General features: G+C 55.6%; 2 protein-coding genes across 7 annotated transcripts in view; both read left to right on the plus strand.

Moving 5' to 3' along the window:
- Window positions 1-932: 932 nt before the first annotated feature.
- Window positions 933-38000, plus strand: USP36 (ubiquitin specific peptidase 36). Of its 6 annotated transcripts, none has more exons than XM_047756719.1 (22): window positions 933-1029; window positions 1695-1733; window positions 3632-3793; window positions 5840-6119; window positions 6486-6707; window positions 12304-12414; window positions 13116-13218; window positions 16440-16507; window positions 16813-16883; window positions 17450-17532; window positions 18814-18925; window positions 22973-23113; window positions 23945-24045; window positions 25588-25726; window positions 28478-29140; window positions 29678-29808; window positions 31534-32133; window positions 32486-32685; window positions 35482-35583; window positions 36268-36383; window positions 36727-36878; window positions 37277-38000. In XM_047756719.1, exons 4-21 carry the CDS (start codon window positions 5849-5851, stop codon window positions 36856-36858), a joined length of 3366 nt encoding a protein of 1121 aa, XP_047612675.1. In that variant the 5' UTR covers window positions 933-1029; window positions 1695-1733; window positions 3632-3793; window positions 5840-5848; the 3' UTR covers window positions 36859-36878; window positions 37277-38000. The 6 variants fall into 6 exon arrangements, with proteins under 6 accessions (XP_047612675.1, XP_047612673.1, XP_047612672.1 ...); XM_047756717.1 differs by lacking the exon at window positions 1695-1733 and adding an exon at window positions 4536-4590; XM_047756716.1 differs by lacking the exon at window positions 1695-1733 and having other exon boundaries at window positions 37255-38000.
- A 9412-nt stretch (window positions 38001-47412) lies between these two features.
- CYTH1 (cytohesin 1) overlaps window positions 47413-68799 on the plus strand; it is a 76121-nt gene continuing 54734 nt past the window's right edge. The window contains exon 1 of the mRNA XM_047756725.1: window positions 47413-47522. Within this exon, the coding sequence (XP_047612681.1) occupies window positions 47501-47522 (22 nt within the window). The 5' untranslated portion in view covers window positions 47413-47500. The remainder of the gene's footprint in view (window positions 47523-68799) is intronic.

The following is a 68799-nucleotide window of genomic DNA, read 5'->3' on the forward strand; positions in this document are numbered from 1 at the left end:
AATAACTACCGGTGGATTTTGTTTCAATTATACCCATCCTCTCCCACCATCCCTGCTTGAAGGACTGTGCGGAGAGGGGGCATGACAACTAGGTCTGGGTTTCTAGTCGGTTCACCCAGGAACCCGCCCAGCCCACCCTTCACACTTGTCAGCAGTTGGGTCGTGTACTCCTTCTGGGAGACGTCGTTTACTGTGAAATAACAATCATCTTTTGCTTCTATGAGAGTATCTGGAGGTCAGGCCACGAGCAGCACTCTCTTCACGTGCTCTGGGGAACCCGACGGAAGGCAATCCGGCGGACTCAGGTGAAAGAGATTTTTAAAAATACTGTAAAAGCAAAACGTGTTTGCAAACATTCAACCAATTCAAACCTTAACTGTAGTCGTCAGGATGACTCTTTTGGAGGAAGGGGGTGGAGTCTGGGAACTGCGCGAGGCCCCGGACTCTGTAAAGGTCATTCGCCCTCACTCCCGACCCCTTCATCCCAAGAGCTCTTTGCTCCGCCACACCAGGCCCAGTAAAGGGCCTGTAGCCCTCTTCTCGCCCGGCAAGTGTCTTGGTTATTAAAGGCCTCAGAGGGTGCGAGCCAGGGCCACGCGCGCCCGTCCGGACAGTGCGCAAGAAGGAAGGTCGGACGCCGCCACAGGTGCGCCCAGCGCGCAAGACCCGGAAGCAGGCGCCTCACGTGCTTTTCGGGAACTCGCCCGGCGAGGGCCTAGAGGGCGGGACGACTCCCGCTCTACGTGCTTGCGTCATCGCGTAGGCTGGCGGAGCGCGGATGGGGGAGATGACGTAAGGGTGCGTATAGCGGCTGTGGGCGGGCCCAGGGAATGGGGTCCAAGCTAGCCCCGCCTCTTAAAGCTGTAGAGGGCTTTAGGTGTTGCGCCGCCCGGGCTGCGAGTCGCTGGCGCCTTTAAGCGTCATCGTGACACGTGTGTGAGGCGCCGGAGGCCCGGATGGTGCGTGTGCGGGGCCGTGCAGAGTAGACGCCAGCGCCGCGGGCCTGCTTCCCGGCCTGCCGAGGGCCAGGTAGGTTGGGGCTGGGTCGGGGCAGCGCGCAGACCGGGTGGAGGGCTTCAGGCAGGCGGGGCGTGCGAAGGTGCAGTCCGATGCGGCGTGCGCTGGGAGGGCTCTGGGGACACTTGAGTGCTCGTCTGCGAGGGACTGTGGGTTCCACGGGGAGGTCGTGAAGCTGCGCAGTCCCCACGGGCTGCGCGTCCACGAGCGATTCCGGAGCCCACGGATGAGGCCCCAGGGTTGCGCGTCCGCGAGGGGCTCCGGGGTCTAGAGGAAGGCCTCGGGCTACGCGGTCCGCGAGGAGCTCCAGGGCCCATGGGGAGACTTGTCCAGGACTGCTCTCTGCTCCTCTCCGCACACCTGGGCCGACCCTTGGTGGAAGGGAGAGCAGCCCTGGCCAGGAGCCCACGCTGCTGTCTATGTTGGGCTCAGTCGTTACATACAGAAGCGTCTTTTATGCAGGATTCAGACTTCCAATGGAGTGACCTAAGTCAGAATCATGGGAAGGGCGTTCATTTGGTAGTTGAGCTGAGTTCCTGTCTGTTTCCTTTTAGTAACAGATGTGGAGAAAGTAACTTTCCTCACGGTCGTGGTCGTGGTGGACGTGAGGACGCGGGTACAAGATGTGTTTCTTAAATACTCATTTCTTTGGTCACGTAGCATTGGGTCTCCCCTAGGGTTCCAGGAGCGAGACCAGCATCCTCAAACCAAGACAGGTGAGAGAGGAAAGCATCGTGGTCCTGACACAGTCGACTGTCTCTAAGGGATGCAGACAATCAGGCCTCCGAGGAGAGGGGAGCTCAGCTTGCTCCCTCCTGGCTGCGGCCTGCTGTTTGCTCTGCAGAAGAGCCCTCCGAAAGAGCCCCAGGGAGGCCCCAGCCCCCTGGTCCGGAGCTCCTCCCTGCCAGCACGTGGTTGACGCTGCCAGTCTTGGGTGCAGTTTATACTGGAAAAGTGCATTTAAAGGGAGGGAAGAGAAAATGTGCTTGAATGGTGACTGTTTTGAGGAAGCTTTTGAGTCGAGGTAGAAACAAGCAGGGGTTAAGTGTGAGATGTTTATGGACCACAGGAAACGGACAGGAGAGGGTATCCTTTCTGAATTTTGAAGAGCCTCTTATCCAGTGTGTGCATCAGAGGCTTTGCCGATGGCGTTCCCATTGTGGTTCATTGGGTTACAAACCCAGCTAGTATCCATGAGGACGTGGGTTCGATCCCTGGCCTTGCTCGGTGGGTTGAGGATGTGGGATTGCCGTGAGCTGTGGTGTAGGTCCCAGATGCACCTCCGATCCCGCGTGCCTGTGGCCGTGGTGTAGGCCGGCAGCTGCAGCTCTTATTCAGCTCCCAGCCTGGGAACCTCCACATGCCTTGGGTGTGGCTCTGAAAATGGGGGGAAGAAAAAGACCTTGCTGATGATGACAAGGAGCTTTTTCTCTCGGGTGCTGCACCTCGGAGAGAGGTCCCATTCGGGTTGTCGCTTAATGTTTCCAGTGGAACTGGTGATGTAGAGGTTTGATCTCAGTGTCAAAACTTGGAAAATTGTGTTGCCTCAAAATCTCTGAGTCCACACTGAGGAGGGGACTGTGTGGAACGGGTGTTCTTTAAGGTATTTATCTCAAACTGGGTTAAATCTCCCAAGTGCTGTTTAATCCTCTGCCTTCGAGGTTCCCAAACCCGCCTCCGCCCACGACGGAGTCCTCCTCGCCTGTCCTCCGCAGTGTGCGATCTTGCCGAGGAGAGTGGCCTTGTAGCGGGTTTTCCTAAGACCGAAATCCTTACCGGTTGTCTGCACTCTGAGATCGTGTCAGTTACGCCCTTTTGGGGGCGGGAGGGGCCCTGCCCTTGGTATGCAGAAAGTTCCTGGGCCAGGGATCAAACTCCAGCCACAGATTGAAATCCTTAATTTGCTGAGCCACCAGGGAGCTCCACTGTGTCTTTTTTGTTTGTCTGTGCTAATGTGCCTTGAAGTAGGGACCTCAGATGTGATGTGTCCGAAACTGGTGGCAGAGTGATGTGGGGCAGGAAAGGGGTCAGGGCTGGCCCTGGTGGTCAGTCCTGAGGCTGAAGGAGGGAGGGAAGCTCGGCTCTTCCCTGCACTGTTCTGGTTACATTGTGTCTGGATGTTTTCACAGTGAAGAGTTTGAAGTACTTTCATTTTCTGGAATCCCCTTAGTGGTTGTGGATGGTAACTAAAGAAGAACAAAACCCCGGATTTAGCAGAGTGAAGATTTGCCTGCTCTCGTTGTGCCTTTGGTTGTTTGGGGCGGGGGGAATCTTACTGGCTCGTGACACCTGAAGGTTGGAGAGGATCTGTTATCTCTGGCTCTCTGCGAATGTGAGAAAGACTGGCGTTGACTGGCGAGTGTCGGGGTCCACTGGCCTTGTCGCTGGCGGGTGGTTAAGATGGAGAGAGAAGAGCAATGTTCTCGTGTCCTGTCCGTGGAAATCCTCGGTAGCTGGTCAGCAGCTCACCTCTCTGCTCTTCCCGAATCCCGCGCTGTCCATCCTGTTCCCGGTAGGGTAGGTGCTGGGCCGTCGTGCTCTGTGGCCAGGCAGTGGGGCTGATGAGACCGTGGGAAGAGAGCCGGCCTCGTGTGATGCTCTGTTCATCCCACAGATTCTGCTACTCATTCTGGACCACATGCTTGTGGCTCTGGTGATTTAACGAGCCAAAGCCGGGGAGGACGTGGGCCTGAGGGCCCAGCACCGCACCTGCCCGTCTGGCCGAGCACCTGACCCTGTGCTGCAAGAACAGTGCACCCACATCCCGACACCCCAGGTAAGGCCGCTTGGGCTTCTGCCTGTGGTCACCGCCCCCAGGGGACTCACGTGTGGCCCAGCAGTCATGGTTCCATTGGTGAGAACGCTCAGAAAATTCCCCGTAGCACCGGGAACTGTGTCCAGTCACTTACGACGAGGCATGATAACGTGCGAAAATAGAATGTGTACACGCCACCGGTTCCCGTGCTGTGCAGTAGGAAAAAAACGAATTGGGGAAATAACTATTAAAAAAAAGAAAAGAAAATCCCCCATAGGAAACTTCTTTCGTTTATTTCATGTCAAAGAACCTGTGCTTGCTTTCAAAAAAATTAATTTCTTACATTTCTGTTTTTTACAGAAGGTTTTAACAGGAAAATAAATTTCATCCACACACAAGATTAGATGCCCTGTGACCTTACGTTTGGATGGTTTATTACTAAGAGGCACTGGAGGCGGTGCTTTCACTCGAGCAGAGTCCCAGCTACACCTGCCCAGTCAGGTGTCCTGGGTCAGGCCAGAGACCTCGTACCAGAGGCAGCCATCGTCCCAGTGGCAGTGAGCGGTGCGAGGGACCTGGTTTTTCTAAGCGTGACTCAGATAGTCCTTGAGCTTTGGCCCCGATGGTTGAGGGTGGTGGGAGGGAAGACAGGCGGGAGGTGCAGTGTAGCGGGCAGAGGTGACAAGGTTCTGGTTTGTCTCAGTTGCTACACGGAGGCTTGGGGAGCTCTCACCCAGGGCCTGTCTCCCCTTTAACCTCACAGGCCCTCTGAGGCTATCCTGTTCCTGTTTTACGAAGCATCATCTCCAGCAGTCACCGTGAGTGTCCCTGGAGTTTATAGCTAATCGGTGACAGAATAACCTGGGCCTGTCAGGTTCCAGAGCCCGGATCTGCTGCCACACCCCCGCGTGCTCCGCCTCCCCAAGTTCAGGTGTCTGGTGTGTGCCGTGCTGGTCCCGGTACTGTCTTGTCTCCTCCCTCACTTTCCAAAAGATAGGCTGTGATGCAAGGCTTAAGAGTCTGACTGCAGCGGCTCGCGTCGCTGGGAGAGTGTGGGTTCATCCTGTGCAAGCAGCGTCCAATGACGCAAGCCACCGGGCTAACTGAGTTTTGTGGTAGCCACGTTAAAACGTAAAAAGAAGCGGGTGAAAATAATTTTTGCAGAATAGTTTATGTAACCCAATAAATGTAAAATATCATCATTATGGCATATGAACAATCTTAAAAGGACACTTTTTTTTTTTTTTTAATCTTTTTAGGGCTGCACCCGCAGCATATGGAGGTTCCCAGGCTAGGGGTCAAATTGGAGCTGTAGCCACAGCCACAGCCACGCAGGATCCGAGCCACATCTGCGACCTACCCCACAGCTCATGGCAACACCAGATCCTCAACCCATTGAACGAGACCAGGGATCGAACCTGCGTCCTCATGGATGCCAGTCAGATTCGTTTCCGCTGCGCCACGACGGGAAGTCCAGACCGTGATATTTGCATTCTCAAACGGAGTCTTTGAAATCCATGGTGTACTTTGCACTGAGCTCTTCCCGGTGGGACCAGCCTCATCTCTCCTGTTTGTTGGCCCATGAGGCTTGGGACCTGGGTTCGGGGAGGACAGGTCTGGAGAGAGAAGTGTGCTTAGGAGTCTCCGGGCAGGTTCCTTTGTTACTTGGATGCACGTGTGGGACCGGTGTGTCTTGCTAGAACCGGTGTGTCCCTGCTTTTGAGGTCACCTTTTGAGGGAACCTGCCCTAAGCATGACACCCAGAGTAACCTGATGGGGCTCGTTGAAGAACCGAGGCCACCAAGGTAGTGTGGCCTCGGTGGGGCTTGTCCATTTAGTGCTGTTTGCAGAGGCGCTTTGTCTTTTTGAGGGAGGGGCGTGGGCACCGCTGTGTCCGAGTGGTCAGCTCCGTCTCATGTCGGATGCATCTTCTGTGGGGTGGGCAGCTGATCCAGAGCCGCCTTTCTGGTGAGTGGCATCCGGTGACCCGGAGGGAGCAGCCAGAGGAGGAACACCTGTTCCCGGGACCTGCTCACTGTCGCTCTGTGTCCCCTCTTGCCCCTGCAGTGATGCGCCATGCCCATAGTGGACAAGCTGAAGGAAGCCCTCAAGCCAGGCCGCAGGGACTCGGCTGACGATGGGGAGCTGGGGAGGCTTCTGGCCTCCTCCGCCAAGAAGGTCCTTCTGCAGAAGCTGGAGTTCGAGCCGGCCAGCAAGAGTTTCTCCTACCAGCTGGAGTCGCTGAAAAGCAAATATGTGCTGCTGAACCCCCGGCCGGAGGGAGCCGGCTGCCCCAAGAGTGGGGGTGAGCCCCCCGGTGCGGGCACTGGGTGCCACAGGAGTGGGGGTGAGCCACCGGCCATCAGGCAGGGTTGGGGTGCAGGGCATGCTGGCAGAGGCCTGCTGTGGGCCGACCCCAGGAGCGGAAGAGTGTGGGCGGCGGTGAATGCTGCGTGTGGGGTCGGGAGGTCGTAGGGTCAGCCGTAGGGAGACGGGGCTGGTCCAGAAAGAGATCCGTGTCCCTAGAGCTTCAGAGCAGGGCTTGGAAACCGGGAGAAGCGGGGTGGCTCCAGGTCCCCGCTGGCTTTCTCCAGCTGCTCCTTCTCGGAACCTCGTCCCGTCCCCCGAGGGGCCCTGGGCTTCAGCAGCGGGAACCCAGCACTTTGCGGGCTCGACTGTAAGGTGGCCTCCTCTCCCCCATCCCTCCCCGCAGGTGGCGAGCTCGCGTCCGACGGGGACGGGGACGGGGTCCCCGCGCCCCAGAAGGTGCTCTTCCCCGGAGAGCGGCTGTCCCTGCGCTGGGGACGCGTCTACCGCGTGGGCGCCGGGCTGCACAACCTCGGCAACACCTGCTTCCTCAACTCCACCGTGCAGTGCTTGACCTACACGCCGCCCCTGGCCAACTACCTGCTCTCCAGGGAGCACACGCGGGGCTGTGAGTGAGCGCGCGGCTGGGCGGGCCGGGCTGGGCCGGGGGGCTGTGTCCTCGGGGCCGGGGGTCTCCTAACGGGACAGCCTGAGTGCTCGTGGCGCCGCCGTTTTCAGCCTGGGTGGAACTCGGAGGGGAAGTTCACGGTTCGTAGTTGCTGATGAATCCTACATTTTCGAATGGTGCCCGCTGCAGGATGGGCCTTGCCAGAGAACCAGGGCAGAGTAATGGTCTCTAAACTTGTCTGAACAAAATTACCTGAACAGAAAAAGGGGTTTTATCTGAATCATAAAACATCCCAAGTAGAACTGGGGTACTGGTGAGACGAGGAAAACGTGACTCTCAGCAAAAGCGAAGCAAAAGCAGCAAGGCTGACCAGCCCCTCAGCTATCACAGGACGAAATCAGGGGCCAGCATTTTCCCCACGACGGAAACGCCAGGTGGAGACGGTGTGTGCGCGCCTCTCCTGCAACTTGCAAGAAACGGATCATTTCAGCGCCTCACCGGCGCTTCTCGAGAGAAGAGGGTGACGGACTGCTCCCGAGCTCAGGCAGTGAGGGTCCCTTAACTTGGGCAAAGCAAAATCACACAGCATGATATGAGAAAGAAGTATTACAGCCGCGGCTCGTTCACGAATGTACATGTAAAAATTCTGTGAGTTCCCATCATGGCGCAGTGGTTAACGCATCCGACTAGGCACCATGAGGTGGTGGGTTTGATCCCTGGCCTTGCTCAGTGGGTTAATGATCTGGTGTTGCCGTGAGCTGGGGTATAGGCCAGCAGCTACAGCTCCGATTAGACCCCTAGCCTGGGAACCTTCATATGCTGTGGGAGTGGCCCTAGAAAAAGCAAAAAGAAGGGAAAAAAAAATTCTAGATAAAATACTAGCAAATTCAATAGTCTTTTTTTTTTTTTGGAAGTTCCTGGGGCCAAGGATTGAACCTGCACCACAGCAGTGACAACGCAATGCTGTATTCTTAACCCACTGAGCCATCAGGGAACTCTAGGAGCACACCTTTTTGTTTGTTTTTTTTAGAGCCGCACATGCGGCACATGGAAGTTCCCAGTCTCTCTCTCCAGTTGGAGCTACAGCAGCTGGCCTACACCACAGCCACAGCAACGCCAAATCATAGCTGTGTCCGCAGCCTACACCACAGCTCACGGCAATGCCGGATCCTTCAGCCATTGAGCGAGGCCAGGGATTGAACCCGCAACCCCGTGGTTCCTAGTCGGATTCGTTTCCGCTGCACCACGATAGGAACTCCTAGAGGCACACCTTTTAAAATGAGGGAAGCCAGGGTGGCCACTGATGTGCTGCCAAAGCAAAGGTGTCAGAAGAGGAGGAATAATGCTTAGTTGAAAATGATATTCCTGTGTAGAAAAGCAAAAGAACCCAGAGCTGAGCTAGAAATTTGGCAATATGACTAGATAATAGCATCTGCACACAAAACATTGGTTGAATTTCTCTCCACCAGACAAGGAATTATTTTAAAAAATATTTGCTCTTATAGGAGTTCCCATCATGGCTCAGTGGAAACAAATCCGACTTGGAACCATGAGGTTGTGGGTTTGATCCCTGGCTTTGCTCAGTGGGTTAAGGATCCAGTGTTGCCCTGAGCTGTGGTGTAGGTCACAGATGAGGTTCAGATCCTGCATTGCTGTGGCTCTGGCGTAGGCCGGCAGCTACAGCTCCGATTGGACCCCTAGCCTGGGAACCTCCATATGCCGCGGGAGCGGCCCAAGAAATGGCAAAAAAAGACAAAAAAATTTAAAAAAATTAAAAAGCCCAAACAACCTAGGCTTTAGGGAGTTCTTTTGTGGCACAGCAGTTTAAGCATCCTGTGTTGTCACTGCAGTGGCTTGGGTCTCTGCTGTGCCGTGGGTTTGATCCGTGGCCCGGGAACTTCAAAAAACTAGGGTTTACATGTGGGTAAAAAGAGACAGAATCCTCACTTCACAACACACACCAACAAATCGATTTAGCAAAAGTCAAAACAATGCTTTTGGAGTTCCCGTTGTGGTGCAGTGGTTAACAAATCCGACTAGGAACCATGAGGTTGCGGGTTCGGTCCCTGCCCTTGCTCAGTGGGTTAACGATCCGGCGTTGCCGTGAGCGGTGGTGTAGGTCGCAGACGCGGCTCGGATCCTGCGTTGCTGTGGCTCTGGCATGGGGGGTGGCTACAGCTCCGATTCGACCCCTAGCCTGGGAACCTCCATATGCCGCGAGAGCGGCCCAAGAAATGGCAAAAAGACAAAAAAAAAACAAAAAAACAAAAAAAATGCTTTCGTAACAGATGCGAGCAAATGACTTTCTGACCTCGGGTTGGGCGATTTCCTTAGACAAGACGCAAAAAGCACTAACTATTAAAGAAAAAAAATGGATAAATTCATTTTGGGAGGGAGGGTTAATGTAGGTAGGAGTGGGTAACAGCTATCCTTGTGACCCGGCCCAGCTGAACTGTGGTGTTTGGTGGCCAGGGCATGAGTTGCAGCAGCTCCCCCCCACCCGCCCGGGTGGGGGCCGTGCCAGTGTCTCCCTGTGCAATGTCAGCCTTAATTTCCTAGCATCTTTAGAGTAAGGCATATTAGGAGAAGTTTTGGAGTTTTTCACTCCCCAGCACCTGACCAGATCCCCAAGTGACCCCTCCATGTGCTGGGCCGGCCTCTCTTCCACCTTGAATTCGCTGTTTGAAGGTTCTCAAGGATCCGGAAAAGTATGGTGCAACTGGGGGGTGTCACAGAGCCCAGTCCTGCCGCATGCCTGGACCGCTTCTGCACCAGATCTGTCCAGAAAACATCCAAGAGGATTAAATCCCATCTCTGCGTGCAGTGCTCCCGTGTTCAAGTAGCAGTGTCCCAAAAGTCGTCGATACGACCCTTGTGCTACATTTATCTAATTACCTGAAGAAAGTGTCCTTGTGCTACTTAAACTAATCCTGTGTGTTGCCAGGGATTTGGGGAATCCTGTTTCAGGTATTTCTGGCTTAAGCTGTTACTTGCCCTATTTACGAGTCATGATTTCTCAGGCTAACAGTCTCAGCATTTTACGTAATAATTAGAGGCTTAATTTCCACACAACTTTCATAGTGACATCTTAATATGAGTTAGATTTTCTTTTTTTCTTTTTTTTCTTCTTTTTTTTTTAGGGCCACACCCGCGGCATATTAAAGTTCCCAGGCTAGGGGTTGAATTGGAGCTGCACCTGCTGGCCTACACCACAGCCACCACAACGTGGGATCCCAGCTGAGTCTGCGACCTACACCCCCGCTCACAGCAACGCCGGATCCTTAACCTCAGCGAGGCCAGGCACCGAACCCAAGTCCTCATGGATCCTGGTCAGGTTCGTTAACCGTTGAGCCACGATGGGACCTCCGAATGAGATGTTCTAAGTGGGAGTTTCTGGAGTTCCTGATGTGGCTCAGCAGTAACGAACTCAACTAATATCCCTGAGGTCTGGGGTTCAGTCCCTGGCCTCGCTCAGTGGGTAAAGGGTCCGGCGGCGCCATGAGCTATGGTGTAGGTCGCAGACTTGGCGCAAATCTGCTGTTGCTGTGGCTGTGCTGTAGGCTGGCCGCTGCAGCTCCACGTCAACCCCTAGCCTGGGAACCTCCATATGCTGCGGGTGTGGCCCTAAAGGCAAAAAAAAGGGAGTTTTTTTGTTTGACATTTGTTTTTTTGTTTTTTTTTTGTTTTTGGTCTGTCTTTTTTTGCTACTTCTTTGGGCCGCTCCCGCGGCATATGGAGGTTCCCAGGCTAGGGGTCGAATCGGAGCTGTCACCACCGGCCTACACCAGAGCCACAGCAACGCGGGATCCGAGCCGCGTCTGCAACCTACACCACAGCTCACGGCAACGCCAGATCCTTAACCCACTGAGCAAGGGCAGGGACTGAACCCGCAACCTCATGGTTCCTACTCGGATTCGTTAACCACTGCGCCACGACGGGAACTCCTGTTTGACATTTGTTAAGGGTTATGTTTGTTATCTCAAATAAATAGCATTAGTTTTTTGCTTAAGTTCGGCCCCCTCCACAGTTATTGTCATTTAAAAACCAACAGTAATGACTGGATATGGGACGAGTTGAGAAACCTCTGCTCACCTGAAAATTGAAAGCCTCCCCTTTATGTAAGGGTGATAATCACGTGATTGATTTTTGGCTCTCCCCCCGCCCCCCGAAGAAGGGCTAGCATTGTTTTAAAATAAAACTTTTTTGGATGACGGTAAGTTCCCGTCGCGTAAAGCTCACCGTTTCTAAGGGACAGTTGAGCAGCACGTTCCCGTGTCATGCAGCCGTCACTGCCATCATCTCTGGAGCTTTGTCAAGCTGAAGCCCTGTCTCCATTCACAGCTGACTCCTAGAGTTCTTTTTTTTTTTTGCCTTTTGTCTTTTTAGGGCCGCACCCGAGGCATATGGAGGGTCCCAGGCTAGGGTTCGAATCGGAGCTGTACCTGCCAACCTCCACCACAGCCACAGCCATACCAGATCCTTAACCCACAGAGCAAGACCAGGGATCAAACCCACATCCTCGTGCATACTAGTCGGGCTCATTTCCAGTGAGCCACAATGGGAACTCCTCATTTTTTATTCTGAGATAGGTCTAAGTTCCTGGGTGATGGCAGGTGTCCAGGGGAGGCTGATGGGGTGGTGCTGAATTTGGGGCTGTGAGCTGGGTCTCTTTGGGAAGGCAGTGCTGCTGTGTATGAGCCCACAGCATCTTGCATCGCTAGATGCACTTGCCCTTGGACCTGGACGTGTCCCTTGCAGCTGTGGGCCATAGAGAAACTCCCACACAGGGAGGCGGTAGCTGGCCGTCTGCCGGGGCATTGGCAGCAGCAGGGAAAGGCACGTGTGAGCAGGGAGCCGTGTGCATGGACTGTGACCCGGAGCACAGATTAAAGAGCAGGAAGTGAGCTTAAACGAACGGCTGCGGCATCCTCGTGCCTGCCACGTGTGTGATACAGTCAGTACGGGAGTGGAACAGCAGCCACCCAGTCGGGGAGCGTGGTTACTGCTGCCAGAGGGTGCGGGGTGCGGAGGAGGGGGTTGTGAGAGGTTGGGGGGAGTTCAGCTGTCACGCGGTACTTAAAGATCGCCTAATGTGGGGTGTAGTCGTTGCTCTCCTCTGTGTGTGTGAGGCGGTTCATGACAGTAGGTAAAGGTAGAAATTGGCGCTGTCGCCCTAATGCCTGGGGAGACAGTTTACCTGGGGCGCGGGGTGGGGCGAGGTGGCCTCTGGTCTGTGTGGATGGTCCTGGTGTCTTGGGGTGGCCAAGCTGCAGAGGTGGGGGTGGCTCCCCAGAGCTGGCCGAGCCTGGTGTCTCCTGGGAGCAGCAGGGCAGAGGTTCCCCCCGCCGGAGACAGACAAAGGAGGTGTCGGAAAGCCTGAGTACTCCAGGCTGTTGACCAGGAGCTGCAGTTTGGCGGCCCGAGGAAGCGTTGTTCTCGCCTGCATTTGGGAACAGACTTCTTGGGCTTCGTGGCGGCCGCGCGCCCTCCCTGGGGCTGCAGGCTCAGGGGTAGGCCCGGGCTGCACAGCCCTCTCTGTAGGGTGGGGGCGTGTTGTCTGCATGTCCCCACCACGACCCCGTGTCGCTGCCCGCAGGTCACCAGGGCAGCTTCTGCATGCTGTGCGTGATGCAGAACCACATCGTCCAGGCCTTCGCCAACAGTGGCAACGCCATCAAGCCCGTGTCCTTCATCCGGGACCTGAGGAGTAAGAGCGGCCGCCTGCCCCGGGGGCCGGGGAGGGGGCACCGAGAGGCGGGTGCTCAGAGCCCCAGCTCCGTGTCCCAGCATCTCGGTGCACAGGCCACAGCAGACCAGAGCCCGTCCTGGGGCCGGACGTGGGGCGGCCCACGCAGGGTGGTGGGGACCCCCTCTGGCAGGTGCCGCTGGGCGGAGGCCGTGTGTTTTGGGCAGGCGGTGGAGCAGGAACGAGGGCAGGAGGTGGGAAGTGGGTAAGGGTGGGCGGCCAGGCCTTTTCTCAAAGCCAGAGGACCCCGTGTCCATGGGCCGCGAAGGTCAGATTTCCTTTGCTCTGGCCGAAAAGCTGGGCCCGTTGGGTTTTGAAGTCTGTAGCTTGCCTTGTGATGCGATGGTGATGCCCCACCGTGGTCCGTGGTGGCTCCTGGGAAAGCAGCTGCGTCACCAGTGGGGGGCACATCCTCGGCGCTCGGAGTGGGAGGCGTCCGTGCTTCCTGTTAAGCGCAAGGGCTTCCAGGCCCGGGTATCACTGAGGTCACTGCTGTGAGGCCTGGCGGGACCGCGGGGCGTCAGGCGGGGCTCCTTTTGCTTCACTCGCCCTCTAGTCCTGGGCCCACTCGCCCTTGGCGGGGAGACCGACGGCAGTGGGACGTGGAGGCAAAGGCGAGAGCCCTTCCCTGCCGGCCTGATGCTTCTTCCTTCCCTCCTTAGAGATCGCCCGGCATTTCCGCTTTGGGAACCAGGAGGATGCGCACGAGTTTCTGCGCTACACCATCGATGCCATGCAGAAGGCCTGCCTGAGCGGTTGTGCCAAGTACGTGCCCACCCTCCCCCCACCCGCGCTTGGCTGCCCTCAGGCGGGCACGTGGCCCCATCGTCACTGGCTCAGCCGCTCACGGAGGGAAGTGCTTTGCTCGATCTCTTCGAGAGCCTTCTGCTGCCAGCAGGGACTTTTCCTGTCTCTTACAAAGCGCATCGTTATCTTGGTGCCAAGGGCGGGGTGATAGCAATTCCGTCTTTCTGGAGGAACCTGAAAGCCCGCGGGAAAGCTGGGGGGCAGAAGAGGGCGGGTTTCAGCCGCCTCCCCGGCCCCTCTCATGGCCTCTCTTTGCAGAGGCGGCCGTGGCGGGATGTGCACGACATTCTGCGGTCCTTGAGAGCTCTAGGCTTTAGCGTCAGGGTGTCCTTCTTTGTCACCTCTGATGCCCTTTGGTTTGAATGCTGCTGTGCCCGTGGAGCACGAAGCTTCCCGTCAGCCCCTTCCTCCTGTGTCTCTCACGCCCGGTCCCTTCGAGGCGGCTGCCTGTGGTCCAGCCTTGCTTTGCGAGACTGTTAAAACTGCTTCTTTTACCCGCAAGTCCAGCTCCTTCATCTTTCATTGTTAGGACTGAAGTGTGGTCGGTCAGATTTTATTGTTATCATTACTATTTTTTAATGGCCACGCCCATGGCATTTGGAAGTTCCTGGGCCAGGGATTGAATCTGAGCCCTAGCCGTGGCCTACACCACAGCTGCAGCCACACCAGATCCTTAACCCACTGTGCCAGGCCAGGGATCAAACCTACATTGCCACAGAGACACCACCGGATCCTTAACCCATTGCGTGGCGGGAACGCCCAGGTTGTATCGTTATTAGCTGGGCCATCTTCACTGTGCCTGTCTCTCTGTCTGGTGTCTTTCTGCTTGTTCATCTTTAAACTTTCTTTTGGAACTCAGGAAGACCTGTGTCTTTGTTCCAGTGACAGCTCGGCCCTGTCCCCTGGTGCCCTGCTCCTCTTTTGGGGACTTTGGTTGCCGGCTGTTAATGTGTCCTCCACCGCCCTCTCCTCCCTCCTGCCCAAGTCCTAGTGCGTGAGGAGCACATCAGACTTGATATCCTCCTCCCACATTCGTCCCCACCTTTGCCGCTTCAGTCTCAACTCCCAGTTAAGGAGTTCCCTGGTCGCCTAGGGGTTAGGGGTTTGGCATTGTCACTGCTGTGGCCCTGTTGGATGCCTGGCCCAGGAACCTCTATATACCACGGGTGCAGCCCCAAATAAAAATAAATAAACAGGGAATTCCTGTTGTGGCTCAGTGAAAAGGAACCCGACTCATATCCATGAGGACATGGGTTCGATCCCTGGCCTCACTCAGTGGGGTTAAGGATCTGGCGTTGCTGTGAGCCGTGGTGTAGGTCTCAGACGGGGCTCAGATTTGGTGTGGCAGCGACCGGTGGCCACAGCTCTGATTTCAACCCCTGTCCTGGGAACTTCCATATGCCATGGGCATAGCCCCCAAAAGACAAAAATAAATAAATGTGAATACGTGCATATGCGGGGACCCCAGGCAACCCGGGCTGAGATGCAGGGTCTGGAAGCCTAAGGCTGGTCCCACTCTCCAAGTCGTTTGGTCTTTATTTTCTTTGGAGTCTGGCAGTTTCACAGCCATGTTCTGGAGCTGAGCGTCATGGCCAGTTTTCCCAGATAGCAGGGACTGGACCAGTGGGAGCTGGAGGCTGACGGACCCTGGACGCGTGGACAGGAAAAGGTCCCTACGTGTCTGCCTTCAGCACCATCGCTTCTGGATCAGCCCTGTTCTAGGTGTTGCGGTGTAAAGACCTGTCTGTGGAGTAACCTAGACCTGGTGAATCGGGGCGCCACCCCCCAGGTGGGCTGTCTCCTTTGTGGCTGTGCAGGGGCACCACCACCGCCTGGGAAAGCGGTCCGCCTTTGCGCTGCTGGGAAGGGCCTCTGCCCCAGGGAGCGCGCTGGCGTTGCTTTGTCTTAATGCCTGGGAATGTTTTTTGGTTCCTGGTTTGCGCGTTTGATGGTTTCTGTTTACAGGGGCCTGGTGTGGGGGTCTGGGGTCCCAGCCGACCCCTCCCCGCAGTCCCCATGCTCTCCCCGCTTCCCGAGCCCCTCCCGTGGGCACCTCCAAGTTCAGTTCTGAGTTCAGGGACTTTTCTCTCCTGTTGGTCACTTTCTCTTGGGTTTAAGGCCTCCTGTTCCCAGTGGGCGTCGACCTCTCTGACCGATTTTTTTGGGTCTCTGTTCAGCCTCTCTGGCTTCCTGCTGCTCCCAGGGGCTGCCCCTCACCGGTTTTTACTGGCAGCGCCTGGCTTTCCTTTACCCGGGGATCTGGAGGTCAGCTCGCTCTTGCCTCGGGCGCCCCCTTCAGGCCGCACAGTGGAGCACAGGCTGATGCGGCGGCTTTTCCTGCAGGGGCACGAGGGGTTCCTGGCCTCGCTGTTTTTACATTTCTTGTTCAGGACCCTCGTTTTCCCCTTTGGTCTCCTGCCCTGCACCCCTGGTGACTGAGGAGGCGGGTGGGGCTCAGGGGCAGGAGACAGAGAGCGGACGGGCGGGTGGAGGAGGTGCTCGTCGGGCGAGTGTGCAGTGGTGTGCCAGCTGAGAGACCAGGCGGTCAGCTGCCTTTGTGTCCCGAGGCTTTGGACAGTCTCAGAGGAGTGGGTCTGAGCCAGGTTCAGTGCATTGCAAACGAAACCAGGAGCAGAGGCTAGATGTAGAGCGTTGTTTCCAGAATCTTCCTCGCATGAGTAGCCGCAGCTGCAGGCGCAGTAGGACTCTTTAGTGGCTCTGGGGCTGGGGGATTGAATCCAGGTCTGCCTGACCCCAGGCTGTCTTGCTGAGAGAGTTCAAGGGTGGGGCTGTTCCTGCTCGCCCTCCGCACCCTCGCCCCAGACGGACAGCGTGTACGTGCACCCTCCGGAAGGAGCGGGGTGCTGGCAGGACGAGGGGCTTGTCGGGGGGCATCTGTTCGTTGAGACGAGGTGACACACAGGTCCTTTCTGTGCTGTCAGAGGTGAGGCTGTCTCCCGCGGGGGCAGGAGGGTGTCAAAGGCCCAAGGCGGCCTCTGGGGAGCGGGCCACGTGGGTGAGAGCACCACGGGAGACCTGTGGCTGGAGCTGCCGCTGAGCGGGTGGGACTCGGTGGTGTGGCCGCCTTGCCCAGCCTCACACTGAGCAGGTGACAAGATGGGGGCTGGCAGGGTGCTGGCGGCCTGCCCTCCTCCTGACGGGTTGCGGGCTTTCTCCAGGTTGGATCGTCAGACGCAGGCCACAACTTTGGTCCATCAGATCTTTGGAGGCTATCTCAGATCGCGGGGTAAGTGGGGGACCTTCTCTGCCCCTTCTGGCCGGGGACTCGAGTATTAACCGGAAATGCCCAGCCCGACCCGCCGGGCCCCGGAGGCCTGCAGCCTGGTCTGCGTGCTGCAGCCCTTCCCGCTGCTTTGCTGGGGGTCTCGTTCCCGGGAGGGGTTCCCCGAGCAAAGCTGCTGGCCAGGCCGGGAAGGTCCCCGTCCAGGCAGTGAGGGGTCTTCCCTCCTCCCTTCTTGAGCTCTCTCCATCCCCGGGGTAGGGCTGGAGGGCCCCTCTGCACCCGCCCACCGCCGCCTTGTTCCCCCGCAGTGAAGTGCTCCGTGTGCAAGAGCGTCTCGGACACCTACGACCCCTACTTGGACGTGGCCCTGGAGATCCGGGTACAGACCCCGCCCTGCTCTTCCCATTGCACTGGGACAGGGAGGGAGAGGGCAGGACCCGATAAAGCGTGTTATCCAGAAGGTCAGGAAGGAGCCTCAGAGTCCTGCTGCCTCAACGTAGCCGTCATGTTGCATATTTCCTTCCAGCCTCTTCCCTCTGCGTGTTCCTTTTTTTAAAAGAGGGAAAAGCGCAGCTTTGTGCTCTGAGGTGTGACCAGGAACAGCTCTGAGTGCAGGGTTTGAGAAGGAGCCTGAGCGAGCTAGGGCAGCTCTCCGGTGATGCCGCGTGTCCGGGCCCGGCGCTCCCGTCTCAGCGCGCTCTGAGCCGGACGCTTAGCTGGGACCTGACCTGCTGTGGCCTTGAGACCCCGCCGGGCTCAGCCTCATCCGCAGAGCAGGGTGACGGCCCAGCTCCCATCCCCCTGCGATGTTCTGACTCCCGGAAGGTGGCGGCCAGCAGTGCTGGGATTTGCTGCCTCAGCCTGAAAAAGGCCTTCCATGTGGCATTTCTGGAGTCAGCCCTTTTCTTCTGCTGTGTATTCCCTGTTTCTGTCCTTCTGTCGCAGCAAGCTGCGAACATCGTGCGTGCTCTGGAGCTGTTCGTGAAACCAGATGTCCTGAGTGGCGAGAACGCCTACATGTGCGCAAAGTAAGTTTCATCTTGCTCGTGGCAAGAAGATTGAGCCGTCCCGAACGATAGAATATGTCACCTAACCTGGCGTCCCCTCCCTCCCTCTGGCCCTTGGGGGTGACCACTGTCCCCCTTCTTAAAGGGCGTCAATGTGGCTTAAAACTAGAGCCCTCAACACAACAATGAAGGGCTCTAGCCGCGGCTGTCCTGGCAGATGCCGCACGGCGCTTGCTCCGCGCTGGTCCCCGTGTTCTGTGCCTCTCGTGCCCTCGCGTGTGAAGCAGGGACTGTGTTCACCCCGTTGCACGGGAGGAGGAAACCGAGGCGCGCCAGGGGCCGCCTGGGTGTGGCGTCCGCTCCTGCGTGAGCGCACTCCACGGCATCTCTGTTCGCCTGGGGCTGTCATCGGGAGTTTTTCCGTCTCAGCGGACGTGACCCTGACCTGCCTTTGAGGGCTGCGCGGTCTCAGTGTGTGGGCGTTTCACTTTATATCCGTGGCGCTGAAAAGCGGCGCGGGCTAGAGACGGTTTCCTCCACTGTGCTCTTCAGGTTTAGGATGCTGTGCGTAAAGCTTGCTTTTTATGCCCTCAGCTCGCCTCCCGTCGCTCTAGAAGCTTTTCACCTTTGCCTGGATCGTCTCCCCTTTCATTTCCTTGTCTCCTGGCTCTGCTTTCAGTGATTTCCTGCCGGCCTGTTTATCGCTCAGTCCCATCTGCCTGAATTTGCTTTTCCTGCTTTAGCCCAAAGTTCCTCATCTGCTCATCTCCTTCTGCCCCCCGGGGGGAAAGCGCTTCATTTTTGCTTTCGAATCTCCACCTTTCTCTAGTGCTTGTTGCCCTGGCACAGCCTTCCTTCCCCGAGGTGGTGTCAATTGCCTTGTTACGGCTGCAAAGGGTGCACAGTTCATTTGAGAAGACCCCTGGAGTCCCCGTTGTGGCACAGCGGAGGCAAATCTGACTAGGAACCATGAGGTTGCGGGTTCAGTCCCTGGCCTCGCTCAGTGGGTTAAGGATCTGGCGTTGCCATGAGTTGGGGTGTAGGTCGCAGACGTAGCTCAGATCTGGCATGGCTGTGGCTCTGGCGTAGGCCGGTAGCTACAGCTCTGATTGGACCCCTAGCCTGAGAACCTCCATATGCTGCAGGTGCGGCCCTAAAATAAGACCAAAAAAGAAAGGGGGAAAAAAAAAAAGGATCCCTTATTAAAGAGCGGTTGTTCCTGATGTTGTGACGTTAACCCAGCATGGGGACAACACACGTGAGAGCCTCAGCTGACAGCTGCCCTGTTCCCCTTCCTCGCAGGTGCAAGAAGAAGGTTCCAGCCAGCAAGCGCTTCACCATCCACAGGACCTCCAACGTCCTGACGCTCTCGCTCAAGCGCTTTGCCAACTTCAGCGGGGGCAAGATCACCAAGGTGAGCGCTGGCAGCCGCGTGTGCGCCAGGCTGCCTGGGAGCCGCTTGGTTAAGATAGAGGCCAGTGGCGTGGTGCGGCTACGATGGAGAGCAGAAGGGAGGGTCCTGGAAAACCTGAAACAGAGCTGCTGTGCGATCCAGCAGCCCTACTCCTGGGCATGTGTCTGGAGAAAACTCGTTAAAAGCAGATCCATGCACCCCAGTGTTCACAGCAGCACTGTTTACAGAAGTCAGGACGCGGGAGCCACCTGAATGCCCATGACAGAGGAACGGAGAAGGCGGACGCGGTGTGTGTCCACCCACAGTGGGCTGCTGCTTAGCTCTGCGAGGGAATGAATTAACGCCATTTGTAGCAACTCGGATAGACCTAGAGACGGTCATTCTGAGTAAGTCAGACAAAGGCAGGTGTCAAGATGGCACTTATTTGTGGACTCTAAATAGTTACAGATGAACTTAGTTATCTTTTTTTTTTTTTGTCTTTTCTGGGCGGCACCTGCGCCATATGGAGATTTCCAGGCCAGGCGTCCAATCGGAGCTGTAGCTGCCGGCCTACCCCACAGCCACAGCAACACCAGATCCGAGCCGTGTCTGCGACCCACACCACAGCTCACGGCAACGCCGGATCCTTAACCACTGAGCAAGGCCAGGGATTGAACTTGTTCGTTACCACTGAGCCATGAGAGGAACTCCCAAATGAACTTATTTAAAGAACAGAGTAGACTCACAGACATAGAGAACGAATGTATGATTACCAAAGGGGAGCAGAGAGAGAAGTTCGAGACTTGGGGTTAGCAAACTACTGTATGTAGATGAGGAGCAAGGAGCTGCTATACAGCACAGGGAACCATGCTCAGTATCCCATAGTAACCTATAATGGAAAAGAATCTGAAAACAAATATATATGTAACTTAATCACTTTGCTGTACGCTCGAAACTAGCACAACATTGAAAATCAACTATAGGAGTTCCCGTCGTGGCTCAGTGGTTAACGAATCCGACCAGGAACCATGAGGTTCCAGGTTCAATCCCTGGCCTTGCTCATTGGGTTAAGGATCCGGCGTTGCCGTAAGCTGTGGTGTAGGTCAAAGATGCGGCTCCATATGCTGTGGGAGCAGCCCTAGAAAGGCCAAAAAAAAAAAATCAACTGTAGTTTAATTTATTTGGCTGCACCTGTGACATGCAGAAATTCCTGGGCCAGGGATTGAACCTGAGCCACAGCAGTAACAATGCTGGATCCTCAACCCACTAGCTGCCAGGGAACTCCCTATAATTCAATTAAAAAAATTTTTTTTAATTATTTTTTGGTCATACTTGTGCCCTGTGGAAGTTCCTGGGCCAGGTATCAAACGCACAATGTAGTTGTGGCAGTGCCACAACCGTGGCAACACCAAATCCTTAACCTGCTGCCCTATGAGAGAACTTCCTGCAGCCCAAGTTGTTTTTCTTTTTTTTTGGCCACTCCACAGCATGTGGAAGTTCCTGGCCAGGGATCAGATCAGAGGCACAGCTGCAGCTTAGACTGCATCTGCCACAGCGCCGCATCCTTTAACCCACTGTGCTGGGTTGGGGATCAGACTTGCGTCCTGGCGCTGCAGAGATGTTGCCGATCCCATTGTGCCACAATAAGAACTGGCCGTTTTTTATTTTTTATGTTTTTTTGTCTTTTTGCCTTTTCTTGAGCTGCTCCTGTGGCATATGGAGGTTCCCAGGCTAGGGGTCGAATCAGAGCTCTAGCCGCCGGCCTCCACTAGAGCCACAGCCACGCGAGATCTGAGCCGCATCTGTGACCTACACTACAGCTCACGGCAACGCCAGATCCTTAACCCACTGAGCAAGGCCAGGGATCGAACCCGCAACCTCATGGTTCCTAGTCGGATTTGTTAACCACTGAGCCACAACAGGAACTCCCCACATGGCAATTTAATAGAAGATGCTTTGCTTCCTAAGAGCCTGTTAATCTCTCAGTTGTCAGTGGCAGGGACCTTGCTTGGGTTGGCACTTCCCAAACTGGTGTCTGCAGACTGCAGTGTGGTACTTGGAAAGAAGGTGTGCTGTATCGCACTGAGCTGGGAAACACCAAGCTGAAGTTACATAGCTTTGTTTTGGTTTTTGGAGCATGGGAAAGTTCTGGGATCAAGCATGTGCCACAGCAGTGACAATGCTGGATCCTTAACCACTAAGCCATTAGGGAGCTCCTAAATAGTTCTCTTTTTTTTTTTTTGTTTCATTTTAAGGCCTCACCTGAGACATGTGGATGTTCCCAGGCCAGGGGTCAGATTGGAGCTACAGTTGCAGGCCTACACCGCAATGCTGGATTCAAGCTGAATCTGAGACCTATGCCACAGCTTGTGGCAACGCCAGATCCTTTTCCACTGAGTGAGGCCGGGGATCAAATCTTCATCCTCATGGAGACTGTGTCAGGTTCTTAACCTGCTGAGCCACAACAGGAACTCCCAGTAATTCTTTTTACTTGCGGACCTTCTCAGAGCCTTTATTAAGCTGCCTTGCATTTTGAATCTCAAAGGGGAATTTGTGTGAAGAATTTTCTCAACTTAGGTGTTGTGGGAATCATTCATTCCTCACATTGCACCATACCGTGTGAGGTGCTGGGACACCAGTGGGAGTTCATCACTGGTGACAGGTCACCATGCTGCTGCCCTGAGAAGCTCGCGTTTCACCGTGACGTCTCCTGGAGCCAGCCTTCCATTAGAACGCAGTTTGAGAGACACCGGTCTGTTTGGTTTCAGCCCCGTGTCTCACAGGATGAGACGGGGGCTCCTGAGCCTGTTGAGCACAGTGGCTCTTGAGACCGAGATTGCCAATAGAAGACAAAAAAATTTGCAGGCGAATATCATGACACTCTGTTGATCAAAAGAAGATAAGTACCACACGACAGGAAGCCCAGGAACAGGCGAAAGTGACCGCTGGCCAGGGGACTTGACGGTGGTGCTTACGCGGAGGGGAGGGCCTCTCAGGGTCAGCATCTGTCCCTTGATCGGAGGGCGGGTTACTGCCAGCAGCCACTGGTCAGCACTCCCTCACCTGTGCTCAGAGCTGTGCTTTGCACTCTGTGTGAATTACGCTTTGGTTTTTAGAAGTCGGTGTGTGGACAGGCAGAAGTGCGCGTGTGTTATATCCCTGTGGTTAAAAGAGCACGCTCGATAATATTTTCTTTTGCAAGATGGTTGATTTCTGAAATTAACTTTGGCATGGCCTTTGTCCCGATCCACCAGGTTAAAATTTTAACCTACGGTTTCACTGTGTGGAGTCAGCACCTTTTTTCCTGACCAGCCCAATCCCAGCCCTGTCCCCTGTCCTCCTCCTCCACTGTTACCCGCCTGGTGGCAGGGGAGAGACTGGACAAGCCTCATTTCACACATGGGACCCAGGTGGTGAGAGAGCTAGTAGCTTGAATGCACAGCAGAGACGGGAGTGCACCAAGTCCCCCGACAGGGCAGTGAAAAGACAAACACCTCTCCGCTGCCTTTTCTTTTCTTTTCTTTTTTTAAGCTGCGCCATCGTGGCCTGCGGAAGTTCCTGGGCCAGGGATTGAACCCTGCTGCAGCTGTAACCAGAGCCACAGCAGTGACAACGCCGGGTCCTTAACTCACTACGTTGTGAGGGATCCCTTCGCTGCTTCTTTTTCTTGTCTCTTTTTTGGGGCCACCCCCGTGGCATGTGGAAATTCCCAGGCTAGGGGTCGAATCAGAGCTGCAGCTGCCACCCTAAGCCACAGCCACAGCACCGAGGGATCCGAGCTGAGTTTGCGACGTGCACCACAGCTCACGGCCACGCTGGATTCTTAACCCACTGAGTGAGGCCAGGGATTGAACCCACATCCTCATAGGTACTAGTCGGGGTGGGTTGCCACTGAGTCACAGCGGGAACGCCTCTGCTTCTTTTTCACTCATTGACTAGAAGGCTCCCAGCCTCAGCTTTGCCCTGGGCCCCTTGCCCGTGCTGGTGAAGACCGGCTGACCGTGCCTTTGGCGTGGCCCTCGGGCTCAGTGATGGATCGTAATCGCCTGTTCCCTGGTTTTCACACAGGAGGTCGGCTATCCGGAGTTCCTGAACATCCGTCCCTACATGTCCCAGAGTAACGGCGAGCCCGTCCTGTACGGGCTCTACGCCGTCCTGGTCCACTCGGGCTACAGCTGCCACGCCGGCCACTATTACTGCTACGTGAAGGTCCGTGGCTCCTGCATCCGTGTCCGGCCCCTTAGCTGGCCGAATGCCTGCTGCCTCTGGGGGACGGGTCCAGCGCCCACGTGCGCACGTGCGGCTGTGGCCTCTGCGGAACGTTTGTTCCCTGGAAAGCGGCCATGTTCTGCGGTTGTGCTGCTTCGTGGGGCGCAGGCATGTCTTTGGAACTGTTCCCCTCCTGCTCCTGCGATGAGACCCTGGAGGGGGCTGCTCCCAGGGCCCCGTCCTTAGATCCCTGGAGAGGTCTCAGGAAGGCCAGGAATTGGGGTGGGGGGGTGCTGTGCCCACCAGACCTCCTGCCCAGATAGCCTTCCAGAGGGAAAGCGTGCATCTTTTGGGGTGCCAGGGAAGAGGGGGGACTCCAGGACACTTGGGGGCACGTTCAGAGTTGGACACATATGTGACGTTTTAGCATGCAATCATTGCTGGCTAGTCAGCACTTGGGTATATGTGGCAACTGAGAGATTTCTTTCTTCTCTCTCTTTTTTTTGTCTTTTTGCCTTTTCTAGGGCCGTTCCCGTGGCTTATGGAGGTTCCCAGGCTAGGGGTCCAGTTGGAGCTGTAGCTGCAGGCCTACGCCAGAGCCACAGCAACGCAGGATCCGAGCCGCGTCTGCGACTTATACCACAGCTCATGGCAACACCGGATCCTTAACCCCTGAGCGAGGCCAGGGATCGAACCCGCAACCTCATGGTTCCCAGTGGGCTTCGTTAACCACTGCGCCACGGCGGGAACTCCTCTTTCTTCTCTTTTTAAAAGGAAGGCTCGTGAGCGTTGATTGTTTTGTTTTGTTTTCGTCTACACCCTGTGCTTCAGGCCAGCAGCGGACAGTGGTACCAGATGAACGACTCCTTGGTCCACGCCAGCAACATCAAGGTGGTTCTGAACCAGCAGGCCTACGTGCTCTTCTACCTGCGGTAACAGGCTCGCCCCCAGCTCGCGCCTCTGGGCCCTTCCCACGCGGCAGTGATAGGGAGCCCCCGGGAGCGGGCTCTTGAGCAGCCTGCCAGCCCCGTGTCCCCAGCCCTGTGTCGTGGAGCGTGGCCGTGGGGAAGGGCGTTTTCAACCATGTCTGCCTGGCCGCCGAGGCCAAGTCAGGGCCTCTGGGAAGGTCAGAGCAGGAGTCCATCCGTGGGCCCCGTTGAGACGGCTCGGAACGCAGATGGCAAGCTGGCCTGGTATTCTGTTGTTGCCCCAAGTGAGACGAGACCGTCTGGCTCTTGGCTTGCCTGCGTGCCTTCCTCGGTGGGGGGAGCGGTCATGTGGGCAGCGAAGTGGCCTGTCGGAAGGCAGAGGCTGTGTAGCCAGAGGGTGGAGGCCTCCAGAAGGTGCCTTTTCTGTTCTTTTTGTTTTTTTAAATGGCTGCACCGACGGCATATGGAAGTTCCTAGGCCCCAAGGATTGAATCCCAGCCACAGCTGCAACTTGCACCACAGCTTTAATCCACTGCGTTGGGCCAGGGCTCAAACCCACACCTCTGTAGTGACCCAAGCTGCTGCAGTTGGACTCTTAACACAGTGGGAACTCCCAGAAGATACCTTTTTTTTTTTTTTTTTAGGGTCACACCCACGGCATATGGAGGTTCCCAGGCTAGGGGTCAAATTGGAGCTGCAGCTGCCAGCCTACACCACAGCCACAGCAGTGCGGGATCTGTGACCTATACTACAGCTCACAGTGAGGCCAGGGATCGAACCCGCAACCTCATGGTTCCCGGTCGGATTCGTTTCCACTGCGCCACGACGGGAGCTCCTGAGGTGCCTTTTCTTATCACTGACCTGGAGGATGAGGACATGCGAACTAGAGCAATTTTTTTTTTGTCTTTTTGCTATTTCTTGGGTCTCTCCCGCGGCATATGGAGGTTCCCAGGCTAGAGGTCCAATCGGAGCCGTAGCCACCAGCCTACGCCAGAGCCACAGCAACAGGGGATCCGAGCCGTGTCTGCAACCTACACCACAGCTCACGGCAATGCCAGATCCTTAACCCACTGAGCAAGGGCAGGGACTGAACCCGCAACCTCATGGTTCCTAGTCGGATTCGTTAACCACTGCGCCACGACAGGAACTCCCGAACTAGAGCAGTTTTGCTGCTTCATCGACGTTCGGCTGAATTCAGATGACTCGTTCAAGGGGTCTCTTTGGCTTTCTGATAAACCGAGATTCTCATCTCGGAAGAACTCTGACTGTAATTTGCTCTCTGCTGTTTTGAGCAGAATCCAGGGCTGTGTGGGACATTTCCACGGTGTAAGGGCAAGACGTGGCTTCGGAGGAGCCCGAGGGGACAGTCACAGTTCCTTTTGGCTTTTAGTTCTTTTGCCTTTGCCAGGCCTTTTTTTTTTTTTTTTTTTTTTAATGGGCTTGTAAGCTTGACTTCGGAATTCCGGCTCCTTCTCCCACTCAGTTTTGGAAATGCCCCTGCAGCTTTAGCAAGACAGCCCCTGACGTGTTCTGTTTCTTCCACAGAATTCCAGGCTCTAAGAAGAGTCCGCAGGGCTCCATCTCCAGGACGGCCTCGTCCCTTCCTGGCTGCCCTGGGGCGGCTCTGGACCACGTCAAAAAGAGTGTCAGCAACGGGCCCACATCCTCCCCACCAGCTGGAAAGGTACGTGTCTGGGAGCATCCCGTAGACATTGCGGATCCTCCTGCCCAAGCCTCTCGGGGGATCGAGGCGCCCCCCGCCCTCTTCACGCTGGGGCGAGCGGCCCAGGGGCAGAGGCGTGCAGACCGCCGTCCTGGTCTGTGCTGCCTTCTCCCTGAAGGGGTCGCCAGCCTCCACGGATGAGGAGCAGGAGGGGTCAGGGGTGAGAAAGCCCGCCTCGGCACATCTGGACCGTAGCTCCCGGTGTGTTGCCATCTGAGACCAGCTGCCACGCAGAAGCAGGGACAGGTGCCCCCGGCCAGGCTTTGACCACAAGCATCCCGAGGGGGAGAGAGTGTGTGTATTTTTTAGCCGCCGTGTGCTCCTCCTTGGTGTGTGAGTTCAGCTCCCAGAGTGGGCACTGAAGGCTGGCCACAGCAGCGAAAGCACCAAGTGCTAACCGCCAGGCCACCAGGGCACTCCTAGCATCTAGGAAAAAGTATTTTTATCTTCACATTTTAGTAGTTTGTACTGACGTTAATTTCTAGATTTTGGTCATCATGCCGTGGTTACGTTAAGAGAACATCCCTTGTTTTGGGGGATACACGTGGGCGTATATAGAGGTGGAAGGCTGTCCTGTCTAGAGTTTACTCAGACTGTGAGGAAAGATACACGGACGCGGGCGTCATACGTACGTGTGCGGAGGGAGAGGCGAGAACGCGGTAAGACGCGCTAAAGCGTTCGCAGTCAGGAAGTACCCTGGGAGTTATTTTTGTGTGCATTTGAAATTTTGAAAAAAAGTTAACGAAGTTTTAGTAACAGTGTCATCGCGGTTTCCTTATTGCAGAATAATTCATGATTCACAAATAGATCGGCCCCTCCCTCTCCCGCCTCCGTGGTCCTTTTCCTCAAAGAGCAAGTCCACACGTGGGCTGCCGGGCCCTTCACCCTCCGCAGGGGTTTTAGTCCCTTAGGGAAGTCTGTTTTCTTCCACCGTTCAAGAAAATAGAAGCCAGAGAAGCGTTGGAGCTGGCTCGCAGCAACAAGCCATGACCCAGTTGCCCAGGTGATCGTGCCTGTGGCCACACCGGGGAGGCCTGAGCCGCGGGGCAGCTCAGAGCAACAGCGGGGACGTGGGGGTGCCTGAGGGCGAGCGAGGCCAGGGACGCCCCCGGGTCAGACCACCCGCAAGGCCGCCGCACTGACCCTGGGTGTGGTTGTTAGGAAAGTAACATTCCGAATACGCCGCGGTTGCACAAAAGTCATTTTACGTTTTGTTTTGTTTTGTTTTTTTGTCTTTTGCTTTTCAGGGCCACACCCGAGGCATATGGAGGTTCCCAGATTAGGGGTCAGATCGGAGTTACAGCTGCCGGCCTACCCCACAGCCACAGCAGTGCGGGATCCGAGCCGCGTCTGCGACCTACACCACAGCTCAGGGCAACGCTGGATCCTTAACCCACTGAATGAGGCCAGGCATCGAACCCGTGTCCTCATGGATGCGTGTCGGGTTTGTTAACCACTGAGCCACAACGGGATCGCCTCACTTTACTTTAAATAACGTTGCATCAGTTCCCTGTACTTAAATGCTCAACAAGTGAACAGGTTTTGTGATGGAATAGAAAGATGTGTCCCTTAGTAGGAATGTTAATGAGGAAAGACTTAAATGGGAGTTCCCGTCGTGGCTCAGCCGTAAAGAACTCAACTAGTACCCACGAGGACGCATGTTCGATCCCTGGCCTCGCTCAGTGGGTGAAGGATGCAGCATTGCCTTGAGCTGTGGTGTAGGTTGCAGACACAGCTCGGATCCCAGCGTTGCTGTGGCTGTGGTGTCGGCTGGCAGCTACAGCTCTGATTCGACCCCTAGCCTGGGAACTTCCGTGGGTGTGGCCCTAAAAAGACAAAAAATAAAATTGAAAAATAAAAAGAAATGCTTTTATGACGTCGAGTCACTGTTTTTTGTGTGCAAAGGATGTGGCCATTTACATGATTCCGAACGGCATCAAATCAGCAAATGTTTTGGAAGAAACCTCCTGCTGGAAGAGGCCAGTAAATGGACTTTGGCAACATGCCTCCTAATTTATGAAAGTCTTAACAGCTTTGTTTCATTTCTAAAAAATTAGCGTGGAATTCTAAGTATGGAAGAAAGTTCAGGCTTCTGTTTGTTCGCTCGGCAGTTCCGGGGCTCAGGACCTGGGCCTGCGTGGGGGCGCGGTCCTGGCGACCGGCACCGCCGCAGGCCTCGGGGAGCATTTGAGTGAGTGGCTTAGACGCGGCTGTGGTGAGAGAAGGAGGGCCCCCTGGCATCGCGTCGCTAATCTCAAGGGTGCCTGGAGCCCGTCTGGCTGATGAACTGCACACAGTGAGGTGGCTGCTGTTCAGACATCAGGGACTTCGGTGGAGGGGGTGGCACGGGATGCTGGCAGCCTGTGCTGGGCCTGGGGGCCCCAGGCACCCGTGTCCGAAGCAAAGACCAAAAGGAGAAAACACCAGCACCCTAACCCGTGGCCGTGTTTAGGTCGCGGAACTTGACCCGTTTTCCTTTCGCTTTTATACTTCTTTCTGTTTCTCAAATCCTGATGGGAACGACCTGCTTTCGTAGTAAAGGTGATTGTAAAGATACACACCCGTATGTCCCCAACTCGAGACTTGCCGAAAAGAAGTGACGGTGTCTGTGCGGTGTGTCGTGTAAGTGATTGGTCTGGACCTGTCCCCCGGCGCCCTGCCGGCCAGGCTCCCTCCGGTTCTGAATGCGTCCTCTGCTTTGCTTCTCTTCAGAGACCAGACCCTTCGATGATGAAGAAGCCACAGACCCCCGAAGAGCTTGGGGTGCCCATTGCCAGGAATGGTTCCGTGTCGGGCCTGAAGCCTCAGAATGGATACGTGTCCCCAAAGCCACCTGTGGGGTCCCCCTCCCCCAAACTCTCCAAAACGCCCACCCACGCGCCCACCCTTCTGGAGGAGCCTGGAAAGAAAGTCAAGAAACCAGCCCCCCCACTGCCCCTCTCCCCGCCACCCAGACCCTCTCAGGGGCCCCGAGGGGCTGGCGAGCCTGGAGGCAGCAGGGGTGAGGGCCGAGGGCCGGGCCCCTGGGGCGGCAAGGCCAGCCTCTCCCCCTCGCCCCGGCCCCTGGCCCCCGGGGCCGCCAACGGGCTTGGGCCCCAGGCGGGCGACGGGGGCTCTGCTGCTGAGAGGAGGGGATCCGGCGGCTCCAGCCCTGAGCGCTCAGCTGGCAGTGGCCCTGCCAGGAACCCCCAGGCCCCCCAGGGCGGAAGCACCCACCTCTGCGAGTCTCAGGGAACTCCCTCCAGGGGGCTGCCAGCCCAAGAGGATGCCAGGCTGGCCAAGGCCAAGTGCCCCATCCTGAGCGGCGCTGCGCCCGAGCCCGCCAACACCATGTCTCCTCCACCGGCCAAAAAGCTGGCCCTTTCCGCCAAGAAGGTGGGTATGGGGAGGCCGGGCCTGCACGTGTGTCACCGGGGGTGCGGGAGGGGGGTTGACGTTAGTTTGGGGGTGCGACAGTGGCGTGGAGGCGTCTGGCCACCCGAGGGGCCGAGCTGCAGGGGCTGCCCGGCGAGGGCGGGATGCGGAGGCTCGTCCTCTGATGGGGCCGGGGCCGCACAGGTCCGCCGTCGGTGGGTGGGTGTCCTAAGGCGGCAGGGACGGGCGCCTGGCAGGGACGCACGGGGTCCGGGCTGGCTGCACCTCTGTGCACAGCTCGAGCTCTGGGTGGAATCGCGGTGCTGAGGTTTTTGTTCAAACTTCCTTCTTTTTCTCCTTTTTGTTTCTAACCAAAACCACTTCTGATTCTTCTCCCGCCGTTCTCCCGCCCTCACTCCCCTGTCTGTTCTCCTTCTGTCCTCATCCTTTCTGGGCTCTTTTGTTTTTTATGTTACGTTATGTTATTTTCGTTTTCCCTCTTCTCTCACGGCAACCTTTTTTAGACCACCAAGCTTTTATTTATGTCAATAACTGCAGGCCAGCACCCTGCGGAGGGCAGCCGGCAGTGACCTCCGTCCACCTCCCCTCTCTCCGTCCTCCGACCTCACCCACCCCCGGAAACCCGCTCACCCCGCGGCCGCCTCCACCTGGCCTCGCAGCACAATCAGGTGAGCGGGCGGCTGGACCGCGCGCAGCTCTGCCTGCCCCTCCTCTGTCCTGCTCCAGGGGCTTCGGCGGGTCAGAGGCAGCTCGGCCTCGGCAGTCCTGGCTTTGTTCGTTTGTCTTCATCTTCCGTTCATCTGCCACGTGCCTGTGGTGACAGGTGGGCTGTGATCTGGTCTGCCGGTGTCCCCCTGGCCCCATGACAGGGAGAGAAGGAGGGGGTCCGCCCCGTCTGGGTCGGGTGGGGTCTATCTCCCTGGCCCTCAGAGCACCCCCGGCTGGTTCCGTGGGGGTTTCTCCCGCTTCTGGGTAGACACCCCTCCGGAGGTTTGGGCTGTCGCCGCCTGGCCTGCAGGGTGCCGTGTCCCTCGGTGTGCCCAGGCAGAAAGCCCAGAACCACCAAGAGGCGAGGGCTGGGGGCTGAGGCTGGCAAGGCCTGTGGCAGCTAGGGACGGGGAAGAAAGAGGAGAGGGTTTTTTGGCTGTCATTTCTTTGACACAGAGTCTCTATCTCTAGTGGGTTGTTTTTTTTGTGTGTGTGTACCTTTTTGTCTTTTTAGAGCCGCACTCGCGGCATATGGAGGTTCCCAGGCTAGGGGTTGAATCGGAGCTGTAGCCGCCGGCCTCCACCACAGCCACAGCAGTGCCAGATCCTTAACCCACTGAGCGAGGCCAGGGATTGAACCAGAGACCTCATGGTTCCCAGTCGGATTCGTTAACCACTGAGCCACAACGGGAACTCCTCTAGTGTTTTATTGATTCTAGAAAATGCAGGGTAATGTGACGTAGTGGCGCGGTTGGGATGTGCCGTCAGAGTCTGTCCCGGTTTCGATGCGGCTGCAGCAGTCCTGTCCAGTTCCGCAGCCCTTGGACATGGGCGTTGTGGTCACTCCTTGGCAGATGAGAAAGTCACGGCTCTGAGTGGAAAGTTGGCCTTTCCACGGTCACAGGGCGGCCAGGAGCGAGCGCTGGGCCTCTGGCCTGGCTCCTCACTCCTCGCGCTGTGTAACCTGGGAGGGAAGTCTACCTTCCCGATTTTCCTGAACCCCATTTCGGGAGAAGGTCCTAGGAGAGTCCTAGCAGAGGGTGTGTGGGCTTGGCCGTCCTGGCCAGGCTCACTGCCTGGGCTCCATCCCCTGGAGACTTGTGGAGGCTGCACCGTCAGGGCCCAGCAGAACTTGCCTCTCTCAATGCGTTTTTATTGCCAGCTGTCAGTGCTGGGCTTTGCAGAGGTGCTCGGAGCTGCCTGAGGACAAGGGACTGAGAGATATGTGGCAGTTCTTGTTAACTTTGATCTTAACATTTGAATTTCGTCATTGGCTTGTTTTCTTTTTTTTTTCTTTCTTTTTTTTTTTTTTTTTTTTGCTTTTCAGGGCTGCACCCCTGGCATATGGAGGTTCCCAGGCTAGGGGTCTAATCGGAGCTGTAGCCACCGGCCTACACCACAGCCCCAGCAACGCAGGATCGGAGCTGCATCTGCGACCTACACCACAGCTCATGGCAATGCCGATCCTTAACCCAATGAGCGAGGCCAGGGATCAAACCCGCCACCTCATGGTTCCTAGTTGTATTCATTAACCCCGGAGCCACGGCAGGAACGCCTTGTTTTCTGACTTGGACGCAGTAATGGGTCTCTCAGGTTCACGGGGAGGACCATTTAAAGTCCTCACCTGAAATGGAAGGGGCTGCGGGAGGGCCCAGCCTGTCCTCACTGCCTGACTGTCCCCACAGGGCCGTTTCACCTGCTCCCAGACCATCCAGCCATCTGAAGCCCCCCCTCGGCCCCCGGCCCCCGTCACTGCCCAGCAGCCCCCAGCCTCTCAGGACATCAGACCCACAGAACTGCTTGTCCGCCTCTGCGCCCCTGCCTCAGGTCAATGGGGGCTTCCAGGCCCCTCCCCACCAGCCGCCAGAGGCCAGCGAGCCCCCCCAGAGCCCCTGTAAGAAGAAGCGGAAGCCCTGCATGGCCGAGACCGGGGACCAGGGCTGCGAGGCCTGCACGGCCGCGGCGGCCCCACCCGGGAAGCGGCGAAGGAGGAAGAGGAAGCACACGGGGGACGTGGCCGCCTCCTCCCCGGCCCTGCAGGAGGGGCTGCTGCAGGGACAGCCGTGGAGTCCCAAGCGCAGGAAGGAGGGCCGGCCGGAGCCGCCAGCGGACCCATCGGAGGAAGAGGGCGGACAGCAGCAAGGAAAGCGCTGGCGCCTGGGGAGCAGCGGTTGGCCCGGGGGATGTGTGAGCGACAGCCACCAAGTGAATAGCAGGAAGAGGAGGCGGAAGGGAGCCGAGGGCCTTGGCAGAGAAGCCTTGGCCAGGGACCCGCCTCGGCACGGGTAAGCGCGAGGAGGCCTGCCCCTCCACTGGCCACTCTCTGTCCCTGCCCACTGGGCGCTGCTCGGACCTCTGGGACGTGACCATGTCATCAGGTGTCCCAGGGGGATGGGGACGGGTCCAGACCCGCCAGCCCTGGCCGTGCCGAGAGGTCACGTGGGACAGGCCAGGCTCAGGGTTGAGAACACACGAGCACCTCTCTGGACAGTGGCCTGGCACGGCTCACCCACTCGGTCCTGGTCCTGTTTGGGTGTGTCCCTCGGGCTCTTCTGCAGCGCCGGGGCACACGCCGTCCAGGTTTTCAGGGTGCGGGTCTCGGTGTGCTCGGAGCTGACGGTTGGCCCTGACCTCTAGGAACTGCTCTCTCTTGGACGCGGTCCCGCCAGCGACCATGGCGGCATCACCCAGGAAAAAGAAGAAGAAAAAAAGGAAGGAGGAGTCCCAGCAGCACACAGACGAGAACCAGTCCACGGGCCAGAGGGGCAGGGGCACTGCCGTCCCTGGGAGCCTGCTCCTGCCGGCTATGAACGGCCAGGGCCCCGGGGAGCCCACAGGTGTGCACTGGGTGGAAGCGGGGGGTCGGGGAGCAGGGCTGGGGCCTGCCGGGTGCCTAGAGGCAGGTGCAGTGCAGTGGGAGGGCCTGCAGGGGAGCGCCTACCTCTGCCCACGTGCAGCTGTCTGCCCAGTTGGGCCACAGTCTCCTCCCCTGGCAGGTTGTTCAGCTGAAAGTGCCCAGCGGACCGGGGGTGTGCCCGGCAGCTCTACAGGTCCTGACGCAGGGCTGTTCCACCTAAACCTTGCCACTTAAATGACTCTTGGGCCACACAGCCTGGAGTTTTTCTGTGCCACGTGGACTCGGAGCATTGGGTTCGGAAGCCAGCCTCCCTCTGCCTCTCCTTGCACTGGGCTTTTCTGAGGCTCATTGGCCTCCTGCTGCTGGGCTCCGTGTGCTGTGGCCCTGCCCAGGCCGAGCCCCCCCAGGCGACTTGTTCATGTTCTGTCATCTCTCCTGCCTTCCTGGCTGCCTGGGCTGACCAGGTGCCCCGACGGGCCATGTCTGTTGGACCCAGGTAGGGAGGTCAGCTCCTCAGGAAGGGCCCCCAGGTCCTGGGTGGCTCTGCCGTGTGGGGATCCAGCTGTCTTAGTGCTTCCAGGGTATGGAAATTCCCAGGCCCAGGATTGAATCCAAGCCACAGCTGTAGCAATGCCACATCCTTTAACCCACTGTGCTGGGATTGGCTTATGTTTTATTAAACTCTTGAGAAACAAATTCGTGAACTAACGTAGGACTTTATTACTTATGTTGCAAAGCCCTGGGTGCTGGACACTGAGGAATAACCATGTCAGGCGGCCAGGGTGTCACTGGACAAAAGGTCAGACGGAGTGGTCATCAGACCAGGGGGTCGCTTTGTGAGCATGTTGGCCAAGCGGGAGATGCTGCGGGGCCGCGGGGCTGAGGCCACCCCCCTCCCCCAGTGCAAAGCCACAGGTGCCGGTGGACAGGTGCTGGGGCTGCAGGGACACCCAACAGTCTGCTCACAGTCCCCAAATGGGGGTGGGCATTCATGGCCAAGAGGGTTGCAGGTGGCTTTGGGTGACCACCAGGCCTGAGCCGAGCTAAGGAGCAGCTGGAGAAGGCAGCGGGGGCAGGCTGCGGGCGGGCGAGCACTGTCCTGCTCAGGGCCCTGAACCCGAGGGGCGGGCACCAGGTCATTGCCAGATTGGCCACTGGGAGAGGGGCAGGCAGTGCTGTCTGCAGGTGTCCTGAGTGGCCAGGCTCTCCCGGGATGGACCTGGGAGTCGGGCTGCCCTGAAGCTGCAGTGGGCGGGGTTGGGGGCCTTGCTGCCCTGGCCATTCCGAGTCCATGCCCTGCTGGTAAGGGGCCGCCGTGTGGGGCTCCTTCTCTCCCTTCCTCCGTCAGAGCCAGGGCTCCCTGCTGCCTGTAGCTTTTCTGTTTGGGTTTGGGTTTTCTTTTTTTTCTTATTTCACGGCCATACCTGTAGGGTATGGAAATTCCCAGGCCCAGCATTGAATCCAAGCCACAGCTGTAGCAATGCCGCATCCTTTAACCCACTGTGCTGGGCCGGGTATCGAACCCACACCTCCGGAGCCACTGCAGTCGGATTATCTTTTTTTTTTTTTTTTCTTCCTCTAACAACCACACCTGTGGCATGTGGAAGTTCTGGGCAAGGGGTCTAAATGGAGCTGTGGCCGCCAGCCTACACCACAGCCACAGCAAAGCCAGATCTGAACTGCGTCTGTGACCTTCACCATAGCTCCTGGCAACACTGGATCCTTAACCTACTGAGCAATGCCAGGGATCGAACCCACATCCTTCTGGATGCTAGTCAGGTTCTTAACGCCTGAGCCTCAATGGGAACTCCCTGCAGTCGGATTCTTAACCACTGGAGGGAATTCCATCATCTTTCTCAGAGTTGATTTGGACTAATAGCCTATTTTCTTGATAAAGAATAGTCATTAGCTTCCTTGCCACAGGCAGAAGAGCTTGCTTTTCACATCCCTTAAAGAATTTATCATTAGCGAGATTTGTGCTTCTGTTGTAAACATAAGGCGTGTGACTGCTTCCTTGGTGGTTTCTTTACTTGTCTATTTATTTATTTTTGTCTTTTTTTTCTAGGGCCGCACCTGTGGCATTTGAAGGTTCCCAGGTTAGGGGTCAAATCGGAGTTACAGCTGCCGGCCTACACCGCAGCCACAGCAATGCAGGATCTGAGGCGTGTCTGAAACCTACACCACAGCTCACGGCAACACTGGATCCTTAACCCACTGAGTGAGGCCAGGGATTGAACCTGCAACCTCATGGTTCCTAGTTGGATTCGTTAACCACTGAGCCATGACAAGAACTCCTATTTTATTTATTTTTTATGGTTATCTCATTTTTTATTTTTTACTTATTTTTTATTTTTTGTCTCTTTGCCTTTTTTTGAGCCGCTCCCACGGCGTATGGAGGTTCCCAGGCTAGGGGTCTAATTGGAGCTGTAGCCACCAGCCTATGCCAGAGCCACAGCAACTCGGGATCCGAGCCGCGTCTGCAACCCACACCACAGCTCACGGCAACGCCGGATCCTTAACCCACTGAGCAAGGGCAGGGACCGAACCCGCAACCTCATGGTTCCTAGTCGGATTCGTTAACCACTGCGCCACGACGGGAACTCCTGGTTATTTCATTGTTTAAACTGAAGTATAGTCAATTTACAGTGTTGTGTTCATTTCTGCTGTACAGCAAAGGGACTCAGTTGTATATACCTGTGCGTTCGTTTTTTTTTATGTATTCTTTTCTGTTATGGTGATTTATTTTAGGCTTATATAAATGTTCCTCTGATTACAGGGCTGGGACAGACTCCTCTTGTATCTTGGGACGGAGAGAGGGAATCTGATGTGGTCCAGGAATTGCTGAAATACTCATCAGATAAAGCTTACGGGAGGAGAGGTACTGGTTTTAGGCCCGGACTTCTGGCTTATTTAGGAGGTGGAGACGCTGGGAATGGACCTGCGGCTTCAGGCTTGTGCTCAGGGGTCTCTCGGCTCTAAAGATGGGGAGAGGAGTGCGAGGGCCCCTCGTACCCTCCGACCCCCACAGCCACTACACAAAGGTCAGGACCCCGAAGGCGGGTTTTGTCCAGGGAGGGGTCCAGAAAAGCTTGTCCTGGGGGCCAGAGCAGAGGAGAGAGGGGGGGTGCGGGTGGGTGGGCCTCAGAGGCCCTGAGTCGGGGTGGGAGGGGGGGACGTAGATGGAACAGCTCGTCCAGCGCTCGTGCTCTGAGTTCCTATTCAGACGTATTTCTTCTCTAATTCAGACTCGGAGGGAAAGCACGAGAGCTTTGTTTCTCAGTGAGGGCGTGGCTTTAAAAAGAGCTCCACGTTGTAGGTAGGTGGTTCGGAGAGTTAGCGGTGTCTGCGTTTAAGTGACGGGATCCGGACGGTCGCCCACCGGAGACCGCGCTGACCCTCCCCCGGGCCTTCTCTACGGGTCCGTTTCGCCAAGAGGAGGCCGTCAACACACGTGGAATGGTCAGAATAGAGCAGCCTAGTTTGTGCAGCTTGGTTCTGGAAGGGCAGCCGCGGGGCCGCGGGGACCCACCCGGGTCCCGACGTGGCCGTGTCTGGTTTGCAGTTTTGACGTGGGACGGCGAGGTGTCCGCTGTCAGTCGGGACGCCGTTCGGGACAGCAGGCTGGCCCGCGCGGCCACGGTCGTCGATGACTGGGATGAAGCGTTCGACCGGGGCAAGGTGACATGTGGCGGCGCCTGGCGGGGGCAGGGTCGGGGGAGCGCTCTGCTCCGGAGGCGCCAGGAGGATGGGAATTTGGGGGCCATTTGAAGTGGCAGCAGTTTTGCAAAGCGGCCAAGGGGGCGGCTGGAGGCAGGCGGCCGGGCTCGGGTGCCGTGGGCCACAGGCAGGACATCTGTCCTCCTGTCACCCTTGCTCCTCCGTCAGTGAAATGGGGCCGTGGGAGGGTGAGCCTGCAGGTGTAGGTTGCACATGGCTGGCACATAGCAGACACCTGGAAAAGAGCAGCCCACGTTGGGGGAGCGCTTTCAGGGAGTTATGACACCTGCGATTCTTGACGTAGGAAAAGAAAGTGAAAAAATTCAAGAGAGAAAAGAAAAGAAACTTCAACGCCTTCCAGAAACTTCAGAGTAGACGGAACTTTTGGTCCGTGACTCACCCAGCCAAGGCTGCCAGCCTCAGCCATCGCCGCTGAATTCGCTGCTGTCGAGATAGGTGAGTTTGGGGCATGCGCTGTGGGCTCGGGTGGTGTGTGAGTGTGGAAGGGGTGTGGGCTGTGTGTGTGCATGTGTGTGTTACGGGGGGCATGTGTGGCCTGGGCTGTGTGTGGCATGGCGTGGGAGGGTGCCTGTGTCTCGTGGGGTGGTATGTGGAAGGGACATGGGCTGTGGGGGGGGTGCATGTGTCACGGGGGAGGTGCGGCATGGCATGGGAGGGTGTCTGGGGCGTGTGTGGTGTGGCATGCACACACGGGTCCCTGGCAGAGGCGGACCAGGCCATGTTTCCAGGCTCCACCTGGCGTCCCCTGTCGTCGCCCGTGTTGGACGTGCACTTGGGCAGCGGGATCCCAGGGTCTCGTTTGTCTCATCAGGAACCACGCTCTCTGCCCACAGCCTGCAGGGACGCAGCGTCCCTTCCTGGGACCGTCCGTCTGGACTGCAGAGCTGCTGGCTATGGACTCCGGCCCGGCCGGCTCCAGCCCTGCACCAGGGCCTGCTGTGGGGGCGGCCTGCAGAGGCCCGGACTGCTGTGGATCAGGACCTCTGGTGACACGACACGCACTGTGACAAAACCGCACGATGACAGGGGGAGCAGGGGCCGCGTGGTGACGGGGAGCCCGGGATGGGCTGCTGGCCAGCGGCGTCTGGTCAGGGGCGTGGGGGGTGGGAAGGCAGTGGCCCCGCCTGCCCGGTGTGTCCTGAGCACCGGAGGTGACAGCGTGCCGTCATTTGCTCTTCTTGGTGGCCACCCATCCCCTACTCCTGGCGGCAGCTGCTGCCGTCTGTCCTGCGCCTCCTGCTTCCTCAGGCGGGGGCTCCATATGCCTTACCTGTCCCCCCCGGGCCCCACCCAGCTGCCTCTCCCTGTGTGGAGTCGGGGCACCCCCCCCCCCCATTAAGTAACCCTGGACTGTGTGCCAGGCAGGTGGCTGTGGCGGGGCGGGGGCTGAAGTGACACGGGCCCCGCCGCTTTCCAGGCCGCTCGTCAGTCCGCGCCGGCTCTGCTGGGCCCCCCTTGCAGCTGCAGGGGCCCGTGGGTCCGTATTGAGGCGGTGGCCTTGGGGTAGACGCCTCCTTTTATTTTACTACCTGATATAAAACATCTATTTTGACCAGGCCTGTGGCTTCCGTTGGCAATGTGTTTCCTTCCTCTAATGTGCACGTACTGGCTCCGTTGGCTCCGTTTCGTGAGTGCTTTGAATTGAGAGGATTGTAAAACTCAGCAAGATCCCGGTCACTTTCTTCTTGCCCAGGCTGCGCCTGCGAACTTGTCCTTCGACAGAGAGAGGGGAGTCCTCAGTGAGGGCGATACTGTCCAGAAGGAGGCCGGGCGTCCCAGTGGTGGGGGTACAGAGGCGGTCTGCAGACCACCCTTGGCACAGCCCGCGCTTCCTGTCCTCTGGGGACCGGCAGGCGGGGAGATCGCCCTGGGTCTGACCGGCTCCTGTCCTTCCAGTGGCGTCCCCGGCCTGAGGCCCGATGCCCTGTCTGCCCCCGCTTTCTTCCTCACGGAGCTTTGCCCTTTGCTCTGCAGCTCGTCCTGCGCCTGGAGGGATCCTAGTGGTATCGAAAAAGGGTCACACACTTTTTGTTCTTTGTTTGTTTAGTTAGGCACATGGAGGTTCCCAGGCTAGGGGTCGAATCAGAGGTGCAGCCACCAGCCTACCCCACAGCCACAGCAACTCAGGATCCGAGCCTTGTCCGTGACCTGCGCCACAGCTCTCGGCGATGCCGGATCCCCAACCCACTGAGCTAGGCCAGGGATCGAACCCGCATCCTCGTAGATACGAGTCAGATTCGCTTCCACGGAGCCACGACGGGAACTCCGAAGGCTGCTTTTCGTTACATGCTTTTTGTGCGAGGAGATACGTTAATTTTTTCATGTGGGTCATTTTTGGTTTTTCTTCCTGTTTTTGTATTTCCCTTTAAAAAGCTGTAGAGAATAATTCCAGCGCCCTGAGCTGAGGCTGTTCTGGTCCCTGTGGAGGGAAACTGAGCCCTGCCTGGGCTGGTCCAGGAGCCTTTTCCCAGAGGACTGATTCCTGCGTGTCAGCCACACCTTGTTCATAGATGAGGGGCCCACCCCACTGCTCAGTGGCTTTGTCACTTGTCTTGAGAGGGAAGGCAGGTGCCTCTGCGGGCGAGGTTTTTTTCCCTCCTGAGATGTTGGCATTCATTCCAGTAGACACCATTTCCCCGGCCGTGTTTTTGTCACATTTCTCTAGTTGAAAAAAGGAAACTTCAGGTGTTTGCTGCCACCGAATTTCCCCTCTCTTCCTTTCCCCACCGCGTGATCACGAGACCGTCTCGGAGGACCGCATACCTGTAGTCTCCTGGGCAGTGACGTGTGCCAGCCCGCGTCTGTGCCCTTCGTCACTGGTAGGAAGAGGCCAGGCCTCCCCTCCCACCAGGACTCCTTGGCCAAACTGGGAGGGAAAGGACAGGCCCAGAAAACCAGCCCCCACATCCTAGGTGTCCCTATAGACGTCATCAGAGCCTCTATAACAGCACCACGTGGCTGACCTAGAATACGGGTTTAATTTAACTTTGTGTTTGGGGGCACCTCCCGGGGGTCCCCAGCCCTCTCACTCCCTGCCTCGCAGCCGGGGTCCCGGTCGCGTGCGTAGAGCCTGTGTCCTGGCACCTGCTGCCCTGCTCCAGGGACCGAGGGGCCCCCGTCGCCAAGATCTCTCGGTGCAATAAAATAACGAGTTTTTGTGAGTCCTGCCTGTCTTTGTTTTTTCCCTTTGACTTTGAAAGGGTCACCCCAAGCTGCTGCCTCGGTTCCATCTGCGAACTCAGCCTTGGTCACCTTCTGGTCACCCGTCCACGAAGGGGTGTCGGGCGCTTTCAGCTGCCTGTGCGGAAAGCCGGGAGCAGATCTTCGTTACAGATAAAGGGGAGTCAGGAGGTTTGTTTGAATGTTTAGATGCATACATTTATTTGAATTTTAAGAGGACAGAATCCTTAGAAGTGGCTCCCTGAGCTTCGTCGCTGATTTTCCACGAGCACTAAATCGAAACCTGGAAACTACATCATTCCACTGGGGTTTGTCGTTTGACAGTTTTTTGAACTGAGTGATGTGTGGATTTCTGCAGGGAAAGATGAGGGAGAAATCAGAGGTGTTACTAAAGTGACTTTTCCTCACGGCCGGCAGGGGCGACCCGGGCCTCGGTTTGGGTCCGGGAGGCCGTGGTGCGGAAGCCTCGCCTCCCGTGTGGGCTGCACCAGTGTCGGTGCAGGAGCGCAATCTGGGCTCACGCGGACAGTGCCGGTCCCGTCAGGTGGGCCGTCTGTGCTCAGCAGGAGGGTCAGGGTCTGGCTGATAACGTGTCCCGCACGTCAGGGTGACGCCAGGAGGGGTGCTGATCCCTGCCGACTCCCGTGACGGGGTGACGTATGGCAGAAGCAGCACCTATGAGCAGGTGACAGGAACTAGCATGGTCCTGGGCAGATGCAGGCTTCTGGTGAGTGGGTTCTGGTGCCAAGCCCCCCCCCCCTTCCCTCCAGTGATGCCCCAGAACTCCCGCCCACATGTGCTCCTCACACGTGGGGACCCTCTGCCCCGTCGCCATAGGGCTTTGGCCAGACTGCTCAGAGTGAGGACAGCAAGGTGTGAACAGGGGCCGAGACATGACCTGGACCCCAGCCAGAGCGGCTGCCCTGCAGCTGGGAGAGCTTGGGAGACGGATGCAGCTCGCAGGCCTCTCTGCCCAGCCCACCTTGTGTCCAGAGGCTCGCGTCACAGGCTGGGCAGTGGCTGGAGTGGTCCCAAGGTGCTGCAGACCTGGGCACAAGGCTCATACAGGCAAGCCCCTAGCTCTTCCACGTTGCACTTTCCCAGCTGGTGGTTCTGGGTGCCAAGGCCACATTTCCTCCAGGCAGCCTGTGGTCTCCAGCGCAGAGCTGGTGGCCCCAGTGGCACCAGGAGGATGGCGTGCCCGCTCCGCCTGATGCAGCCTCGGGGACGAAGGGAGGCTCGGAACAGAGTGTGGCCAGGTGGGTGGGCTGCGGCCTGCAGGGCCAAAGCCCAGCGTACAACCTGGTTGACACACGTGCGCGTGAACGTCGCCACGCCGGCCTCTGTGTGTCTTTCGGGTGAGAGAGCCCACGGTATTCTCAGCAAAGGTCCGCAGGTCTGATTGGCTCCTCAGACCCCAGGGGCTAACGGCTGCTGCGTGCAGCGGGGCTGGGGTGGAGGAGCCGGTGCGGATGACCCATCCAACAGGCTGGCCCAGAAGAGGTCGGGTCTGGAGCCAAGACGTGATGGGGACAGGGTGGGGCCCTTGGGTATTTGGAGGTGGACTCAACCAAGAGCAGAGGTGACAGAAAAAGTGGGAGGAAGACCTCTGGCTTGGGAGGCCAGGTAAGTGGTAGAGAGACAGGTGGGTGACAGGTCCGAGGCCGTAAGGCAGCTGAGGCTGCTGTACGTGCCTGTTATCAGACGGGGACGGGGCAGGGGGATCCATGAGCCGGGGGCGGGGGGGGGGGCGCGGCGTGGAGTCTCCAATTAAGAAAAAGCGCAGGGGTCTGCAGGCCTGCCCTCAGGAGCAGGCAGTGGAAGGCTGGCTGGTGTGGTGAGGAAGGCCAGGGTGGGAGTCCTGGCCAGCCTTGGTAGCAGGGACAGCCTCGGTGTAGCTGGGACCTGGGTAAAACCAGGTTCTGCTGATTCTCTCCCTCGGGTGGCTTGAGGACCTGTGTGATGCCCGATGCATGGTAGGTGTCTGCAGTGCCCTTCGCCCTTGGCCTTCAGGGCCTTGGGTAGGTCACTGCCCTGGCTCCTCTTTAGCCTCCCCTCATGCCGGGGGGCGGGGGGGGGGGGCTCGTGTTTAGAGGGGCCCCTGCCTCTCGGCCGCACAGGCCCTGCTCGGCCGGCCGTCAGCTCCTTCCTTCCCCACTCCTGCCTTGGGACCCACTGGTCCCCTCGGGGAGGACCCTTCTGCCCCTGGCTGGATGCTGCCCTTAGGCTCTGTCTCAGGCGGCCCCCCTCCGCCCTCAGTGCTCATTCCACACGTGTGCCCTCCCACTGCCTGTGTGCCCCTTGCTCTTGGCAAATGACTTCATCTCACTGCAAGGGCTCCCCTCCCACTCCAGTTTCAACAGCGAAACACGGGGAAACCAAAAGCGAAACCAAGCCCCTCCCTCTCCACCTGCTCTGTCCTCCCTCTTGCCGAGTGGCAGCGGATCACCTGGGAGTTTCTCAACACTCGTGTAACATGACTGTGAAGGAAACGGGACTCTCGGCCGTGAGGTTTGAGCATTGACAATGAAGCTCTTCCTGAGTGATGCTAGCTCACTGCTAGTTCACTGCTGTTCTAGCCCTCGGTCTGGGGTTTGCGCAAGCCTCAGAGTCCCCGGGGTTTGTGACAACACAGGTCGCTGGACCCCATCCCTGAGGTCTGGGACCCTATCCCATTCAGCTGGTCTGGGGTGGGGCCTGAGAGTTTGCATTGCTAACATCCCCCTGAGCAGCCGTCCTCTGAGCCCCAGCCCCACCCCCCACCCCCTCCCCCTTTGTTTTTGTTTTTGTTTTGTTTTGTTTTTTCCACAAGTGGAAACATCTTGCCAGGTCTGGCAGGAAGTGGAGCACTGGCTCCTCTCTTGGACTCTGTGGCACGTGGCCAGCTGTCTTTCGGGTGGCAGGGGACGGTTGGTGACAGCTGGATACAATCAAGTTCCATTACAGACAGATTTGAAGAGCTGTTCACACACAGAAGAAATTGCAGGCTTTAGCAAAATAGAATCTGCAGGTTTTCAAAGCAAGACGATGCCCCAGCCTTGGCGCATGTGAGCGGCTCGGTTTGCGTCTCTGCCCACGGGAAGCGCCCTCTTCCCCAGCACCTCCTCCCTCCCGAGCGCAGGCTGGCGAGGCTGGCAGGGCTGGCGAGGGCTGCCCAGGCCCCGGTCTTATATCATGGAGGACTCCTGAATGGGGAGTGCCCGTTGAAACCTGGGTGGAGTGGGGCCAGGAGCTGGCTTCTAGAAGGACCGCTGCCCTGCCTCAGTTGACCCCCCTCTCACCGTGGCCTCAAGGGGGGGCGAAGCGTTCACAGGGTGGTCGGGTAGACCCTCGGTGACCTACCTGGGCACTGGCCTCGGCAGAGCTCTGGGCAGTGGCTCAGTGAAGGGAGGCCTTGGATGCAGTGGTTCCTGTGGGTCTGTTGGCCTCAGCAGACCATGGACCTGAGTCTCTCTGTGCTTTGTCCTTGGCCCTTCCTTCCTCTGTCCCTTTTGCATGTGGATGGGGTGTCAGGGCTCATACGCAGAGGGACCCTGCCCTCCCTCTTCTCCCGAGACCCTCCAGCCTGTACCTCCCATTTGGCCTCCTGCTGCCTCACTCGGTTTGATGGGAGGAGAGAAAGGCAAGAAATAGAATCATTTTTTTCAGTAAAAGGAGCCACTAAAATGCGGGCATGAGGAAGAGCAGAAAGGTCACATGGGGAGTCCCTGTCGTGGCGCAGCAGAAACGAACCCAGCGGGGATCCATGAGGACACAGGTTGAATCCCTGGCCTCACTCAGTGGGTTAAGGATCCAGTGTTGCGGTGAGCTGTGGTGTAGGTCGCAGACCAGCTGGGATTCCGCGTGGCTGTGGCTGTGGTGGAAGCCAGCAGCTGTGGCTCCGATTCAACCCCTAGCCTGGGAACCTCCACATGCCACGGGTGAGGCCCTAAAAAAGCAAAAATAAATTAATTAAATAAAATTCGTATGTAAAACATTATTTTAAGGTGTGCCTGTTGTGGTTCAGCGGGTTAAGGACCCAACACTGGCTGTGAGAATACAGGTGCAGTCCTTGGCCTCATTCAGTGAATTAAGGATCCAGTTTTGTTGCAAGCTGTGCCATAGGTCGCAGGTGTGGCTTAGCTACGATCCCTGGCCTGGGAATTTCCATGTGCCTCTAATGGAGCCAAAACCAGAATCCATGTATATATATTCACAACTGAATCACTTTGCTGTACACCAGACACTAACACAACCTTGTAAATCCACCATACTTCAATTGAAGAAGCCGAAAATGGGTGATACATGCATTTGGTAAATAATTTAGCAGCTGTGAATTTTCCGGCGTTTCTGATCCGGCGCAACAGGATCGGCGGTGTGTCTGGAGCCCTGGGATGCAGGTGAGATCCCCGGCCTGGCGTAGCGGGTTAAGGATCCGGTGTTGCCCCAGGTGCAGCTCAGATCTGATCCCTGGCCTGGGAACTCCACAGGCCGTGGGGCAGTCAAGTAACTACATAAATAAATAGCGAGCTATGAATTTTCTAGGGCCGCCATAGCAAAGTCCCACAGACAGAGTGGCTTAAAACAACAGAAATTTATCCCCTCACAGTCTGGAGGCTGCAAGTCTGGAATCAGTGTTGGCAGGGCCGCGCTCTCTCTGAGGAATCCTTCTCTACCTCTTCCAGTTTCTGGTAACCCAGGCGCCCCTTGGCTTGTGGCAGTGCCTCTCCAGTGTCTGCCTTCATCTTCACGTGGCCTTCTCTGTGTGTCTGTGTCCTCATCTCTTTTCATAAGGACACTAGTCACTGGGTTGGGACCATCCTAATGGTCTCATCTTCACTCGATTACATCTGCAAAGACCCTATTTCCAGACTAGGTCACAATTCACAGGTACTGGGGTTAGGGCTTCAACGTATCCTTCTGGATTCACAGTTCGACTCCTAAGAGGATGGAGGGTCTGTACTGAAGCGTCTCCTGCTTCTGTTGCCCTGGCAACAGGCTCCTCTCCCCGAGGCAGGGTGGTCCCCAGTCTCCCGTGTGACCTGCCAGCCACAGTCCACACTCATCCTCTATGGTGGAATCCTCAAGAGGGCACGGCTTTGTGGCCACTTCCTTTGTGCTGTGCCCCCAGCATGTTGAACAGTGGCTGGCACAGTCCAGGCCGCTCCAAATGTTTGTCAAATGGCTAAATGTACGAGTGAACACACGTCACATGTGTGTGTATTTTTGTTAGAGATGGAAATATACACACCTGTCTGTCCTCCTTTTCCCACTTAACACAGCTTGGCACTCGGCTCACGTGGGGGAAGGTGGCAATCAGCCTCCATCTTTTAAAAGCCTGTGGGTGCTCACTTGTGTGAAAGTATCGGAAGCCAGGAACCTGCCCCCTTTTGAAGGCTGTTTCTAAAGAAGTTTGAAACACCATCGTACATGCACAGGAAAGAATGTATCTGGGGTTACCCCGGCTCACAAAACTTGCTCTGAAATTCTAATGTTTGAAGAGATCTGGGGGAAGCAGCAGACAAGTAGACTCCCTGCTTCCAGCTCTGCCCTTTGAGGTCTGGCTGTGCTCCAGGGGCTGAGGACACAAGCGGCAGGTGAAGCTGAACTGGTGGCTCCTATTCTACACTGTGAGCTCTGTGAGCCTCAGTTTCCAAATCTGTAGTGGGCGATAGCAGTTCAACGAACCCTCCCAGCCACGAGCTGATGGAGGGTCTTACGACAGTGACCCTCAGTCACGCCCATTTTACGTCCCCACCCAGCACCAAACACCGTCCTTATGATGTGTGATGGACGCAGATTCTATTTTATTCCGTCTTCTCTTCAGTCCATGGCGATTGGTTTCTCAGCCTTTCAGCGTCAGGACCTGCCTTTTGAACACTCTGTTAAAATGAAACAATGTAAGTTAAGGGAATTTGTAAAGAGTCCATTCTATGCTAATGGAAGTGATTAACACTCAGGCCCCATATCCCTTTCCATCTCCAGGGATCGGGTTTGGGAGTTGAGATCAGCTCTTAGAAGCAACTTGTTACCTGAATTGCTTTCCTCCCAAGTTTTGGTCATTGAGCAAGTGTTAGGCGAAACCAGGGACGGCTAAACTCCTAGGTCCACCAGAATCAACCTTTGAGAAGTAACAGAACACTCTGTACAGCGGAAGTGTCTGACTTCTGGGATGACTCGCAAGCAGCACGGAATCTAAGGAAATGGAGACCACCTTCTCGGACGCTCAGGAGCCATCAAGCTTCTCCACCACAGGCTGGTCAGACAACTCAGGGGAGTCAGAGGGTGTCTGTGAATACATGATTGTCTTAGCCACCCAAGGGTGGGCCAGAGCTGCACCCTGATGGAATGTAACAATTAGGATTCCTCAGGCTGATGTGTTGAAATCCATCTCATCTAACAAAAATATTGTCCGCTGTGGAGAAGTCGAGTGGACGGTGACAGATCTGTCACTTCGGAGATCAATATTGGGCAGAAGCCCGGATTTTACAGGCAGAGGCTGTGTTCTAGGAGTGGGAAACAGGTCCGGGGAGTTGAGCTGTTTGCCCAGGTCATAAGGCAAATAGGAAGCAGATGCAGAAAGTTTCCTCATTCATTTATTCCTTCTGTATGAGAGGAAATTACTTTTCTTTGTTGTCTCTTGGGAGGCATATTTTAGGGCTGGCTGGCCAGTAAGGAAACAGGCTGCTGAGACAGGTATTGCAATCCAGGTCCTATGACCTTTAAGGGACATTTCTGGGGATTTGGGTTGTGCTTTCCTCCAGCAGCTCCGGGATGCAGCACGTCACACTGCGTGTCCAGAGCTGTGCACACCAGGAGAAGCCTGGACCTCCCTGTGCGATGAGTGATTTTGAGGTCCCTTCCAGCTGAGGCACTTGTAATTTTTATGGGTAACACCAAACCAAGGAAGAGTGACTGCAACTGGGAGTGGCTAGAAAAATGGCGTTTTTCTTCACTTTTCTAAATTAAAAATTGCAGAGGTCCCCACCCCCAGGTGCAGAGCTCAGGCCCATGCTTAGCAAAGGGGGGCAGCTCAGTTTACTGGTGGGAGGGGACTGGTCTGCAAAGTGCAGGCAAATGAAACATGCAGGGAATAGTCTAGAAACTCGTGAATTTAAGAGGCACAGGAATCAAGGTCTCCAAAAGCCTTAATGGCTCAGAGACGAGGTGCTTCCCTTTGAAACTAGATCTGGTAAATTCAGAGGACAAGTAAAAGAAAGTATGACAGACTGGGATCTCATGACAGACATGGTACTAAGATTCAGACCACAGAAATAGTGAATTCAAATATTCTTGTCTTTGGCCAAGGGCCAGCCTCCTCTGGCAATCTGGGCGGGCCTGACCTGCGAAGCTGACGTCAGCGAGGGCCACCCTGCCCTTCAGTGGCCGGACTCGACCTTGGGCCTTTGTGGGCGGCCTGGCTTGGGTTGTGTCGCTGGGGCCAGCTCTGCCCTTGAGAAAGCCGAAACCTGCCGGGCCTCCGGAGGCGGCCGGGGCGGGGCTGGGGCCGGGGCGTGGTAGGGGCGGGGCCTCTGGCCAAGGGGCGCGTCGGGGGCGGGGCCTGGGTGGGCGAGCCTACGCAGGAGCGGGCGCTCTAGAGGACGCAGCCCCGGCAGCCCCGGCGGCGCGCGCGCGAACGGTGGGGGCGGGCCTGCGGACCCGGGGGCGGGGCCTGGGCGGGCGCGCGTGCGCAGGCGCCGGCCGGGAGGCGGCCGCGTGCAGGGGAGTCTGTGTGTGCGCGCGCGCAGGCGGCAGGCGGGGCGCCCCGCGGGAGGCGAGGGGCGGGCGGCGGGCGCGGGGCCGGGGGCGGGGCTCCGAGGCGGGCTGGGCTAGCCGGGCCGGGAGCGACGGGACCAGGGGCGAGCGGCGAACCGGGCGTGGAGCTCGGCCCCGGCACCATGGACGAAGACGACAGCTACGGTCAGTATGGCCCGTGGCCCGACCGGCAGACGCCCTCTTTCTCGCTTCCTCTCTTCTCCGGCCCGGCGCCCGGCCGCGCCTCTGGCGGCTCGCGTTTCCCGGGGACGGTGGTGCCGGACGGGAGCCCGGGGCAGCAGGGCCGGGCGGTGGCCTCCGCAGGGCAGGGGTCCGCGGTGGACCGGAGGCGGAGGGCTGAGGGACGCTGAGGGGCCGGCGACGCAATGTCCGGGTCTCCAGGGCGGGCGCCGGGGGTCGCCGGGCTGGGGTCTCTGGGGCCGTGGTCGTGGACCGGAGTCTCAGGGCCTGAGTGTCCAGAGTGGGGATCTTCGGGCCGAGGCTGGCGAGGCGGGGATCTCCGGCCTCCGGTCTCTGGGACATGGGTCCTAGAGCCCGGGGTCTCTGGGGCGAGGGTCACCGGGTCTGGGTCCCCCGGGCGAGGGTCGCCGGGGCGAGGATCTCGCGGCGGGGGTCTCGGGCTGCGTTCGCAGAGCGAGGGTCGCGGGGCCGGGGTCTCGGGCTGGGTTCGCAGAGCGAGGATCTCGGGGCGGGGGTCTCGGGGCCGGGATCTCGGGCGGGGGTCGCGGGCCGCTGTCCGGTGCGGGCCCGGCCGTCCTGCAGCCCCGCCGCGGGCCTCAGCGATCGCTCGAGTCCCCGCGGGCGCGTTCTCCGTAGTTTCCGGCCCTTTCGGTGTTCGCAAGTTGTGTGCCCCGGTCCAGGTCTTTGTTCAGAGCGAAAATGAGAAAACAGAGCCAGCGAACCCGTAGTGGGCAGGCTGCGACTTGAGGGTGCCGTCGGGGCCAGGACCCCGGCCACCCCCGATCGCTGACCGCTGTTGCGTGTGAACTGGCTGCTGGTACGAAACTCCTGCCGGGGAAGCCCGACGGGCGCGGAGTAACCCAAGTTTGCTTTCTTGTCTGCGCACAGAGACGCGGCATCGTAATCACACAACACAGAGAAAACTTGACAAAACTACCATTTTGCAAATCCTCCTCCAGCTAAGCTTACCCTGGAAGCTCTCGGCCAGCGGCAGGGCATTCCTCCCGCAAATAGCTCCAGATCGTGGGGTGTTGCAGGTTCCGTGAGATGCTTTAGTTAAGTAACTGACCATTTTGTTTATGGGAAATTAAAGAGTGGCCTATAGAAGGAGTGGTGAACTTTTGTCGTTTGGTGGCAGACTTTGAAACGCTTATGAGGCTAAATGGAACCCAGTCCTGCTTTACTGACAAAGCGTCATAGGCAGCGTTTGTTTCTTGAATTCTGGGGGAGCAAGCTTTGTCAGTGGTCTAGGTTATAAATGTGAATGGTGAAGCATGTGGCTATGGTTTTCTGTTTATTTATGGGTAAGTTGTTGAGGAACTGCTGAGGCCAGAAGGGTGGACCCTCAACTGTGAGTGGCAGACGGCAAGTTGGGCCGCTGTTCTCAAAATGCGCTGTGGCCTGAGGTCCACGGCCCATGAGGGGTGGTACCCATCCCATGTCCCCTTGTTTCCTTACAGGTAAAAGCAGTATGTGCTTTTTGTTCTGTGATTGAAAAAAAAAAAAAAATCACTAGACCGTAATGGGAAAGAATTAAAAAAAAGTGTGTGTCTCTGAATCACTTTGCTGTACAGCAGAAATGAACACAACATTGTAAATCAATAATAATGCTTCACCTTAAAAAAAGATTTAAAAAAGGATTGAAATAAATGTGAAATTCTCTAAAAAAGAAAAAAAAAAATCACCCTCTGGCGGGGTGCAAAGGATTTTTTGGCCCCTCCAGGCTTCTCTCTTTCTGCCCACCTGGGAGAAGCCTTCTCCAGCTTGGCCTGCTGCTGTTTTCTGTGCTGTTGCTTTCCGCCGGATCTCAGAGATCGCAGTGTTCTCCCAGGCTTTCTTCATGCTCGCTCCTGGGGTTCTGACCCACCAGGCGAGGCAGGAAACTGTTGGTCTGGTTGCCTTTAACACAATGACTGCCCTGCCACCAGGCATGACATGAGTTTGTGCTTGGAAGGGGTGAAGGGAGGCAGGCTGTACTTGTTTCCTGTGGCGACTCTAACTTGGTGGCTTACAACAACGTACATTTGTCTTAGAGTTCTGGAGGTCAGAAGTCCACATTTGGCCTCCCTGGGCTGAAATCAAGGTGTTTCTAGGGCTGTGTTCCTCTCTGAAGGTCCCAGGGGCACATCTGTCTCCTCGCCCTTTCCAGCGCCTGGAGGCTGCCCACGTTGCTTGGCTGGTGGCCACCTTTCATCTTCAGAGGCAGCAGGTAGCATCTTCTCATTTCTCTCTGACCTCTGCTTCTTCTAATGAGGACCTTGTGCTGCCCTGGACCCCCTTGGATGAGGATAAGGACCCGAAGCCTTAATTCTGCGCTGGTTAATCCCCTTTTGCTGTGTAGGGTGACGTACTCACAGGCTCTGGGACATCTTTGGGGGCTGGCTGACCCCAGGTAAAGATGAAGAAGCTTTTCCTTTCTCTTTATACAATTCAAAGAAATTATATTCTTTGTATTTTGGAGGAACCAGAAAGGTTGAATTAGAGATTTCCCCACCCAGAGGTTTACCACTCGAAAAGTACCTAATAGCTCAGGGTGACCGTAGGAAGATTTTCGGTTCTTTAGGCTTTGCCTCCATCTCCACAACCTTCCAGTTCCCTTACGGGTTGTTGTTTTTTCTTTAGTGGCCACACCTGTGGCATATGGACGCCCCGAGGATCAGACCTGAGCCACAGCTGTGACCCAAGCCGCTGCAGTCAGATTCTTTTTTTTTTTTTTTTTTGCTTTTTAGGACGGATGGACGTTCCCAGGCTAGGGGTCGAATCGGAGCTGCAGCCGATGGCCTACACCACAGCCACAGCCACACCAGATCTTTAACCCACTGAGCGAGGCCAGGGGTGAACCTGCGTCCTCATGGATAGTAGTTGGATCTGTTTCCGCTGAGCTGCGGCAGGTACGCCCCGTGCTGAGGACTCTTAAAGCACTAGGACGCTGTGTCCGGGTTTCCCTCTCACCTTCCACTGCTGGGTCCTGGTCCTGGGTCAGCCTAGGACAGGACCAGGGTTGGTTGGTGGGTTGGTTGGTTTCTCTCCTTTTCTTTTTTGGCCACCCCTTGGCATGTGAAGTTCCCAGGCCAGGGGTCAGATCCAAGCTGCAGTCGTGACCTGTGCCACAGCTGCAGCAACGCCGGAGCCTTTCACCACTGTGCTGGGGCCAGGGATCAAACCTGCGTCCCAGGGCTCCGGAGACTTTGTGCCACAGCAGGAACCCCCAACCACGGTTGTAACATTGTATCTTTGGGGAAAGGGGTTATGATTTCCTAGCTACCACCTTGGTATAAAGAAAACTTTTGGAACATAACTTCTTTATAATGAGCTGAAGAAAGAGAGTCTGGGTTTCTCTCTTCAATTAAAGAGAATTTCAGAAACGAAGCAGGAGGCCTTTCTTGACTGCATTCTCTTAAGTGTCCTGTGCAGACCCGGTGACAGCGCCACTGAGTCTGGAAGCCCCTTCTCCTGTACCCGCTCTGTAATCCCGAAGGGTTTATTCGGAGGGTCTTAACTCGCTAGGCTGGCACAGCCTGGTTCAGACTTCACATGTCCTGTGAAGATCTGTGTGCAGTGGGGGGAAGATGAAACAAAAGTCATTTGAAAGCTTATTTTTCTTTGGGAAATCTGGAATTAGTGATTTCCTAAAAGCTTAATTGACACTTTCAGAAAGAGGTTCATCATGCTCGTGGCTGGCTGGTCTTTATGCAGCCCTCCCCCGCCAGCTTCTTTCTGAACCCTGAGGTGATTGGGAGGGGGTTTTTTGGGTTTTGTTTTCTTCAGGTCACGTTACCCTCTTATTAGATCACTGTACTTCCTGGACGCCACGGTTCTCCTTTGCAAAAGGAAGAGGCGTTTTTGCCTCCCTGGGGACCCTGCCCAAGAAAGGCTCAGCCACTCTTTCCTCTTCGTGACTTCGGGGCTGGAACAGACCCCTTTAACCTGCGGTCTGCCTCTTAAAGGGCTCCTGGGCGCCCTCTGAGGCCGTGTGGGAAGGGGCCTTTTGGCGTCTTCGGCCTTTATCTGGTCCTCAGACGGCTCTGACTCCAGGACTTGCTGCCCCAGGAGGTGCCAGTGGGTCGCCTCTCTGTGAGGACAGGTCCTGAGGTGGCGCTGGGCGGGGTTGTCCAGTCGTGACATCGGGAATGTCAGTGGCGATGATGACGTATCGAGACTCTGACAAAACACTCGGGCGTCCGAGCCCCAGTTCTCAAGCTGGTCGAACTCGTGCTGGTGCCGTCAAGGCCCTCGCTTCTCCCCCATCCGTCTCCTCTTGCCTCTTTCGACCTTCGGGCTTGTCCCTATTCGGCGGCAGGAAGGGGAGGAGGCCTTTAAGAACTGAGCCTCTGCAGAGAGTGGGGATGGGCACACCTGCAGTCCTTAGGCGATGGGGTGAGGCTGGCAGGGGCGTGCCTCGGTGCTGCTGTGGGGCGGTGGCGTCCGGGAGAGATGCCCTGTTTCCTCTCTGTGCCCCCGGAACAAGGAACAAGCGTGGGGCCTGGTCCCCGGCAGCAGCTGCCGAGGGCACAGGGGATGGAACCAGGTTCCATGTGGCAAAAGTTAACGTTCATTGACCTTAAAGTTTTGTCTTCAATGCTCCATCCCAAACAGAAACCAGAACCACGTCGCTGAACGTGCTTGACCCAGTGCCAAACCAGTTTTCTTTGTTTTTCTGTGATATTGATGACTTTCATTGTTCCCAAATGCAGCTCCACACTTGGTGATTTGCGTTTACTGAAAAGAATTCAATTGTGAGAAGTTGGGGCTTTCTTAGAAAATCTGGAACATAAGGTTACCATAATGATACATTCTGTGGTCCTTAAGGTGGATTTCCAGGGGTGACATTAACATGTCAGAGGATATAAACATTTTTAGAATTCTTGATGCACGGTGGTGCCAATTTGCTTTCCAACACGGCTGTATCAGTCTGCCCCATTCTTAGTGACGTGTGAATGTGTGGGGTATGTGTTCCAGAGTCAATGCAAGTGTGCCACTGGCGAAGATTAGCATTTGAAAGCTTTTTTTTTTTAAAAAAAAAAAACCTCCTAATTTAATGGTTACAAAATGGCACCTCATTATATCTATTGATTACTAGCTAGGGTGAAAAAAAATTTCTTCGGCATATTTGTGTATCATGACCTGGCTATTCATGTGGGATGATGGTTTCTTTATTTAACTGAGATTAATTCTTCTTTTTAAGGCTTCTGTTATATCACCTAATTTATGTTTTTCTCACTCTGATACTTTAAGCATGGGGAAAATATATATTTGTTTTCTCACTGGAGTTTGGGTCCAATTTTTTTTTTTTTGTCTTCGCTTTTTTTTTTTTAAATTGGGTTTTTATTTTTTCTATTAGGTCAGATTTTGACCATTTGTGGCAGTCGCTAATTTACTTTTCCTTAGTTTTTCTCTTAAAGATTGAAGATCTCTCAACCCATATGTTGTCTTCCGGCCAAAACCAAAATATTTCTTTTAGGGGAGACCTTGTGAGTTGAGCGGCTTTTATTGGTTTGGGTTACAATGATAAATAGTTCAGCCTGTGGGATTTTCGGGCCTCTACCCGCTCCTTTCTGAATGTCCCATGTGTTAGTCCAAAACCATCTTGCCAAATAGAATTTTTTTTCATGTGTATTTCATGCACTCAAGATAAGTCGTTCCGGAGTTCCCTGGTGGCTCAGGGGTCGGCACTGTCACTGCTGTGGCACAGGTTCGATCCTTGGCCCTGGGATCTTCCACATGCTGCGGGTGTGGGGGGAAAAAATCGATAGTTCTACAGTAAGAGCTAGAAGGAGGGTGCCTTCTCATTTTAAGGTGAGCGCAAGCATACAGGTCACTTGGTGGGGGAGGAGGGCGGAGATGTGTGTGTGTGTGTGTGTGTGTGTGTGTGTGTGTGACAGACAGAGAGGGAGAGAGAGAGGGGGAGATGCCGCGGCAGAGGTTGGCGAGCTCGAACCTGAGAGCTGTGTGGCTGGTGGCGTCTTCTCTCCTCTAGGCCTCTCCGGCCCTGTCCTGCTCACCCTCCAAGACGAGAGCCCGGGACATTGGGCTCCGAGGGAAACGCACTTTGCCTGAACCCGTCTGTCCACACCTTTGCCACACTGCCTCTTGAGGGTCTCTAATTATTGTTGCACAGTTTCACTTGCAATAACAGAAGCATGGAGGAGGTGGAAAATTATTTAGAAATGTTCAAGAAGTAATCCCACATCCTCTGAAACTGCTGGTGAGGTTGTTTTGCTTCTCTCTTTGCATGGACTTTAAAAAAAAAACAACAAAAACACGCGATGTGGGGGGTTTTTGTTACTCTTCTGATCTGAGAAGGGGTGGTGCTGAGGTGGTTGTGAGCTGCTTCCTGGGAGGCCCGGCTCCTTTAGCAAGGCCAGGGTATCACCCTCCTTCGCCAAGGGCTTTCCATGTCTTCCACTTTTTTTTTTCTTCTTTTGAGTCTTGAAGAAGGTTTCTATTTCAAAAGCATGCTTTTATCTGGCATCGCTGCAGTCTATAGTGTAATTACTAAAGTTGGGTAAGAACGACGCGGTTAATTTAACGCTATGAAAACCCTTCCCCTCCAGTAATCTTATCACAGGCTTGCTTTCTGCAGGCAGTTCGTAAAGGCTTCTTCAGTCAACAAGCACTGGTGCCCTCTCTGCGCTGGGCAGCCCCTGTTGTCCCAGATGCCAGGAGCCCAGGAGGAAGCAGACTGGGAAGCAGGCAGGAGGGAATGTGGGCTGGATGTGGCAGGTGTACCTGAAAACGCAGGCAAACAGAGGAGAGCGGTTCTGCCTGGAGTCGGGGTGGGACCGGATTGGACAGAGAACAGCGCACGGAAGAGCTGGCACTTGGGCTGGACTTTGAAAGATGAGTTGGTGCTGACTGGGAGACTATGGCAAAGAAATACATTTCAGGCGGAGAGAATGAGCAGATGCCAGGGCGAATGGAGGAGCTGCATGGTTCTCTGTGGCCTGAGAGCGGGCACGGGGAGGGGACGGCCCTGGAGGGCTCTGCTCACGACGAGCTGTCGGGGTTGGGGGGACTGGACTGTTTCCTGGGGGTCATTTTGGGATGTGCCAAGATTCCTCCGTCTGGTGTGGTTCAGCCGGCAGCAGGGCGCCCCTTTGGGAGCTGTTGCAGCGTCTAGGTGAGGTAGCGGATGGCTGGGGGCCTGAGCTTAAGGCAGTGGGAGGGGGAGAAAGGGGAGCACCCACAGGACTGGTTGAGGACCTGAAATCCCGTAGCCTTGGCTTGCCAGACTTTGGGAGGGTCCGAGCTTCCAAGGGAGTTGGGAAACAGGGTTGTGGACAAGAGTACTTGGTGGGTTTCTAGAATGAGTGTCCAGAGCTGCATGGACACCCCGAGTGGAGTCACAAGGTACTTAGGGGCCGTCCCCTGGGAGAGGTCCACTTGGGCAGCTGCACTTGGAACTGGGGCTGAAATCACCATGCGAGCTCGTGTTTCATTTTGTCTGTTGGGGCTTTCATGTGCAGCAGCAGCTGCCAGACTGCATGTGTTTTTGCAACTTTTTTAGCTTAAGTTACTTTCTCTTATGCTCTCTGCTTCCCTGAAATACTGTTTCCAGCAGCCCCACTGATTGAAATTAAGAGCATTTTGATTTTTAGCTGTATTGCATTTTCAGGTGCTGGATGGATGTTTCCCGTGGGTATTCTTTCATTACCTGGAATTCAGACTTCTGAAGGCATTCTTCTGCCTCTCTCCGTGCCAGTCTCCCCTCCCTCATTTAAAAAATGTTCATCACCGTTTACTTATTACCCCAGTTGTTCTGCCTTGAAAAAAAAATGTTTGATTCCTTTCTCTTTCTTGCCTTCTAAATTGTTTTCCAGTTATCTATCCATCTATCCATCCATTCAACCCATTTTTCATGATCTTCTCCCTCCGTGGCAGGGAATTTGCTTGATGCTGGGGCTGTGGAGGATTTTACAGTCGGACCGTGTTTTCAAGGAGTTTGCAGCGTAGCGGGGGTTGGTGGGTTTAAACATTTCAAAAATATATGAGATGTGAACAAATGCTGTGGGAGCCTGGAGGATTCCAGTTTTCAGGGTGCTGCGGGTGAGATTTGCTTTGGAGTAAACCACCCAGCTTTGGGATCAACTGAGGGGGGGTGCCTCGCAGAGCAGTTGTTAGCCCTGTAACTATTTCAGCAGCAGCGCTGAGCCGCCTGCCATGCGGCTCAGTTCACTGCTGAACTTGTTTCATAGGTTCTCACTTTGTCCTCACACAGGCCTGGGTGGCAGAGGTGGAGAAATGGTGGCCGTGCCCGCTTAACAGGGGAGGTGATGGAGAAGCTGGCAGACCGATGTGTGAAAGGCGCCAGAGCTGGCGTTGGGCTGGCTCTCTGGGACTTGCACCCGTGTGTCCTCACCTCGGCCACTCGGCCTGCTGGCTCTCGCCTCCTGTTGTTTCTCACCCCTGTGTTCACATCGACACGCTCTGATGTCGACACGCTCTGATGTCGACACGCCTCTTTCCCTTTTTCCCTTCAGCCGCGCCTGCGGTGCGTGGGACTATCTGGGCGACCCCAGCCGCTGCAGTGACAATGCCAGATCCCTAACTTGCTAGGCCACCAGGGAACTGCCTGGTATGCTTTCTATCAACTTTCTTTTTTTGTTTTGCTTTTTAGGGCCGCAGCCACGGCACATGGAGGTTCCCAGGCTAGGGGTCGAATTGGAACTGCAGCTGCAGGCCTGCACCACAGCCGCAGGATGTCAAATACAAGCCACGTCTGTGACCTGCACCAGAGCTCACAGCAACTCTGGATCCTTAACCTGCTGAGCGAGGCCAGGGATCAAACCCGCATCCTCATGGCTCCTAGTCGGATTCGTTGCCGCTGTGCCACGGTGGGAGCTCCTCTATCAACTCTTTAAACTTTCTAGTTTTCTCCTGGAAGTGGGAGTCCCAATTCTATGAGTTCCATGTCTGGCTAGAGGTTGGGTCCTTTTTGGGCTTAAACCTGTATCGCAGCCTATTAAACAGATTTCTCCTGAAAGAGGCCACTGGTGAGTCCAGGGTCGAGATTTGAGGAGCTCGTCGATGGGTGGGTAGCAGGGGCTTCTCCCGGGGTCTCTGGTAAGCGGGGCTGGCGTGGCGGTGGCAGGAGTCGTGCTGGTGCCTGTGAAGGTTCCCTGGCACTTTGTGAGTGGGGCAGCCGGCACGGTGGAGAAGCCCGGGGCCCTGGGCAGGTGCGAAGAGCCCTGCCTGTGCAGGTCTGTGCTGAGCTGGCGGCTCCTCGCCCTCCAGCCTCCCAGACAAGCGAAGGAGCCTGCGGAGAGGGCGCCACTGCCAGGGGCCGGGCAGCCGGGCACACGATGGCTCCCGCGTTGCAGCCCGGGCGGAGCGTGGGGCCGGCTGCCTCGTGGCCGTGGTCGGGGCCTTGGCGTCGGGACCGCGGCTCAGGACTCCTGATCTCACGCCTCTGGGTTTTCACCTCTTGGGGACGTCCCTCGCGTGTCAGGGCGACACCTGCCAGTAACGTGGAGCTGGAGCTGCTTCTGAGCGCCGTGGGCGTCCCCGCGGAGCCCCAGCCCTCCTGGTCCCCCGAGTGGCCGCGGCAGGCAAGCTTCCTCCTCCACGGGGACTTGCGGCCTGTTGGGTCACTTTGACCGCCGCGCGCTGTGATTGCCGCCCCCGTGTCCCGACAGAGCACGGGGGAAGGGGGTGCTGAAGAGACGGGAGGGTTAGAAGGGGCAGATCGCTCCGGGTCAACAGCAAGGCGCTACGGGAACGGCAGGCAACAGCCCAGGACAAGCCGCATCTGAAGGAGCCTGGCTGTGTGTGACTGCGTCGCTTGCCGTGCAGCGGACGTTAACACAACATTGTGAATCAGCAGTGCTTCAGTGAAAGGAAAGATGTATCAAGAAAGACCATTTTATGGATGTGTAATATTCGCAGAGAACTAGGGATTCTGCCCTCGGCCTCGGGGTCTCGCCGTGGAGGCAGACCCTCTGGGCTGTGGCCCCTGGGGAGGCCCTCGCAGCTCTCCACGCCTCTGCTTTCCCCTGCCAGCGTGCTTCCCGCCCCGTGTGCTTGTGGCCCGTGCCCTCGCTTCCCGGCCTTTGCTCAATCCCACTCCCCAGGGAGGCTACCTGGATTCATGAAGCACCCCCCCCCCCACCGCCTGCCCGCCCCTCCCCCTGCTTGTCCCCCACTCCCTGCCCCAGGCACTCATCACCTGCTGCCAGTTGCCTGTATTATGTGTGGCTGGTCTTCTCCAGCGGCAAGGGAAGCTCCCCGAAGCCGGAAACTTCATCTTCTGTTTTCAGACGTGACCCAGGTGCCTAAGACCGGGCCCCGTGCACTGCAGGCCCGCAGGGTTTGGGGCGTGAATTGTTGGGCCCACACTCTGCTTGCCCGTCTGGAAATCAAGGTCATCGAAATTGCTGCTGAAAACCTGCAGGTGGTTGTTGAAGCTAGAGTTTAGCCATCTTACCTCACTTGCGTGATGCCTCATTTCATTCTTCTGTTTTGTGGTTTATTTGGGGGCTTGGTTCTTGCTGCAGCTGGGTGTGGTAGTAACCAGTTAGGAAGTTGCTCACGCCTGGCATGCTGGGAGGGCTGTGGGGATGCTTTCTATGCATTCAGAGATTTCAGTACAAGTCTTAAAAAAGGGATACGTGGATGGAGCACATGATTATTCTGCTTTTGAAAGATGAGTGTGGCAAAGAAATTCTTTACGAGGGCTCATGTAACCTGCAGTAAGGGGATTCATGTGGGTCTACTTTATGGCAGGAATTAAGGTGCTTGACAAATGTGTGTTTTGACATGGATTAAAAATTGTCGGAGTTCCTGTTGTGGCTCAGTGGTTAACAAACCCAACCAGTATCCATGAGGACGCGGGTTCCATCCCTGGCTTTGCTCAGTGGGTTGAGCACCCTGCATTGCCGTGAGCTGTGTTGTAGGTTGCAGACACGGCTCGGATCCCGTGTTGCTGGGGCTGTGGTGTAGGGCAGTGGCTATGGTTCCAATTTGGCCCCTAGCCTGGGAACCTCCATATGTCGCAGATGTAGCCTTAAAAGACGAAAGACAAATAAAAAATTGGTAATTCTCAGAAAACTAAATGTAGAACGACTATATGACCCAGCTATCCTACTCTTGGGTGTATATCCAGACAAAACTTTCCTTGAAAAAGACACATGCACCCATATGTTCATTGCAGCACTATTTACAGTGGCCAGGACATGGAAACAACCTAAATGTCCACCGACAGATGAATGGATTAAGATGTGGTATATATACACAATGAAATACTACTCAGCCATAAAAAAGAACAAAAGAATGCCATTTGCAGCGACTAGTTGCATGGTTGCTGGATGATGGAACCAGAGACTTTCCTATTAAGTGAAGTCAGAAAGAGAAAGACAAATACCAGATGATGTCACGTATATCTGGAATCTAATATACGGCATAAATGAAGCTTTCCACAGAAAAGAAACTCCTGGGCTTGGAGAACAGACTTGTGGTTGTGGAGGAGGAGGGGGAGAGGGTGAGATGGACTGGGGATCTGGGGTTAATAGATGCCGAGCACTGCATTTGGAGTGGATCAGCAACGAGATCCTGATGGATAAATCCAGGAACTAGATCTAGTCACCTGTGATGGAGCCTGGTGGAGGATAACGTGAGAAAAAGAATGCATATAGATGGGGGGCGGGGGCGGCTGGGTCACCATGCCGTATAGTAGAAAATTGACAGAACACTGTAAACCAACTGTAATAGAAAAAATAAAAATCATTATAAAAAATTGGTAATCGATTTTTTTTTTCGTGATGAAAACTCAGAAAAGCAGCTGGACATGTCGGTGGGTTCTGCTTTGATTTGGGTCTTTTCTGGACCTTAGCACCACAGGGAGACAAAGAAGTGGCTTGACTGGATTAGTTTTTTACGGCTATTTTAAGAAGTCGTCATGATTTTAGTAGCCTGAAACAATGCAAATTTATTTTACTGTTCTGGGGGTCACAAGTCTGGAAAGGGTCTCACAGCTAAAACCACGTGTCAGCTCTTTTTTGTCCTGGAGGCTCTAGGGGAGAATCTGTCCCCTGGCCTTTGCCAGCTTCTGGAAGCTACCTGCATCCCGTGGCTCCTGGCGGTATTATGTTGATTTTGTTTGTTTTGTTTTGTTTCTCTCCTTACGTCCTCAAAGCCAGCAGTGTCTTCTCACGCGTCATCGCTCTGACGGTGACTTCGCCCCACTTCCACTTCTAAGCACCCTTGTGATCCTGTTGAGCTCCCCCGGATAATCCAGCGTAATCTCCCCAGTCCTGGGTCAGCTGATGAGCAGCCTTGCTTCCCCTCTGCCGTGGATGTCACCAGAGCCACACATCCCAGGAACTAGAGGGTGCACGTCTCTGGGGCTGTCCTGCAGGCCACACCACTCTGGTGCTTCTTGTGAGGAGGGGCTTCCTCTTTGTTTTGGCCTCACCCACGCCACGCAGAAGTTCCTGGGCTAGGGATCGAACCCACACACATCAGTGACGCAAGCCACAGCAGTGGCAACGCTGGATCCTTTAACCGCTAGGCCACGGGGGAACTCCCGAGACCTCTTTCTCCTCGAGGGGATGTGCCACGTGGCTGGGAAGGACCGTGGTATCGTGCAGACATTTTCCAGTTGTGTTAAGCATTTCTTGTCGAGAAGAGCGCTCCTGATTCAGAGGCAGTGCGCGTGCCCAGCAGCAGCAGGCTCTGGCCCCTGCATCCTGTTTGGGCTCCTCGCAGCCCTGTTTGTCTTCAGATCGCTAGAACAGAGAGTGTCTTCAGGCCAAAGGCGGTATTGTTGCGCCCGTTCTTAGGAATGTTTTTGTGCTTACTTTGCTGGCAGAGAGAATTTTTTTGGTTTCAGGTAATGGAAACATCCCTGAACAATGGAGCTGGATAGGGAAAAGGAGTTCATTATTCTGGAAGAAGATATTGGCATGACGTGGGTGATTATTTTCCCAGATCATCTGCTTTTTTCCTTCATGTCACATGGTGGGCGTCTTGCGTCTTGCGTCAAGCCTGACGTGTGCTAGTGCTCTTTCATAAATTTGTGTTAAAGGCTTATTTGGCTTAATTTCCCCCCAAATAGGTTTCACGGATACGAAGCTGAATTTTTGGCTAAATACTACTGTCCTTTCCCTTTTTCGATCTTGCTGTAACCCCTCATTTTCTGAAACATACAAACATGTGTATATATAGCATTCTAATAGAGGAATTTCAGTTTCTCTTTAAAGAACTATAAAAGTAACCTATCCTTAAAGGAAGAATGCCGTTGACAGAGAAAAGTGTGAGTTCAAAGGGGTTTTACTGGGTCCCCAGCACGTTCGTGTGCTTTTCGTTCTCCGTGTCATCCCCAAGGGCCGTTGATTTCCACACGGAAGTAGGTTACAGATCCCCCAACCCTTCCTGCCTGGAGCAGCAGGACTGCAGAGAGCGGCCCTTGCGAGGCTGAACCGTGCTTGGAGAGCTGCCACTTGGAAAAACAAGAACCTCGGAGCCGCTTGGCGTCCAAGGTCGGGGGTTCTCACGGGTTGGAGACGGTGGGATGGACGCGATCCCGCGGAGGCGCTGGGTGTCCACCGAGTGAGACGTGGAGCTCAGTGGACCTGCATTGTGGCGAGGAAGGCGCGCTTTGGAGAGCCCGGGCTCCGCGTGTGCGGGCGTGGAGCGCGGCCGTGCGATGCCGAATGACAAAGCGTCCTGGTTGTTAAACAAAAGCATTTGATCGGGTCACACTGGCACGAGCAAAGAAAAGCTTCTGTGACCCTCGTAAACACCGCCCCCAGAACTAAACTGTGCGTCGGGGAGAGCTGGTGGGGCTGGGGGACGGGCAGGGCTGTCTTTAGTGTTTCCCAGGGAGTGTGCGAGGTGCCAAGACAAGTATTGCGGCCTCACGTCTTCGTGGCAGTCACTCCGAGTGGGGGTGGCTGAATAACGGTGACACCTGGGGAGGATTTTGATTTAAGAAGGGCTGTCATCAGACTCATTTGATGTCTGTAACTTTTAGAAAGATATGTGTGATGCTTCCTGTGTACAATTACTTTTCCCTTCTGTGTAAAATCTTAAGATCTCTTGTAGTGGGATTTTCGTTTGCTTTAGAAAAAAGCATTTTAAACTAGCAAAATGCCATTGCATTCTTTGTTAAGCTGTGAAAACCTAGCTATTTGGATGAGAGGCCGTCAGCGACAGGACCAGACCCAGAAGCCAGGCCAGACCCCGTGTCCGCGCTCCTTGTCCCATGCAGTCCAGGCCCGCTTGGCGCGGCATGACCGCACTGCTGAGACGTGGTGCCTGCCGCGGATGCCTGTCTCGTCTCTGCGGATCCGCTTCCCTCCACAGTGGGGACTTTTCTGGCCGGCTGCTCTGTTTTCTGTTTCACTGATTTCTGCTCTTCTCTTTTCCTCCCTTCTGCTTGCTTTGATTTCGTTTTCTCCTTTTTGCTAGTCTCTTAAGATGGAAGCTGAGGTTTAAGCTTTTTATTTTAATCCTACACTTTCCAAAAAGGACTTAAGATGGGTAGACATATGGGAATATGCATTTTTCAAAAAAAGACGGAAAGGAAATGGCACCAAAATGTTCATGGTGACGGGTCCGTGGGGGGTTTGTTACACGCTTCCTTCCACTTTTGCACGTGTCGGAAATTTCCCATAATGTTAACTTTTCAAAGTTTGCCCAAGAGCTAAGGTAAGAAGGACAGGGGCAGCTGCAGCCTCCTGAGATGGCTTCGTTTTCAGACCCTCCACCAGCAGCCCCTAAGGAGAGGCTGAGAGCTCCCGGGAGACGCTCTGGCAGGTGACTGGGCCTGTGTGCCTGGCAGTCCGTGTCCCGAGTGGGAAAGGGGAGGCTCTTTGCAGGTCCCTTCCTCTGCAGTGCAGATCAGGGCTCCAGGAGGTTGCCCGGCCTGGGGCTGCCTCGCCGCTGAGCAGCACAAAGGGCAGATGTCTTCTCAGAGGGGCAGCACGGAAACCACACAGACACTTGGGGAAGCTGCTGCGGGGAGACAGGTAAACTTGGTAACTACAACAAAGGGGGAAAAAACCCCACGCTTGGTTATTTTTTGCTTCTTTTGATCCACTGAGTCTCTTAAAAACCTCTGCTTGAAAGCTCAGAAACCCTCTAAGGGGAATTCTGAATGGCCTAAAGCACAACCACATCTGTCAGATGGTTCCAGCTGGAAAAATGCATGTAACGCTCAGCTGACCCTTCCTTCCATCCTGGACGTAGATTCCCTGCGAGGCGTGGGCCCTGGTGTATCTCTCCTCGCTGCCGTGCAGTTGTTGCGAGGTCAAATGAGACACTGCATGGGACAGCAAGTCACAGGAAACTGCTGAAAAATTGTGACATGTAAAGTTTGATAAGGAAAAAATTTGGAATTACTAGATAAACTGAAGCTTGGGGATTATATGTGGCTTTTATTTACAACAGCAACAAAAAAAGCTTAAAAATTAGTTCCAGTCATTCTGTGGACTGTTTTGTAGCTTTTTTCAAAGCGTAAGTATTTTTCTCAGCATTAAAATTTAAATATGGACGATTTTCAGTGGCATCTGCCGGGGGGGAGGACCCCCACATTCACGGGGGGTCTTGCAGGAGAAGAAGAAAAGACCCCAAAGGTGGGGCTGGCAGCCGGCTGGCTCCCTACCGCCCCCCAGTGGCTGGAAACAGGCAGGCGCCCTCAAGGCTCACAACCAGGCAGTTTATCACATGGAGCCCAGCAGACACTGGAACCCAGGCGGGGGTGCTGCCTCCCCCACACCAAGTGCCCGGAGGAGCCCAGATGATGGCCACTCTTGAATTGGGCTGGTCTGCAGCTGAGGACCCAGGACCCAGGACCCAGGACCCAGGGCTTTAGCACCTATAGCAGCAGACACACCACCCCCTCCCCTGGGAGCCACAGTTCACGCCGTGGTCTCCTTGACCAAAAGAATGTGATAGAAAGAGAGATACGCGGTGATGCGAGGGCCCCGTGGTGGCCTGCCTCTGCCAAACACTGGGTAATATGGTTGCACCATGGTTTCATTGTCCTCTTTTGTTGGTCACTTAGAAGTTTCCTCTCTGTTCCTGTAGCAGATAACCTGGTAACATCATTGTTGGTAAAACTTTGCCCATGTTTCTGATTTTTTTTCTTTTTTGGCTGCCCCAGGCATATGGAGTTCCTCCTGGGCCTGGGATCCAATCCGAGCTGCCGTTGTAACCTATGCACAGTTTTGGCAACGCCGGATCCTTTAACCTACTGGGCCGGGGATCAAAACTGCATCCTGGCGCTGCAGAGACACCGATCCTGTTGGGCCATAGCGGGAATTCCCTGATTTTTTTTTTAGGCGAGATTCCTGTAAGTGGAATCACCGGGTCAGTGACTAAAACTTTTATTTTTAGTCTCTTGGTATGTACTGCTACATGATTTTCCAGAAAGTTCTGTCACATTTACATGTCACACTAGTATGTGATGATATTTGTTGATTTATCCTTACAAACATTGAATTTTTTTTTTAGTCATTAGTTGTTTTGTTTTGTTTTGTTTTCTTCTCTTTTTAGGACTGCACCCATGGCACATGGAAGTTCCCGGGCCGGGGGCTGAATTGGAGCTGCAGCTGCCGGCCTACACGCCATAGCCACAGCAACTTGGGATCTGAGCCACATCTGTGATCTACCGCACAGCTGACGGCAAGGCCCGATTCTTAACCCTCTGAGCGAGGCCAGGGAGCAAACCTGCATCCTCATGGATACTAGTCAGGTTCTTAACCTGCTGAGCCACAGTGGGAACTCCTAGTCATTAGTTTTTTGATGTAGCATTGAAATATTTTTTTCTTTCTTTTCTTGTTGCTAATGTGGCTTCGTTCTAAGTGTTTAGTGTTGGTATAAATCAGAATGAGAATTACAGCAGCTCCTTTCCCAGGTCATCTCTTGTTAATTGGTTGAACAGATGTTTACAGAGTCCCAGTTAGGCGCTGGGCGCTCTGGGTCTTGGAATTGAGGCACGCACAGAGTTCCACGTTCTGCACGCCGTTAAGAAAAGGAGCAGGTTTTTCTGGTTGGTGCGTGCTTCATGCAGGCGTATTTCTCTGTTGAGTTCAGAGGGCATCTGAAGAGTTAGGGTGAGAGCTCGTCCCATCTCCACCCACCTTGTGCTTACTGGGCCCAGGCCAGCGCTGGAGCTTCGCTCTCCTGCCTTCTCAGCACTTCTCTGTCTCCTTGCGACTGACAAGGCCTTTTTTATAGACATCTGTGTCCACAAATTGTGTTCAAGACTTTTGAAAATGAGTCCACACAAACCATGATTTAATTCTGAACAGGTAGGTCTTAGAATTCCTTTACGTAAGGTAGGGAGAACAGTGCCTGTTTAGGGACTCTGGTGGAAAGAAGCTTACATTTTGCTTAATGTTTTTTTTTCTTAGGGCTGCACCTGAGGCATATGGAGATTCCCAGGCTAGGGGTCCATTCGGAGCTGTAGCTGCCGGCCTGCGCCACAGCCACAGCAACGCGGGATCCGAGCCGCGTCTGCGACCTACACCACAGTTCGCGGCAACGCTGGATCCTTGACCCACTGAGCAAGGTCAGGGATCCAACCTTTGTCCTCATGGATGCCAGTCAGATTTGTTAACCAGTGAGCCACCACGGGAACTCAGGATTAATCGGTTTACTGCTCTTTCCAAAATGCATTGTTAGGTATCTTCCATCCGCCAGCCTTAGTGTTTACTCTCACCCTCTGCCTTGGGCCAGCAGTCTGAGTCCTCTAAGGGGCACGGGCTTGGGATGACAACGCAGTGGTACCTGCCTCACAGGTCATCGTGAAGGGTCCGGTGAGGTGCTCCGTGTACATTGGGGGGAGGGCGGGGGGGGCGGCACTCAGCAGGTGTCTGGGGACTGTCACCAGCAATGCCATCATCAGCGGGCAGTGGAGAGCTTCGTACGGCGTCCCCCGCAAGCTGAGATGCCAGTGGTGATGCTTAGACGTCTTGATTAGTCATCATAGGCACATTCATTCCCGCATAAATTTTACTATAAACTCTCCTGGTTCCCTCTTCTTGTCGCTTTTTTTTTTAATTACTTTTTTGAGGTGTAAATTACATAAGTGGCATCCATTTAAAGTGTTCACTGGGAGACGTCTGACAGGTGTGCACACTGCCCAGGCCCCACCGTCACAGCCGAGACAGCCCATCTGCACTGCCCTCTAGAGCTTGGTCACGTCTGATCGCAGCCCGTCCCTCCCTCCACCGCAGGCTCCTGTGCATCTTCTTGTCACCACAGATTGGTGTGTATTTCCCAAAGCCTGCTATAAACGGACTCCTGCAGTGCACGGCCTGTGGTGTCTGGCCCTCGCTCAGCACCGAGTGTTCGAGGTCGTTGTTGGGGATGTCAGTCCTTCCGTTTCACTGCCGCGTGGCGGCCCCCCGTCTGGATGGACCGCCGTGTGTCTCTGCAGGCCCCGGTCGAGGTCGTGTGCGTGGTTTCAGGTTGGGGCCCTTGCGAGTCACGCTGCCGTGAGCTTCCTCAAGGTCCTCGCGGGCGCGCGCTCTCCCTTGTCTCGGGTTAATAGCACCCGCGGGTGGTGCGACTGGGCTGTGTGGAGGGAGGGTCTTCCGTGTCCCCTGAGCAAGGTTGCATTGCGTGTACACTGTGATGGCGGACAGGATGCACAGAAGGTGTGTAACCAGGTGTAAAAAAAGCTTTTTATGAAGGAGGCAGGTAAAGAATGGTGTAATATGTTATCACTTGGGTTTTTTCTCAATTTTATGGGAGTATAGTTGATTTCGGAAGTTGTGTCAGTGTCAGGCCAAGTGAATGACAGGCACACCCGAGTTCTTTCCAGACCCTTCCCCACGTGGGGTATTACCCAGCACTGAGTAGACCTCCCCCGGCTCTGCAGCAGGTCCTTGCCACTCACCCGGTCTCAGACAGAGGCGTCCCCAGCTCCTAGTAGGTCCCTCCCTGTTACGCTTCTGCATCAATCAAACGGGAAAACAGGTGACGTGGGAGCTGTGTGGCGGTCTAGTCGTTAGGACTTGGCGCTGTCACTGCCACGGCCTGGGTTCTGTCCCTGGTCTTGTCACTGAGATCCTGTGTCAAGCCACTGCAGGGAGGGACCAAAAAAAAGCCATAAAACTTGAAACAGTCACAAAGTAAATGAGAACTTTTTTTTTTCTATTCTTATACAAAATTACAGTTTTGTAAATGGGAGAGAAGGCTTTGCCCACAAACTTGTGAATTATTCTCCGTTGGGCACATGCACCCAAGAGCACTGCCCGATGAGGGGAGCGGGCGCGGTGGCCCTTAGGAAGCCGTATGCATGCGCCGGCGTCTCCCGGGCTTTCCCTTCGCAGAGCTGCTCTGCGCGTCCTGGGGACCCGCGCCCTGGGAGCTCCCATGTGACTTACGTGGACGCGCCCTCGGGGTCGCTGTCTTCCTCCCCGCAGTGCAGCCAGAGGCCGGGCCCCTCTCCTGTCATCAGCTGGGCCTTTGCTGCCCACCAGTTTGCACCATTGCCCCGCAGAGTGGCTCTTCTTTTAAGAAGAAGTTGGGGAGGGTGTGGATATTTTTTTCAAAAAAGGATTATTTTGTAACATCTTTTTAGAACAGTTCTGTCGTTTAGGGGTTGGGTGTTTGAACTACCAGGCAGATAATCTGCTTTGGAACGAAGGTATTAAAGGTGATTCTAAAGAATCAGTGATTGATCCCCAGACAAGTTAGGTGGCAGGAGTTAAAAGTGGTTTAACTTAAAGTTGGGGAAATTGGTCTTTTCATAATTGCAGTGTAGAGAACCACGTATTTAGTCCACTGAATACCTAATGATGTACCATTTTCGTCTTAATTGGTGGTCTTACTCGACTCCCCCCAGTGAGGGTGCAAACCCCATGTACTAACAAGGGCTGCAAACAGCCCTCTGAGCCTTTGTTTGTAGTTTTCAGCCTTTGGGGAGGGGCTCAGGGAGAGGCCTGGCCCCGGTGTCCTCATGCTCCTGGTGACTCGTCACGCAGCTCACTCAGGCACATGCCTGGAGACTGTGGGTGGGAAGAAGGCTTTGGGAGAGAGGGGCTGCACCCTGCGTGCCCTCTTTTTCTCCATGTTTCTCTCTCTCTCTCTTTTTTTTTTTGTCTTCTTGCCTTTTCTAGGGCCACTTCCTGCAGCACATGGAGGTTCTCAGGCTAAGGGTCTAATTGGAGCTGTAGCCACCGGCCCACACCACAGCCACAGCAATGCGGGATCCGAGCTGCATCTGTGACCTACACCACAGCTCACAGCAACCCCGGATCCTTAGGCCATTGAGCGAGGCCAGGGATCGAACCCACAACCTCATGGTTCCTAGTCAGATTCGTTAACCACTGCGCCATGAAGGGAACTCCCTCTCCATGTGTTCTTGAATGTCTTATTTTCCAACCAGGATTACACATGACTTTTTGGCAGGAAGGACTGTCTTTTTTTTTTTTTTTTTGTCTTTTTGCTATTTCTTTGGGCCGCTCCCGTGGCATATGGAGGTTCCCAGGCTAGGGGTTGAATCGGAGCTATAGCCGCCGGCCTATGCCAGAGCCACAGCAACGCGGGATCCGAGCCGCGTCTGCGACCTACACCACAGCTCACGGCCACGCCGGATCGTTAACCCACTGAGCAAGGGCAGGGACCGAACCCGCAACCTCATGGTTCCTAGTCGGATTCGTTAACCACTGCGCCACGACGGGAACTCCAGGAAGGACTGTCTTTTAAGAAACAAGAAGCTTTGTGCTCTACAGAACTGTCTTTAGCTTTGTAGTTAACTCGGCATTTTCCATTTTCCATACGGGATTTAATCTGCACCAGCCCCTCTGTGATAAGAGGTTTGTGACATTATCTCCATTTGCTGGGTTAAAATTACCGACTCACCGATGTGCGTTTGCAAAGTTCCCAGCATCACCCTAACCGCTGGCAGCGTTATTTGTCCTGATGGTCCCCAAACCAGTTAATTGATGATGGAGATTTTCCTCCAGTTAGACATGTTTTAAAGGTGATTTATCTGAAAATTGCTATGAAGTGCACACAATAAGGTTCTTTGCTTTCCAGTGGAGAGAGAGCAATAAATATTCCTTTTTTTCCCTTCCAAGTTCTGAACTACTGGAAATAGAGAAAGGAATCGGAAAGTGGGGATCAAACTACCGGCCTTGGCGCTCCTGTTGTGGCTCAGAGGGGATGAACCCGACTAGGATCCATGAGGTTGCGGGTTCGATCCCTGGCCTCGCTCAGTGGGTTAAGGATCCGGCGTTGCCGTGAGCTGTGGTGTAGGTCGCAGACGCGGCTTGGATCCCGCATGGCT

This window comes from Phacochoerus africanus, chromosome 14 (genome assembly GCF_016906955.1).
Source record: "Phacochoerus africanus isolate WHEZ1 chromosome 14, ROS_Pafr_v1, whole genome shotgun sequence".
Classification (NCBI taxonomy): Eukaryota; Metazoa; Chordata; class Mammalia; order Artiodactyla; family Suidae; genus Phacochoerus; species Phacochoerus africanus.

What these genes read in the sequence shown, in the direction of transcription:
- USP36 (XM_047756719.1), top strand. Translation starts at nt 5,849, where the DNA reads ATGCCCATAGTGGACAAGCTGAAGGAAGCCCTCAAGCCAGGCCGCAGG. An exon ending in TACGTGCTCTTCTACCTGCG is followed by an intron (nt 24,046 to 25,587) that starts GTAACAGGCTCG and finishes TTTCTTCCACAG; the next exon opens with AATTCCAGGCTCTAAGAAGA. An exon ending in CCTCCCCACCAGCTGGAAAG is followed by an intron (nt 25,727 to 28,477) that starts GTACGTGTCTGG and finishes GCTTCTCTTCAG; the next exon opens with AGACCAGACCCTTCGATGAT.